A 72,089-nucleotide genomic window follows, 5' to 3' on the forward strand; every position below is an offset into this window, starting at 1 on the left:
CTCCCATTGACACCAATAATGGGGCACGATTCCTCCCACTGATACCATTGATGGGGCACTATTCCTCCCACTGACACAAACAATGGGGCACTATTCCTCCCACTGACACCAACAATGGGGCTCTATTCCTCCCACTGACACCAACAATGGGGCTCTATTCCTCCCACTGACACCAACGATGGGGAACTATTTCTCCCACTGACACCAATGATGGTGCAATATTCCTCCCACTGATTCCAATGATGGGGCACTACTCCTGCCATTGACACCAATGATGGGGCACTATTCCTCCCACTAAAACCAATGATGGGGCACTATTCCTCCCAATAAAACCAATGATGGGGCACTATTCCTCCCCACTGACGCCAGCAATGGGGCACTATTCCTCCCACTAAAACCAATGATGGGGCACTATTCCTCCCCACTGACGCCAGCAATGGGGCACTATTCCTTCCACTAACTCCAACGATGGGATACTATTCCTCCCCAATGACACCAATGATGGGACTCTATTCCTCCCACTAACACCAAACGATGGGGAACTATTTATCCCACTGATACCAATGATGGGGCACTATTCCTCCCACTGATACCAAGGATGGGGCACTATTTCTCCCACAGACACCAACGATGGGGCACTAGTCCTCCCATGGACACCAACGATAGGGCAGTATTCCTCCCCGCTGACACCAGTGATTGGGCACTATTCCTCCCACTGACACCAGCAATGGGGCACTATTCCTCCCTACTGACACCAACGATGGGACACTATTCCTCTCTACTGACACCAACGATGGGACACTATTCCTCCCCACTGACACCAACGATGGGACACTATTCCTCCCCACTGACACCAACGAGGAGACACTATTCCTCCCCACTGACACCAACGATGGGACACTATTCCTCCCCACTGACACCCACGATGGGACAATATTCCTCCCACTAACTCCAAAGATGGGGCACTATTTATCCCATTGTCACTATTGATGAGCAATGTGAATGGAAGAATTTTATTTTTTAAGGAATTTGTTTCTTTCTTCTGGCCCTTGGGGCAATATTCTTCCCACTGAAATTAATGGGACATAATTCCTCTCACTGAAACCAGTGATGGAGCACTATTCCTGCAACTGACATCGATGGTGGGGCACTATTCCTCCCACTAACACCAACGACGGGGAACTATTTCTCCCACTGACACCAACGATAGTGCATTATTCCTCCAACTAATACCAATGATGGAGCACTACTCCTTCCATTGACAACAATGATGGGGCACTATTCCTCCCCAAGATACCAATGATGGGGCATTATTCCTTCCACTGACAGCAGTGATGGGGCACTATTCCTTCCACTGACACCAGTGATGGGGCACTATTCCTCCCACTGATACCAGTGATGGGGCACTATTCCTCCCACTGATACCAGTGATGGGGCACTATTCCTCCCACTGATATCAGTAGGAGGAATAGTGCCCCATCATTGGTATCAGTGGGAGGAATAGTGCCCCATCATTAGTATCAGTGGCAGGAATAGTGCCCCATCACTGGTGTCAGTGGAAGGAATAGTGCCCCATCACTGGTGTCAGTGGAAGGAATAGTGCCCCATCACTGGTGTCAGTGGAAGGAATAATGCCCCATCATTGGTATCTTGGGGAGGAATAGTACCCCATCATTGTTGTCAATGGAAGGAGTAGTGCTCCATCATTGGTATTAGTTGGAGGAATAATGCACTATTGTTGGTGTCAGTGGGAGAAATAGTTCCCCGTCGTTATTGTTAATGGGAGGAATAGTGCCCCACCATCGATATCAGTTGCAGGAATAGTGCTCCATCACTGGTATCAGTAGGAGGAATAGTGCCCCATCATTGGTACCAGTGATGGGGCACCATTCCTCCAAATGATACCAATGATGGGGCACTATTCCTCCCACTGATACCAATGATGGGGCACTATTCCTCCCACTGATACCAATGATGGGGCACTATTCCTCCCACTGATACCAGTGATGGGGCACTATTCCTACCACTGATACCAGTGATGGGGCACTATTCCTCCCACTGATACCAGTGGTGGGGCACTATTCCTCCCACTGATACCAAGGATGGGCACTATTCCTTCCACTGATACCAGTGATGGGGCATTATTCCTCCCACTGATACCAATGATGGGGCACTATTCCCCCCACTGATACCAAGGATGGGCACTATTCCTCCCCGCTGACACCAATGATGGGGCACTATTCCTCCCCGCTGACACCAATGATGGGGCACTATTCCTCCCCACTGACACAAACGATGGGGCACGATTTATCCAATTGACACCAATGATGTGGCACTACTCCTCCCACTGAGACCAATGATGGGGCATTATTCCTCTCACTGATACCAATGATGGGCACTATTCCTTCCACTGACAACAATGGGGCACTATTCCTCCCACTGACACCAATGATGGGGCACTATTTCTCTAATACCAAAAATAAGGCATTGTTCACTCTCACTGATGCCAGAACATTTCCTCCTCTCACTGGCCACAGTTCGGCCCCTCTATAGTCTGAATAACAATAAATTGGCCCTTTATTTAGAGAGTTTAGCGATCCCTGCTATATACCTTCACCAACTCTCTCTTAGATGCTTTGCCATGTAAATATTTTAAAGATTTTTAACCTTCACCGTCCTCACTTAGACACTAAAGAGCCATTTACATACCGGTTAGTTCCCTCACGACCCACTCTAACCTAGAGACTTTACAAACACATCTATCACAGTCCTGTTATAAGTCGCTGATCGCTGGCATTACTAGAGAGAAAAATATTCCTGTATACATACTGCTATTAGTAGATGATATCATTTTCACGCACACCAATTAATATACACTTACTGGGATTTTGTTTACCAAAGACATGTAACAGAGTACATTTTGGCCTGAATTGATGAAGAAATTTTATTTTTGTTACTTTTTTTTTATGGGATATGTAAAGTAAAAAATATTGTTTTTTTTTCCATTTATAGTGCGGGAAATTAATAACCCAATAGTGATCAAATATCACCAAAAGAAATCTCTATTTGCATGTAAAGAATTACATAAATTGTATTTATGTACAGCGTTGCATGAAAGTGCAATTGTCACTTAAAGTAGTGCAGCGCCATATAGCAAGAAAATGTTCTGGTCATGAAGGGGGGTAAATCTTCCAGAGGGTAAGTGGTTAATGTGCTATACAACATTCTCCATTTACTGGGCTGTTTATTACACCTTTCAAAATCTCCCCTTTTTCAAGGAGCTACAGTCACTGTAATGGGCCTAGCTTGATTCTTTGTCCAGTAACTTCATATTAACGATACATGCGGTCATGTAACTTTACAGATATTTTAACATGCCCTAAGGAACATGTGTCAAACACAAGGCCCACGGGCCATATCCAAGTCCCAGCAGTTGGCAGCACAGAGGACAGGACTCCTCCTACAGATCCTGTGCCTCTCTGTGCAGCCGCAGCACCCCCTCATCGCTGCCTCCCCTGGTCTCAGGATTCAGCAGATTCTGGCAGCTGACTCCAGCCCTCCTCTGGTCCCCCTCCAGATCCTGAACTTTCTACTTCCCAGCACACTTGCCCTCCACTTTTTCCCAGCAGCAGCACAAAATAAGAAAATAAGGGGGGGTGCACTGTGATGTAAGGGAGGGTAGGGGGAACCTTGACCTCTGATGGTGGGGGGAGGCTCATGATATCTGATGTAAGGGGGGGGGGGTGCCCTGGATGTCTAGTCTTACAGAGACAGTCAGCCCTTTGAGGGCATCCATAATGCGGATGGGGCCCACTATGATAAAGAATTTGACACCCCTGCCCTGAGGTAACGTAACTTACTTTTTAAAAGGTTTTTTATATCTGATCTAGAGGTACATTGTCACTTACTTAGACATTTATCCAGAACTAGTGGTAACTATTATACACATTATCTAGTCAAATAATAATATATACAATAACATACAACTACATGAGGAAAACTATTATTTAACATCTAAGCTACACGTTATACATTGTGGAATATCCAGTTCCGGTTATTACACTTCAGTGTCATTATTAGAAAATATCCAATCACTGTCTGTTTGGGAAATTTCATTCATCTACCTATCTTAACTGCTTGCTGACCGCTTCACATAGGAATACGGTGGCAAAGCGGGCTCCCTGCACTGGACCACGTACTTAGAATGCGATCCGAGCACCGGGACAGGGGGTGCACACATGTGCCCGCCAGACCAGCACTGCTTTGATTCGGTACAGCACTCATCAGTCATCATGCTGATCTGCTGTAATGAATCACAGATCAGCTGGTTCCTGTGTTTACAAAACATTAATCAAAAAAGTAAAAAAAAAACTTAAAAAATTAAAAAGAAAACAAACGTTAAGAAAGTTAAAAACAAATTGTTGTTTTGTTGACTTCATGTTATATTGTTACTGTGTTTTATTGTTAATCGTTGTTTGCTTTGCAGGAAGACCAATCAGCTGCAGCACTGACATGTTTACTCTGACAGAATGTATACGCCCAAATATGGGGGCCGGGGGCGGTCAGTGGGTGGATCGCTCCTATACTTCGGCATATATTTTTTTTCCGTTTTCTTCTGGCACAGATTTCTTCATCCACATTGATCGATGTGAATGGAGGAATCCATATGTTTTATTTTTAGGTATGTGTTCTTCTTGAGGCAATATTCCTCCCACAGACATTAACCACTTGCCTACCGGGCACTTATATCCCGTTCCTTACCAGGCCAATTTTCAGCTTTCAGCGCTGTCGCAATTTGAAGGACAATTGCGTGATCATGCAACATTATTCCCATATGGAATTTTTATTATTTTTTTCTCACAAATCGAGCTTTCTTTTGGTGGTATTTACTTGCTGCTGGGTGTTTTACTTTTTGCGCCATAAACAAAAAAAGAGCAAAAAAAAAAGTTCCTTTGTTTCTGTTATAACATTTTGCAAACTGGTCATTTTTCTCCTTCACTGATCTGCGTTGATGAAGCTGCACTGATAGGCAGCACTAATGAGTTGGGTAATGATATTCGGCGATGATAGGCGATACTGACTGGCGCAACTGCTGGGAACTGACTGGCGGCACTGACTGGTGGCACAGGTGGGTGGCACTGCTGGGTACTTGTGGGCAGAACTGGTGGGTGGCACTGCTTGGCATAGGTGGGTGGCACTGCTTGGCACAGGTGGGTGGCACTGCTTGGCGGCACTGCTGGGCAGAAGTGGTGGGTGGCACTGCTGAGCACTGATGATCGGTGCCGATCCCTGCTTTGACAACTGCCGGTTCTCAACAGTACTTTCCTCACGCTCTGAAAGTAGTCAGAATAATAATATATACAATAACATACAACTACATGGGGGAAAACAATGTTTTACATCAAAGCTACACATTATACAGTGTGGAATATCCATTTCCGGTTATTACACTTCAGTGTCATTATTGGGAAATTTCATTCCTCTACCTATCTTAACTGTTTGCAGACCGCTTCACGTAGGAATACGTTGGCAAAGTGGGCTCCCTGCACTGGATCACGTACTTCATACACCATTCAAGCACCCGGACAGGGGGTGCACACGTGTGCCAGCCAGCCCGGCACTGCTTTGATTTGGTACAGCACCGATCAGTCATCATGCTGATCTGCTGTAACGAATCACAGATCAGCCGGTTCCTGTGTTTACAAAACATAAATCACAAGGTAGAAAGAAAAATTTACAAAATTAACTGGTTGCCGACCAGCCACTGTATAAAAACGGCGACAGGGTGGCACCGCTGCACAAAATCACGTTTCAAAACGTCATTCGCACTCCCGTTGTTTTTGCAGGCAGGGGGGCGCGCCCAAGCCCCCGCCGACCCGTGGGTGTCACGATTCGATCTCAAGTACAAAAAAAAATTTAGGAAATTAAAAAGTAAACAAAAAGGTTAAAAAAAAAATGTTTTGTTGACTTCATGTTATATTGTTACTGTGAGGAGGATGATGATGGAGGAGGAGATGATGGAGGAGGGGGAGGAGGAGGAGAAGGAGATGATGGAGGAGGAGGAGGAGAAGATGGAGGAAGAGGACATGGAGGAGGAAGAGCAGATGGAGATGATGGAGGAGGAGATGGGATGATGGAGAAGGAGATGGGATGATGGAGAAGGAGATGGGGATGGAAGAGGAGGAGATGATGGAGGAGGAGGAGATGGAGATGATGGAGGAGATGATAGAGGAGGAGGTGGAGAAGATGAAGGAGGGGGAGATGCAGGAGGAGGAGGAGATAGAGATGGAGGAGCAGATAGAGGTGATGGATGGGGATGATGGAGGAAGAGGAGATGATGGAGGAGATGGAAGAGGATGAGATGATGGAGGAGGAGATGGAGATGATGGAGGAGGAGGAGATGGAGGAAGAGATAGGAGGAGGAGGAAGAGATTGGAGAGGAGGAGGAGATGGAGGAGGAAGAGAAGATGGGGATGATGGAGGAGGAGATGGGGATGATAGAGAAGGAGGAGATGGAAGAGAAGGAAATGGAGATGGAAGAGGAGGAGATGATGGAGGAGGAGATGATGGAGGAGGAGATGGAAAAGGAGGAGATAGAGATGGAGGAGGAAGAGCAGATGGGGATGATGGAGGAGGAGATGGGGATAATGGAGGAGATAGAAATGGAGGAGATGAGATGATGGGAGGAGATGGAGATGATGGGAGGAGGAGGAGGAGGAGGAGGAAAAAAGAAAGAAGAAAGGGAAAAGAAAAAGAAAGAAGAAAGGAAGAAGAAAAAGAAAGAAGAAAGGGAGAAGAAAAAGAAAGAAGAAAGGGAGAAGAAAAAGAAAGAAGAAAGGGAGAAGAAAAAGAAAGAAAGAAAGAAAGAAAGAAAGAAGGGGAGAAGAAAAAGAAAGAAGGAAAGAAGAAGAAATGAAGAGAAGAAGAAAAGCAAAGAAAAGAAGAAAACAAAGAAAAGAAGAGGAAAAGAAAAAAGAAAAGAAGAGGAAAAGAAGAAAGAAAAGAAAAGGAAAAGAAGAAAAGAAAGAAGAAAAGAAAGAAGAAAAGAAGAAGAGGAAAAGAAGAAAGCAGAGGAAAAGAAGAAAGAAGAGGAAAAGAAGAAAGAAAAGAAGGAGGAAAAGAAGAAAGAAAAGAAGGAGGAAGAGGAAAAGAAGAAGGAGGAAGAGGAAAAGAAGAAGAAAGAAGAGGAAAAGAAGTAGAAAGAAGAGGAAAAGAAGTAGAAAGAAGAGGAAAAGAAGAAGAAAGAAGAGGAAAAGAAGAAAGAAAAGGAGAGGAAAAGAAGAAAGAGAAGGAATGGAAGAAAGAAAAGAAGAAAGCAGAGGAAAAGAAGAAAGAAAAGAAGAAAGAAAAGAAGAGGAAAAGAAGAAGAAAAAGGAGAGGAAAAGAGGAGAAGAGGAAAAGAAAAAGAGGCAAAGAAGAGAAAAAGAAGGAGAGGCAAAGAAAAAAGAGAAGGAATAGAAGAAAGAAAAGAAGAAAGAGAAGGAAAAGAAGAAAGGAAAGGAAAAAAAGGAAGAAAAGAAGAGGAAACGAAGAAAGAAAAGAAGAGGAAAAGAAGACAGAAAAGAAGAGGAAATGAAGAAAAAAAAAAGAAAAAAAAGAAGAAGAGGAAAAGAAAAAAAGAAGAGGAAAAGAAGAAGAGGCAAAGAAGAAAAGAGAAAAAGAAGAAGAGGCAAAGAAAAAAGAGAAGGAATAGAAGAAGGAAAAGAAGAAAGTAAAGGAAAAGAAGAAAGCAGAAGAAAAGAAGAAAGAAAAGAAGAGGAAAAGAAGAATAAAAAGAAGAGGAAAAGAAGAAGAGGAAAAGAAAAAAAGAAGAGGAAAAGAAGAAAGAGAAGGAATAGAAGAAAGAAAAGAATAAAGAGAAGGAAAAGAAGAAAGAAAAAAGAAAAGAAGAAAGAAGTAGAAAAAAGAAAGAAAAGGAAAAGAAGAAAGAAAAGAGGAAAAGAAGCAAGAAAAGAAGAGGAAAAGAAGAAAGAGAAGGAAAAGAAGAAAGAAGAAAGAAAAGAAGAAAGAAGAGGAAAAGAAGAAAGAAAAGAAGAAAGAAAAGAAGAGGAAAAGAAGAAAGAGAAGGAATAGAAGAAAGAAAAGAAGAAAGAGAAAGAAAAGAAGAAAGAGAAAGAAAAGAAGAAAGAGAAAGAAAAGAAGAAAGAAGAGGAAAAGAAGAAGAAAAGAAGAGGAAAAGAAGCAAGAAAAGAAGAGGAAAAGAAGAAAGAGAAGGAAAAGAAGAAGGAAGAAAGAAAAGAAGAAAGAAGAGGAAAAGAAGAAAGAAGAGGAAAAGAAGAAAGAACAGGAAAAGAAGAAAGAAAAGAAGAGGAAAAGAAGAAAGAAGAGGAAAAGAAGAAAGAAAAGAAGAGGAAAAGAAGAAAGAAACGAAGAGGAAAAGAAGAAGTGGAAAAGAAGAAAGAGAAGGAATAGAAGGAGGAAAAGAAGAAAGAAGAGAAGGAATAGAAGGAGGAAAAGAAGAAAGAAAAGAAGAAAGAAGAGGAAAAGAAGAAGAAAGAAGAAAGAAAAGGAGAAAAAGAAGAAAGAAGAGGTAAAGAAGAAGAAAGAAGAGGAAAAGAAGAAGAAAAGGAGAAAAAGAAGAAAGAGGCAAAGAAGAAGAAAGAAGAGGAAAAGAAGCAAGAAAAGAAGGAGAAAAAGAAGAAAGAAGAGGCAAAGAAGAAGAAAGAAGAGGAAAAGAAGCAAGAAAAGAAGAGGAAAAGAAGAAAGAAAAGATGAGGAAAAGAAGAAAAGAAAAGGAAAAGAAGAAAGAGAAGGAATAGAAAAAGAAGAAAGAAAAAAAGAGGAAAAGAAGAAAGAAAAGAAGAAGAAAAGAAATAAAATAGAAGAGGAAAAGAAGAAGGGAAAAGAAGAAAGAGAAGGAATAGAAGAAGGAAAAGAAGAAAGAAGAGGAAAAGAAGAAAGAAAAGAAGAAAGAAAAGAAGAAAGAAAAGAAGAGGAAAAGAAGAAAGAAAAGAAGAGGAAAAGAAGAAAGAAGAGGAAAAGAAGAAAGAAAAGGAATAGAAGAAAGAGAAGGAATAGAAGAAAGAAAAGAAAAGGAATAGAAGAAAGAGAAGGAATAGAAGAAAGAGAAGGAATAGAAGAAAGAGAAAGAAGAAAGAGAAAGAAAAGAAGAAAGAAGAAAGAAAAGAAGAAAGAAAAGAAGAAAGAAGAGGAAAAGAAGAAAGAAAAGAAGAGGAAAAGAAGAAAGAAAAGAAGAGGAAAAGAAGAAAGAAAAGAAGAGGAAAAGAAGAAAGAAAAGAAAAGGAAAAGAAGAAAGAGAAGGAATAGAAGAAAGAGAAGGAATAGAAGAAAGAGAAAGAAGAAAGAGAAAGAAAAGAAGAAAGAAGAAAGAAAAGAAGAAAGAAGAGGAAAAGAAGAAGAAAAGAAGAAGAAAAGAAGAGGAAAAGAAGAAAGAAGAGGAAAAGAAGAAAGAAGAGGAAAAGAAGAAAGAAGAGGAAAAGAAGAAGGAAGAAAGAAAAGAAGAAAGAAGAGGAAAAGAAGAAGGGGAAAAGAAGAAAGAGAAGGAATAGAAAGAGGAAAAGAAGAAAGAAAAGAAGAAAGAAGAGGAGAGGAAAAGAAGAAAGAGAAGGAATAGAAGAAGGAAGAAAGAAAGAAAAGAAGAAAGAAGAGGAAAAGAAGAAAGAAAAGAAGAGGAAAAGAAGAAAGAAACGAAGAGGAAAAGAAGAAGGGGAAAAGAAGAAAGAGAAGGAATAGAAGGAGGAAAAGAAGAAAGAAGAGGAAAAGAAGAAGAAAGAAGAGGAAAAGAAGAAAGAAAAGAAAGAGGAAAAGAAGAAGAAAGAAGAGGAAAAGAAGAAGAAAGAAGAGGAAAAGAAGAGGAAAAGAAGAAGAAAGAAGAGGAAAAGAAGAAAGAAGAGGAAAAGAAGAGGAAAAGAAGAAGAAAGAAGAGGAAAAGAAGAAAGAAGAGGAAAAGAAGAGGAAAAGAAGGAGAAAGAAGAGGAAAAGAAGAAGAAAAGAAGAGGAAAAGAAGCAAGAAAAGAAAAGGAAAAGAAGAAAAAAAGAAGAGGAAAAGAAGAAAAAAAAGAAGAGGAAAAGAAGAAAAAAAGAAGAGGAAAAGAAGAAAAAAAGAAGAGGAAAAGAAGAAAAAAAGAAGAGGAAAAGAAGAAAAAAAGAAGAGGAAAAGAAGAAAAAAAGAAGAGGAAAAGAAGAAAAAAAGAAGAGGAAAAGAAGAATAAAAAGCAGAGGAAAAGAAGAAAGAAGAAATAAAAGAAGAAAGAAGAGGAAAAGAAGAATAAAAGAAGAGGAAAAGAAGCAAGAAAAGAAGAGGAAAAGAAGCAAGAAAAGAAGAGGAAAAGAAGAAAGAGAAGGAAAAGAAGAAAGAAAAAGGAAAAGAAGAGGAAAAAAGAAGGAAAAGAAGAAAGAAAAGAAAAGGAAAAGAAGAGGAAAAGAAAAAGGGGAAAAGAAGAAAGAGAAGGAATAGAAGAAAGAAAAGAAGAAAAAGAAAGAAAAGAAGAAAGAGAAAGAAAAGAAGAAAGAAGAGGAAAAGAAGAAAAGAAGAGGAAAAGAAGCAAGAAAAGAAGAGGAAAAGAAGAAAGAGAAGGAAAAGAAGAAGGAAGAAAGAAAAGAAGAAAGAAGAGGAAAAGAAGAAAGAAACGAAGAGGAAAAGAAGAAAGAAACGAAGAGGAAAAGAAAAAGGGGAAAAGAAGAAAGAGAAGGAATAGAAGGAGATAAAGAAGAAAGAAAAGAAGAAAGAAGAGGAAAAGAAGAAAGAAAAGGAGGAAAAGAAGAAAGAAGTATAAAAAAAGAAGAAAGAAGAGGAAAAGAAGAAGAAAAGAAGCAAGAAAAGAAAAGGAAAAGAAGCAAGAAAAGAAGACAGAAAAGAAGAGGAAAAGAAGACAGAAAAGAAGAGGAAAAGAAGACAGATAAGAAGAGGAAAAGAAGACAGAAAAGAAGAGGAAAAGAAGACAGAAAAGAAGAGGAAAAGAAGACAGAAAAGAGGAAAAGAAGAAGAAGAAAAGAGGAAAAGAAGAAAGAGAAGGAATAGAAGAAAGAAAAGAAGAAAGAAGAGGAAAAGAAGAAGAAAGAAGAGGAAAAGAAGAAGAAAAGAAGAGGAAAAGCAGCAAGAAAAAAAGAGGAAAAGAAGAAAGAAAAGAAGAGGAAAAAAAGAAAGAAAAGAAGAAAGAAAAGAAGAGGAAGAAAAGAAAAGGAAAAGAAGAAAGAAAAGAAGAGGAAAAGAAGGTAGAAAAGAAGAGGAAAAGAAGGTAGAAAAGAAGAGGAAAAGAAGAAAGAAAAGAAGAGGAAAAGAAGAAAGAAAAGAAGAGGAAAAGTAGAAAAGAAAAGGAAAAGAAGAAAGAGAAGGAATAGAAAAAGAAGAAAGAAAAAAAGAGGAAAAGAAGAAAGAAAAGAAGAGGAAAAGAAGAAGGGAAAAGAAGAAAGAGAAGGAATAGAAGAAGGAAAAGAAGAAAGAAGAGGAAAAGAAGAAAGAAAAGAAGAGGAAAAGAAGAAAGAAAAGAAGAGGAAAAGAAGAAAGAAAAGAAGAGGAAAAGAAGAAAGAAAAGAAAAGGAAAAGAAGAAAGAGAAGGAATAGAAGAGGAAAAGAAGGAGAAAGAAGAGGAAAAGAAGAGGAAAAGAAGAAAGAAAAGAAAAGGAAAAGAAGAAAGAGAAGGAATAGAAGAAAGAGAAAGAAGAAAGAGAAGGAATAGAAGAAAGAAATAGAAGAAAGAGAAAGAAAAGAAGAAAGAAGAAAGAAAAGAAGAAAAGAAGAGGAAAAGAAGCAAGAAAAGAAGAGGAAAAGAAGAAAGAAGAGGAAAAGAAGAAGGAAGAAAGAAAAGAAGAAAGAGGAAAAGAAGGAAGAAAAGAAGAGGAAAAGAAGAAAGAAACGAAGAGGAAAAGAAGAAGGGGAAAAGAAGAAAGAGAAGGAATAGAAAGAGGAAAAGAAGAAAGAAAAGAAGAAAGAAGAGGAGAGGAAAAGAAGAAAGAGAAGGAATAGAAGAAAGAAAATAAGAGGAAGAAAGAAAAGAAGAAAGAGGAAAAGAAGAGGAAAAGAAGAAAGAGAAGGAAAAGAAGAAGGAAGAAAGAAAGAAAAGAAGAAAGAAGAGGAAAAGAAGAAAGAAAAGAAGAGGAAAAGAAGAAAGAAACGAAGAGGAAAAGAAGAAGGGGAAAAGAAGAAAGAGAAGGAATAGAAGGAGGAAAAGAAGAAAGAAGAGGAAAAGAAGAAGAAAGAAGAGGAAAAGAAGAAAGAAAAGAAAGAGGAAAAGAAGAAGAAAGAAGAGGAAAAGAAGAAGAAAGAAGAGGAAAAGAAGAAAGAAAAGAAAGAGGAAAAGAAGAAGAAAGAAGAGGAAAAGAAGAAAGAAGAGGAAAAGAAGAAAGAAGAGGAAAAGAAGAAAGAAGAGGAAAAGAAGGAGAAAGAAGAGGAAAAGAAGAGGAAAAGAAGAAGAAAAGAAGAGGAAAAGAAGAAAGAAAAGAAAGAGGAAAAGAAGAAGAAAAGAAGAGGAAAAGAAGAAAGAAAAGAAAGAGGAAAAGAAGAAGAAAGAAGAGGAAAAAAAGAAAGAAAAGAAGAAAGAAGAGGAAAAGAAGGAGAAAAGAAGAGGAAAAGAAGAAAGAAGAGGAAAAGAAGAAGAAGAAAAGAGGAAAAGAAGAAAGAGAAGGAATAGAAGAAAGAAAAAAGAAAGAAGAAAGAAAAGGAAAATAAAGAAAACAATAGGAAAAGAAGAGGAAAAGAAGAAAGAGAAGGAATAGAGAAGGAAAAGAAGAAAGAGAAGGAAAAGAAGAAAGAGAAGAAAAAGAAGAAAGAAGAGAAAAATAATTGGAAAAGAAGAGGAAAAGAAGAAAGAAAAGAGGAAAAGAAGAAAGAAAAGAAGAGGAAAAGAAGAAAAGAAAAGGAAAAGAAGAAAGAATAGAAGAGAAAAAGAAGAAAGAATAGAAGAGAAAAAGAAGAAAGAAAAGAAGAGGAAAAGAAGAAAGAAAAGAAGAAGAAAAGAAGATGAAAAGAAGAGGAAAAGAAGAAGGGGAAAAGAAGAAAGAGAAGGAATAGAAGAAGGAAAAGAAGAAAGAAAAGAAGAGGAAAAGAAGAAAGAAAAGAAGAGGAAAAGAAGAAAGAAAAGAAGAGGAAAAGAAGAAAGAAAAGAAGAAAGAAAAGAAGAGGAAAAGAAGAAAGAAAAGAAGAGGAAAAGAAGAAAGAAAAGAAGAGGAAAAGAAGAAAAGAAGAGGAAAAGAAGAAAAGAAAAGGAAAAGAAGAAAGAAAAGAAGAGAAAAAGAAGAAAGAAAAGAAATAAAAAAGAAGAGGAAAAGAAGAAAGAAAAGAAATAAAAAAGAAGAGGAAAAGGAGAAAGAAAAGAAATAAAAAAGAAGAGGAAAAGAAGAAAGAGAAGGAATAGAAGAAGGAAAAGAAGAAAGAAGAGGAAAAGAAGAAAGAAGAGGAAAAGAAGAAAGAAGAGGAAAAGAAGAAACAAGAGGAAAAGAAGAAAGAAGAGGAAAAGAAGAAAGAAGAGGAAAAGAAGACAGAAAAGAAGAGGAAAGAAGAAAAAAAAGAAGAGGAAAAGAAGAAAAAAAAGAAGAGGAAAAGAAGAAAAAAAAGAAGAGGAAAAGAAGAAAAAAAAGAAGAGGAAAAGAAGAAGAGGAAAAGAATCAAGAAAAGTAGAAGATGAAAAGAAGAAAGAAAAGAAGAAAGCAGAGGAAAAGAAGAAAGAAGCAAAGAGGAAAAGAAGAAAGAAGAGGAAAAGAAGATGAAAAGAAGAGGAAAAGAAAAAAGAAAAGAAGAGGAAAAGAAAAAAGAAAAGAAGAGGAAAAGAAAAAAGAAAAGAAGAGGAAAAGAAAAAAGAAGAGGAAAAGAAGAAAGAAGAGGAAAAGAAGAAAGAAGAGGAAAAGAAGAAAGAAAAAAAAAAAGAAAAAGAAGAAGAAAGAGGAAAAAAAGGAGGAAAAGAAAAAGAAGAAGAAAGAGGAAGAAAAGAAGAAGAAAAGAAAAAGAAGAAGAGGAAGAAAGAGGAAGAAAAGAAAAAGAAGAAAAAGCAGGAAGAAGAAAAGGAGAAGGAAGAAGAGGAGACATGTTTAAAAGCAAAACGTTAAAAATATTGGTTTTTTTTCAAAAAATAAAAAACGCACAAGCGATCAAATACCACAGAAAGAAAGCTCTATTTGTGGGAAAAGGACAAATTTCATTTGGGTGCAGCGTTGCATGACTGCACAATTGTCAGTTAAATTAACACAGCGCCATATCGCAAAACAGGGCCTGGTCAGGAGTGGGGGGATCCTCTGGAGGGCAAGTGGTTAAAGTGGTTGTAAAGGCTCAACGTTTTTTATCTTGAATACATGAAGTTAAAAACAGACTTGTGTACAGCAGCCCCCACTTCCCTGAGCCCCCCCTCATTCCAGGAATGGAGCCAAGCCATGCTGTGTGTAAATGGTCACACACAGCAGCAGCTCAGGAGTGAGCCTGCTCGAGTGCCCTCATATTCCGTCATTTCCGGGTGGAGCTCGGTGACGTGTTTCCGGTGACGCACTTCCGGTTTTTGCCAAACGTGATTTCCTATTACTCCCATAGGATATGGGGGAACCGCTTGTTAACTACTAGGAGCATGTGAGTTATTCGTCTGGTCTTTATATTTAATAATCGTTACATATTGCGCAATGGAGATCTCTCTTTTTGCTTAATCTTCCATGGTCCATGGATATATGGCTGAGTCATCTTATATAATAAGATTTTGAGTCGTGGGGACAAGATATATCCTGGTGTCGGTCTGGAACATCATTTAAATAAATGATCTGTGACCTCTAGGGGTCGAATGTTGGAGGTGAGGAGGCACTCTGGATATTTAGGATTGATGCACTGGAGTGACACCTTGGTCTGAGCACAATTTTGATGAAGAAGCACCTATTTATATCTTAATTTTCACAGAAGAATGATAGCATGATTTTGCACATGATGATATTAGATGTATATTGATTGCATTTTAACACTTGGCACTTTTTGAGATTATTCACTGTGATTTTTTATTATATTTATTAAGACATTATATATGTAAGTAAGCACTTGGTCACCCTTATTTAAGTCGTGTGTGCACATGTTTAACCAGTTTTTAGCCACTTGGGGGCAGACTGGTTTTATATGAATTATATATTTTTATTGTGTTTACACATATAATATTTATTAAGCACTAGTCACTTTCTTTTTTTGTTTTATATATATTTGTACAATATTTTGGTTTTGTGTATAGTACTATTATAGCAGAGCGCTTCATCCAATATTTAATATTTATGTTGTGTGCAAAACCAATGCACAGAGCAGGTAAGTATGACACATTTATTTTTCTTAATCTGCCTTTAATATCACTTTAAGGAACCCAAAGATATGGGTGGGGGTCCAGTCAGCAAAGCCCAACAGCAACACACGGCACAGTGGTAGAAACTGTGAGGCACTTTTAGTGCATTATCATAGCCAAGAATTTTATGGAGAAGACTGTGAATTCCTAAGATATGAGGGGTCTCCATTTACTAATCACCACCCATAATTAAAATATCCATTTTAGGTGGACTGACCCATAAAGCAGATTTATACAGTAATCTCCTCTTCTTGCCCAAATCTGAGTATAGCACATCCAGTATATTGGCACTTCTTATACAGAGCATACAATAAAGAGGCAATATGCCAATCAGGTCCAGACATATTGGCAGGAAAGGTTTCATGCAACTTAAAGGTTTGTTACAAGTTCCACACACTTTAGGGTCACAAATTCCCCCCCCCCCCCCACCTGTGACAGCGGGCCAGGGATCTTCTCTCAGCGCTAGCTGTCACAATTTGAAAAGAATGCAGCCGTGTGGTCAGAATGTAAATTAATGAACTACAAGTATCAACAGTCTTTGCGTCTGACGGCTTGCAGTTCTTGAACTACCAGGGTGCTAGTGAGTGCTCTAGGCAGTTCATTGAGTCTTCCTGTCATCATGTAACTGCCTGTCCATATGAGGAACGAGCAGACAGATACAATGACAACCTGCAGGAGCCTGTCATTGCACCAGCGATCTGCTGATCACGGGGTGCAATGTTTTACATGCACCAAAACAAATAAATAAATGAATGAATGCACATTTGTTTTACCTGCAAAATAATTGCATGGGAAAGCTTGGGTTTCATCCTACCCCCCCCCCCCCTCTTTACTGGTCAGCCACATAAAAATGCCAAAAGTAAGGCTGAGAATACAACAGCTCCAGTAAGGATGGCGAGTTGCACATCACATCAGCTGCCTCCATCTCTGGCATGCAGGTTTAACTCAAAGTTAAAGGATAAGTTAATCTTTGGGAACATGCAACATGTTCCCGGGGCCCGCTCTGCTGCATCTAGTCACAGCGAGCAGATCTTTCCCCTGATAGCGGTTACTATTTTTTTTTTTTTTTAAATGCAACCATGTGGGGCTCCTCCTGCTCGGTCGCATCATTCATTTACAGATTTCAGTGAATGGAAAACTACAAGTCAGGATAGCCTTTGCGGCTGTTGGCTTGTAGTTCTCAATGAACTACCACGGAGCTGTTGAGCACTGTGGTAGTTCTTTGTCTCTTCCTGTCTGTCAGTGTGTATCATCTTGCCTGTATGAGGTAGGAGCACACAGATACACTGACAGGTCTACAGGAGTCCTGCATGGCACCTGTATCTGCTAATTGTGGGTGCAATGCTTTCTAGGCTCCAAGTAAAAAAATAAATAATAAATGCACATTTTTTTATCTGCAAAACAGAGTTAAAGAATAATTTCACCTTTTTTTTTAAAATGTATTTATGTGTTTTTTCCTGATAACCGATCTGCTCATTTCAACTTGCCCAGTGTAGCCACCCTGCCATAAACAGAGGTGACTAGTAAATTTAGTTCTGCCAGGTTGATCAATAGTCTTTTACTTGGCTCTCCCCTAAACTCAGTGTTGGTGTTCCTGGCTGCTGCTACTAGGAATCACTGACGCTTAGGGCAATAAACAAGGGAGCTGCAGCAATACTAGATTATAGATATTTATGTCAGTCTTGGTAAACCACAAGGAAAATCCTCAAGCTGCCTTGCCAGGTCAAGGAGCATACAGTACCCAAGCTGGAGAGCCAGGAAAAGAAGTCCTGTTGGAGGAAGATTGGAGTCTGCCCTCAGAGAGTGTGATGACGTTTTGAACCCATGTTGCTGGAGGTATCTCAATCCCTAATCCTCTCTCTCTTATGAGCCAGAGCAGAATACTATAAAATACTAAAGTGCTAGGTGCCCTTCATCACTGTAACTCTCCACTGCGGCCATGGATCCACCCTGGGGTAATATCAGCCCACCTCTGTGCTGGAGGTTTTTCCTTTTCTAGCCAGGAGGAGTCACTACACCAATTTAGGATGATCAATAACAGTTTTTTAGATCAGGGGTATTGAATTAAAATTCAAGAAGTCCGGTCACTAAAATTTTCTTCTGGCCGAGGTCCAAATAGAGTGTGCCCATCAGTGCACCCCCTTACACTAAGTGTCGCCATCAGAGTGCAACTTTACATCATGTATTCCCATCACATCAGGTGTGCCCATCAGAGTGCCCCCTTTACAACAGGTGTCCCCATCACAGTGCCACCTTACATCAGGTATTCCCATCAGAGTGCCCCCTTTCACTCAGAGTACCCCTTTAAATCATATTCCCCATCAGAGTGCCCCTTTCCACAGTATGTGCCCGTCAGAGTGCCCCCTTAACATAACATGGGCCCGTCAAAGTGCCCCCTTAACATAACATGGGGCCGTCAGAGTGCCCCCTTAACATAACATGGGGCCATCAGAGTGCCCCCTTAACATAACATGGGGCCGTCAGAGTGCACCCTTAACATAAAATAAGGGGCACTCTGATGGGCACATTTATAGTAAGGGGCACTCTGATGGGCACATTTATAGTAAGGGGCACTCTGATGGGCACATTTATAGTAAGGGGCACTCTGATGGGCACATTTATAGTAAGGGGCACTCTGATGGGTACATTTATATTAAGGGACACTCTGATGGGCACATTTATAGTAAGGGGCACTCTGATGGGCACATTCTATGTTGTGTCCATCACAGTGCACCTTAACATTAAATGTGCCCATCAGCATGACTCTAACATTAAATGTGCCCATCAGAGTGCCCCTGTAAGACTACACCCTACCTTAAGGGCAGACAGGAGCTGTGTCAGGATCCTTGCTGAAGAATGCTTGTGTACAGGCAGGGAGAGGGAGCCGGAGAGACAGTGAGCTGCAAGGGGCGGGGCGCACACACGTGATGTCATGTTGCTGTGAGGACCGCCCTGCTCAGCGGCAGATCTGTCATTGCAGGCTGGCGGTCCAGAAGGGAGCATTTTGGGGCCGTTCTCGGACTGTGGTCCGCCATTTAGTGACCGCTGGTTTAGATACTGAGCAAGTCTATTGTAGCTAACACGAATAGCATTTTGTTTGTTCACCACAAACTAGAAGAAAAACTACAGCAGCCAGTGGGAAAGGTCTAAATTTAATAAAATTAAACACTGCACACAGAAATCATGACTACGTACATGAAGGTGCACAGAGCAGCAATGCAGGATGGATGGATGGATGGATGGAATGAGTCTGTTGGCGACTTTTACTGCAGTGATCAGGAGGGAAGGAGGATGGGGATTCTGAGGTCATGGAGCTTCATCCCACTGGGCACAGCATTCATGGTTCCCAGGTAGTGACATGGAGTCTTGCGCTCCATCTGTTGGAAAAGAGAAGAAGAATGAACAAATTGAATTGACTGCAGGAGGACATGACACAAAAAAGAAGAGGATTGGAGCGGTTTGCCTTAAAAAAAAGTACAACCTTACATCACTTTAAATTTATCCTGTATGTTGATTAAAAAAAGAGAAAATCAATGTTTCCTGTAATCCCTCACCCTTTCCCAACAATTCCCCCCCTTCAACAAGCACCAGCATGACTTCACAAACACCACTCCTTCGGGGCTTTACTTTCATTTCCAACTGAACAGATTGGCTGAGGAGCAAAAACCAGGAAAGTATTTGCATTTGTGGAGGTTGGCATTATGGTGAACCTGTCGCTTTATCCTGAATGTGCAGATTAATTTAACCTTCATGCGTTTACTTTGCAAGGAAGAATGAAGGTTGAATTTTATCAAAGAGAACCTGTCACCCAAACACCATGGAGAGACCCATCCTGTGCACAGACCCAATACACAGCTTATTAGTATAAAATTATGGATGTACTACAAGCCACAATGTTAATGCTGCTCCCTGGGCAATTCACAGGCTGTATTTTATTAAATATTAGACCATCCTAAAAGCGTGGTCTTCCACGGGGCTAGGAAATGCACAGTTGAATAGGGACCCATCCATCTTTCAAAACAGCTCTTAAATTTACCCATATATTAGAAACAATGTGAAACCCCCCGGAAAAGCAATTGGCTGGAAAAAGACATTTGATATACCGTATTTTTTGCTCCATAAGATGCATTACCCCCCCCAAAAAAAAAAATGGAGAAAAATGTCTGTGCATCTTATGGAGCGAATATGGAGCAGCCGGTCTGGTATTCCTGCTGCCGCCGTGTCAGAATACCTGGCCGGCCACTCGGCTCTTCTCTGCAGCAGAGCCCTTACCTGTTCCTCGGTCCAGAGCTCTACAGTCTTCTCTCCCAGCACCGGCATCTTTAGTGTGGGCACCAGGCTGTGACAGCCGGGTGCCCACTGCGCATGCATGAGAAGTGTTGCTCTCTGTGAGTGGTCCAGCAGTCTTCTGGGACCTGTCAGTGTCCCAGAAGACGGGGAGGGAGGACAACTCAGTGCAAGTGGGAGTGGGTACCTGCTACCCCTCCCTCCCCAAAGGTCTGCAGTCTCTGCTCATCCCCTGTACTGTGTCCGCAGTCTCTGCTCATCCCCTGTACTGTGTCACCAGTCTCTGCTCATCCCCTGTACTGTGTCAGCAGTCTCTGCTCATCCCCTGTACTGTGTCAGCAGTCTTTGCTCATCCCCTGTACTGTGACCGCAGTCTCTGCTCATCCCCTGTACTGTGACCGCAGTCTCTGCTCATCCCCTGTACTGTGACCGCAGTCTCTGCTCATCCCCTGTACTGTGACCGCAGTCTCTGCTCATCCCCTGTACTGTGACCGCAGTCTCTGCTCATCCCCTGTACTGTGACCGCAGTCTCTGCTCATCCCCTCTACTGTGTTCGCAGTCTCTGGTCATCTCCTGTACTGTGTCTGCAGTCTCTGGTCATCTCCTGTACTGTGTCTGCAGTCTCCGGTCATCTCCTGTAGTTTGTCCGCAGTCTCTGGTCATCTCCTGTACTGTGTCTGCAGTCTCTGGTCATCTCCTGTAGTTTGTCCGCAGTCTCTGGTCATCTCCTGTACTGTGTCTGCAGTCTCTGGTCATCTCCTGTACTGTGTCTGCAGTCTCTGGTCATCTCCTGTACTGTGTCTGCAGTCTCCGGTCATCTCCTGTAGTTTGTCCGCAGTCTCTGGTCATCTCCTGTACTATGTCCGCAGTCTCTGGTCATCTCCTGTAGTATGTCCGCAGTCTCCGGTCATCTCCTGTATTATGTCTGCAGTCCATTGGGTCAAAATATTTTTTTTCTTGTTTTCCTCCTCTAAAACCTAGGTGCATCTTATGGAGCAAAAAATACGGTATATCCACCTGTGTCTGTCTGGGTCTCTTCCCTGCCGAGTAACCACCAGCTTATCACTGACCATTCCTGCAAACTTCCAGGAATCTAAAAAAAAAAAACAAAAAAAAAAAAACACTTAGCTTAACACTTAACACAAAAAACATAGCTGGTGTCAGTGAAAGGAATAGTCCATCACTGATGGGAGGAATAATACCTCATTGTTGGTCAGAGGGAGGAATACACCCTGTTCCAAATTATTATGCAAATTCTATTTAAGTGTCACAAAGATTAAATATTTTGTTTTTCAGTTTAACTCATGGATGGCATTGTGTGTCAGGGCTCTTTTGATCACTGAACACAATCTCGGACACCTGTGATAATTAGATTAGCAGGTGAGCCCAATTTAAGGAAACACTACTGAAGGAGGGCGTTCCACATTATTAAGCAGAGCACCGTTTTCAAGCAATATGGGGAAGAAAAAGGATCTCTCTGCTGCCAAAAAGAGTGAAATAGTTCAATGCCTTGGACAAGGTATCAAAACATTCGATATTTCACGAAAACTTAAGCGTGATCATCGCACTATTAAGAGATTTGTGGCTGATTCAGAGCACAGACGGGTTCGTGCAGATAAAGGCACATTGAGGAAGATTTCTGCCAGATCCATGCATCGGATCAAGAGAGCAGCTGCTAAAATACCATTACATAGCAGCAAACAGATATTTGAAGCTGCTTGTGCCTCTGGAGTCCCACGGACAACAAGGTGTAGAGTCCTCCAGAGTCTTGCAACTGTGCATAAACCTTCTATTCGGCCACCACTAACCAATGCTCACAAGCAGAAACAGCTGCATTGGGCAGAAAAATGCATGAAGACTAATTTTCAAACAGTCCTGTTCACTGATGAGTGTCGTGCAACCCTGGATGGTCCAAATGGATGGAGTAGTGGATGGTTGGTGGACGGCCACCCTGTTCCAACAAGGCTGCGACGTCAGCAAGGCGGTGGTGGAGTCATGTTTTGGGCCGGAATCATGGGAACAGAGCTAGTCGGCGCCTTTAGGGTCCCCGAAGGTGTAAAAATGACCTCTGCAAAGTATGTGGAGTTTATGACTGACCACTTTCTTCCCTGGTACAGAAGGAAGAACTATGCTTTCCGTAATAAAATCATCTTCATGCATGACAATGCACCATCTCATGCTGCAAAGAATACCTCTGCATCAATGGCTGCTATGGGGATAAAAGGAGAGAAAGTCATGGTGTGGCCTCCATCCTCCCCTGACCTCAATCCTATTGAGAACCTTTGGAGTTGGATCTGTGTTTAACAGATGAGGCTGAGCGCTCCTTACGTTGGACTCGCCAGAAGTGGTATTGCAAAGCTAACAAACCAGACTCTATGTTGGCCCGTAGATTGCGTTCTTTTGCGCAACACCCTAAACCGATATCTTTACGTACTCGTCACAATACCCTTACGAGCAACCCAGTAACGGTTTTAGAGGAGTTCCGGCACAGACTAGCTAAACTTTACTCTGATCCCACCCGGGCTGACCCTCAGTCTATTTCTGACTTCTTATCTAGTTTGTCATTACCTACTTTAACACCGGCCCATAAGGATCTGATGGATCGCAATATCCAAGTATCTGAAGTTTTGCAATGTATAGCGGAACTGAAAACAGGCAAACGCCCAGGTCCTGATGGATACACGGCACTATATTATAAGAAATTGGCTGATGTGCTCGCTCCCCACCTTGCCGCTATGTTTAATGCGGTGAAGGGAGGTTCAAATTTTTCCCCGGACTCTTTAACTGCTAATGTAGTTATGATCCCTAAACCGGACCGAGATCATTCTTCCTGGGCTAATTATAGGCCTATCTCTCTTACCAATATCGATATGAAGATTCTTACTAAGATTTTGGCTACTCGATTGAATTCCTTCCTTTCTCGTCTGATTAAAAAGGATCAGGTGGGATTTGTTCCCCATAGGCAGGCCGGAGATGCCATTAGACGTATTTTACAATTGCAACATTTGGCCCATACTCGTAAAATCGATATGATGCTCTTATCCTTGGACATCAACAAGGCTTTTGACACTTTATCCTGGCCGTATCTCCTGTCGGTCCTCCATCGTTTTGGCTTCGGTCCTTCCTTCTTGCGATGGATCTCTTCACTATATACATCCCCTCAAGCGAAGCTTAGATACTACGGATTTGAGTCTTCTACGTTCTCGGTTGCTAGAGGTACTAGGCAGGGCTGCCCGCTTTCCCCTTTACTTTTTATCTTAGCCCTGGAACCGTTGGCAGAAGCAATCCGTGTACATCCTGATATTAAGGGAATCGATGTGGCGGGCTCCCAACATAAATTATCGTTGTTTGCGGATGACATATTATTGTCAATCTCGAATCCGGGGATTACTTTGCCTAATTTACTAGCAGTTCTTGATTCTTTTGCCACCCTCTCAGGTTTACACGTCAATCCAGCTAAATCAAGAGCTATGTCAGTTACCCTCCCACCATCACTTCTGACTACTTTGAAGCAAACGTTCCCCTTCCAATGGCTTTCGGCCTTACCATATCTAGGAATTAAGCTTACCCCGACATATGATGGACTGTATCAGGCTAACTTTCCCACTGTTTTTCATGAGTTGACTGAGCTTTTGTCCTCTTGGTCCCATTTCCCGTTATCATGGTTTGGCAGAATTAATGCAATCCGTATGACCTACCTTCCTAAACTATTATACCTATTTCGTGTTCTGCCAGTTTCAGTACCTTCGCATATATTGCGTATACATCAGCGAAAACTTTTGTCCTTTATTTGGGGCTCCTCTCGACCTAGAATTAGCAAGCACATTTTATTTGCGCGGCGGAATGCGGGCGGGTTATCTGTTCCAAATCTCCAGTCCTATTATTTGGCGGCTAACATTGCCCCTTTAGCTCATATTCATGCTTCTCACCATTTCCCCCTGTGGGCTGTAGTAGATATGATGGACTCTCACCCGATACCGCTCCCCTCCTTGCCCTGGCTCCCTAATGCTCAGCGTCCATCTAATCTTAGCCCAACGCTGACACTTTCGCTTCGTCTTTGGGATTCTATAAAATACTCCGCTGGCCTTATCTCTCCTCATCTGCCTCTGCTACGTCTATTGCATAACCCATTATTCCCTCCGGGTAAGGATAACCCTAGACAGTTTGTCTGGTGGCAGACACATGGTTTTTATGATATTCATTCACTCCTATCCCCCACCAGAATAATTACCTTTGACACTTTGCGTTCTTCTTATAACATTCCCCTCCGAGAACATTTTGGTTATCTTCAACTTCGTCACTTTATTCATACTCTAATACGTACGCATCCAGGACCTTACCGTTTATCCCCTTTTGAAAGCCAGTGTAGACATAGACCTCATGCTCCAGGTCTGATCTCCCTGATTTATTCTTCCATTATGTCATATAGAACCCCTCCGGTTCGTTCCTACCATCAGCGTTGGCAGTCGGAATTAGGGGGAACCCTGGATCAACAAGACTGGCAGCTCATGACCCAAACATTATCTAAGTGTTCCAGGAATGTTATTATTCTTGAGAATGCCTACAAAATTCTATACCGATGGTTTTATACGCCTGCCCGTCTAGCTAGTTTTATTCCTACCTATTCCCCGGTTTGTTTTCGGGGATGTCAGCAATTAGGTACCATGGCACATATCTGGTGGACTTGTCCTAAGGTAAGCAGGTTGTGGATTAGGGTGTATGCCCTCCTCCGCACTATTCTTCATACAGACATTAAGCGTAATCCATATGAAGCGCTTCTATTTAAACCACCAGAGGGCCTTCTCCGCTCTGAACGGCAACTGGCATCACATTTATTTATGGCAACTAAGTTGACGATTGCGAGGGCTTGAAAGACTCCTGTTCTTAGCTTTGAGGCTGTCAAAAACCGGATGAACTTCATAATGGTCAATGAAAAACTGACGGCCATATTATTGGATACCCATACAAAATTTCTGCAGATATGGCGTCCCTGGCTGGACGTAGCCCAGCCCTCGAGATTCGACCAGTCCCTTCTATCGATATGAGGATGGATTCTGCTGTGATCCCCCCGGGGCCCCTCCCTCTCCCCCCTTTTTTTTTTTTTTTTTTTTTTTGTTGTGTGTCTGTGTGTGTTGTCCATGTCTCTCTACTATTTGTCTTTTTCTACTCTTCTGTTTACTCTGCTCTTAAACATAATTTACGGATTGTACCTCCTGTTCTCTACGCTGCATTCGTAAGGCTATTTATGCAATCTAGATTTCTTTTTAAATTCTAGGTCATGAATATGTGCTGTTTTTTGATGCGGCCTTTTCTCGGGCCTTTCCTGTTTATTATAATGTTGATATAGCAATACTTCCCTTTGGAGTTTACATTATCATTGCCCACAAAGGTCTGTTGCCCGTTCTCTCCCAACCTCCCTCCCCATCCCCTCCCTCCGGGCACCTATGTAAACTTTTCCGATTTTGCCTTTATTGATGCATGCCTTGCACCAGCTTCCCTTCATTTATTGTACTATGTAAATGTTGGTCATTGAATTTTTGTTACGATTGTCTGTTCATCTTTGCTTATTTTTCAATAAAGCTTTTTGTAAAAGAGAACCTTTGGAGCATCCTCAAGCAAAAGATCTATGAGGGTGGGAGGCAGTTTACATCCAAACAGTAGCTCTGGGAGGCTATTCTGACATCTTGCAAACAAATTCAAGCAGAAACTGTCCAAAAACTCACAAGTTCAATGGATGCAAGACTTGTAAAGCTGCTATCAAATAAAGGGTCCCATGTTAAAATGTAACGTGACCTGTTAAAATGTTGTTAAAAGTTTGATTGAAATAGCTTTTGATTTCAGTAAATATGCTGCAAACACAAGAAACTACAATTTTCAGTTCTTTACAACCTATAAAGTGTTTTGAAACTTACTGTGCGGAATAATTTGGAACAGCGCATTGTAAGTGTTTTAGGTTTCAAAAAAATCCTGTTATCATTAGGAGGTTTGTTCAATCAAATTTGAATTGTACTCTTAATAGTTGATAACATGAGAATTATGCCGACTGTTATTTACATCAATTATTTAGGTAAATGAGAAAAATATCATTTGCATAATAATTTGGAAGTCCAAAGGGCTAGATAAAGGCAAGTAAAGGACTGGATATGGCCCTCGAGCAGCAGTTTGGAGACCACTGGTCTAGGGAGTAGTGATGGACGAATTGGAAAGCACTTAAATGTGTTCAACAATTCACAGGATAAAGTAATATTTGAGCAGGTAAAGACTTAACAACTGGGACTTCTAACCTGCCCAACTGACTGTAGGTTGGGAGATCAGGGCACACTCACTCAACATCATAAAGCAACTGGAAATGACAGGATTCTCCCAATTAAGTCTTCTTAAATGTAACCCATTGGAATTCTGCACCACAATCCTTTTGCAGGGTTTTAACACTGAAACACTGACAATCCCTGTTATTTCCCCACCCTCCCCAATAACTGGCCCTACAGCCACTGCTTATTTTTAGTCAGGAGCAAAATAGAAGTATCATCGCCCATGCCATGTATGAATGCGAATTCACCCTGCACTGCAATATGGTAAATGTCTGCAAGCAATATCCATCTGTACTATCGCCCATGCCATGTATGAATGCGAATTCACCCTGCCCCAATAACTGGCCCTACAGCCACTGCTTATTTTTAGTCAGGAGCAAAATAGAAGTATCATCGCCCATGCCATGTATGAATGCGAATTCACCCTGCACTGCAATATGGTAAATGTCTGCAAGCAATATCCATCTGTACTATCGCCCATGCCATGTATGAATGCGAATTCACCCTGCACTGCTATATGGTAAATGTCTGCAAGCAATATCCATCTGTACTATCGCCCATGCCATGTATGAATGCGAATTCACCCTGCACTGCTATATGGTAATCTATACTGCTTTTAAAATCCACCTCTAACTGAAGCCGATTCATGGCTATCAATGTTCTTGGTAATTCTTACTGCTTCCCAAATCTTTACGGCTACGTTCACACTAGCTTTGTCAGCAGGCGTCAGACAGGCGTTTGGGAAGTGTTTTTAACGTTTCTCAAACACCTATGAATATTCTGCACATGGCAGCACACAGTGCTGTTCACACTGAAGCGTTGCGTCGCCGCAAAACTGACGCCTCATGTTGAGTCAGGAGGAGTTGAAACCTCCCATTCAAGTCTATGGTGACGCTCCTCAAACGCCTGGGCGTTTGTGGAGCATTAATACCATTAAACTTCATTATAGGTGTTTGTGGTGCGGTTTTAATGCTTGGTAAATGCCTCAAAAACGCTTCCCAAATGCCTGTCAAACACTATAGGAGCGTTTGGCAAGAGTTAGAGATAAGTCAAGTGTGAACGAGCTCTAACTCTGTCCATATTACTGTGGTGTTTATTTTGCTCTTATTGTCTTACCCAAATTTATGAGTTGATCCTAATCTTTACAACTCTGCCCTCCTGCAGTCTTTTTGTCCTCCTTTGGTGTGAGAAATTTGCCCTGCTAGCCATGTGTCTCTCCTATGCATTCCTCATTGATTAATTGGCAATACCCCCACCCAACTCAGTAAAAATTTAGACCTTCCTTAGGGGAGGCACAGCCAGAGGCAGCACAGCCATGGGTAGCATTGGCAACTATCATCTTGGATTAAGTATTGAGCATTGCACTTTGGCTCTGCACTTCAGCAAAACCACAGCAGACGACTTCAAATACTAAACAGACTACAGGTGACCTGTTTCCTCTTCCACTCTTTCATCTCTTACCCAGTCTGCTTCTTCATCTCACCACTCTGTAACATGCACTCCCTACTCCTCCTTCTCACAGTTGTATCCTCTCTCTTCAAACTCTCTCTCCTACACCCCTCTTCTCCACCCCACAACTCATATATATCACCCTCACTCCTACCTTCACCTTATTACTGTACTCATCAACTCCTGCTAATTCTGAACTCACATCCTAATAAAACCTCCAGGACACTGGGACCTGTCCCTCCATATAAGTCACACTCCCATATTACCTCTCTCACCCTTCTGCATCTCCTAACATCTGGGAGACATTTCCCAAATCCTGGGCCACCATCTTTCTCATTTGACCAACACACCTTATCCTCGAACTGCGGCCGCAATCCACACAATCTGGTTACTATTCCTCTTCTTTCTAGAACCAGCCTCCCCTTTTCCTGTGCCCTTTGGAATGTCTGCTCTGTCTGTAACAAACTCACTTCTGTCCATGACCTTTGAATCACTAACTCCTTTAACCTACTTGCAACTATGTAAGGGTGTGACGCATGGATGAATACTGACATCTAATGTTAAACTATATTGTGCCTGTAATATGCTCTTTGGTCAGTAGATGGCAGCAAAGTACAAGAATCGATTTTGTAGTGACTTTTGCTAAGACAAGATAAATGCTTATTTACCCTATAAAGTTTCATGAATACTAATTTAGGGGCCGAGTAGGACCCTCAGAAGGGTCATAGTGAACTGTAAATGCAGGTTTGAGGGTGCAATTAAGAAATGACTTACTGCATCACAAACTCTGAGGAGGAAGTGGAGTCTGGGTCTGGCTTTTGGATGCTGAGGACGTCTGGAGAATCTGTGTGGGGCCTGGAAGAGGATTTACGGCTCACAGTGGAATCTGGCAAGGGCACCTAAGGAAGATCCACAACGAGGCCAGGAAACAAGTGACTGTGTGGTCTGGTTCCGGAGTGGGTCAGGAGAAAACACCAAGAGCCTGGCAGGGAACCGTAAGTGCGGCTTTGCCGCAGCACATCGCACCACACGTGGTCAGTGACATTTTATATATACCAGAAAGTTACAAGAGACATACTCCACTTTCCTTTGGATTACAAATAGTATTGCGCAATACTTAGGGTGCACCCCAACGTTATATCTTGCTCAGGAACATTCAGGCGCAGCCAGGCTGCTTTCTGGACATTGGGGAAAAGTCCGCAAGTACGGGGTTAGTGTTAGACAGTATTATTCTTACTGTATGGTTATGCGCTGTTATCATTCTGTTTACGTATGCTCAACTACATGATCACTATAACTCTTCAGTAAACGTAATTGTGGCATCGTGTACCCTCTGAATTTGTGGGCCCAGCCCTCGGTTTTCCTTCAACTACAGAAACCTGGCTTCATGAATCTGACTTTCCCTCTCCTGCTGCCCTTTCCCATGGTGGTCTCCTCTGGACTCACTCTTACAGGTCTAGTGGATGGAAAGGAGGTGGAGTTGGAATCCTCCTATCCCCTCAAAGCACTTTTCAGGACCTCCCTCTCCTCATTTGAAGTTCACTGTATACGTCTATTCTCTCCAATTTCTTTAAGAATTGCTGTGATCTATCAGCCTCCTGAACCGGTATCACGCTTCCTTGTTGACTTCTCTGCCTGGCTGCCTTACTTTTTCTCTTCTCAAATTCCCACAATCATTCTTGGTGACTTAAACATCCCTGCTTATCTTAAAACTCCTGCTACCTCTAAACTTCTGAGCCTAACCACTTCTATTGACTAAAACAATGGACACATGCTTCTACTCACTCTAATGGGAACTGCCTCAACCTTGTATTCTCCTACCTATGCACTTGTCAGGGATGCGGGTGTGACCAGAAGTGTGTGGACTGACACAGGGAAACGCAGGCTTCAGATATGGTATAAATAAGACAATTTATTAAGACTAACAATACAAATATAAACGCAGTGCACCAAACACCAAGCTAACACAAATTCATACAACAAGGTAAAACAAACCCAAACCTAAACTGATATAGATACACAGGTACATACACATATAGAGCACAACGTAGCCAGGCAGGCCGTGTCGATAACTATCGGGCAGGTAGGTACAGGAGGAGCAGGCGGAGAGTAGTCAGGTCACGAGCCGGGTACAGCAACTAACGGACAGGTAGGTACAGGGGGTCAGGCAGAGAATGGTCAGGGTCACAAGCCAGGGATCAAACAGGAGAAGTCAGCAGAAGTCAGGATTAGGCAGGGTCGGCAACAAGTCAGGCAGAAACAGGAACAGGAATGCAGGTTACAAGATACAGGGGCCCATGGAAAAACACACACCAAGGCACAGACTGCAGGTCTGGCCATCCCTTAAATACACCACCTGCAATCAGCCCCAGGTGATGGCTAATTGCCGAAGTGAACCTCTGGTTGTTGAGAGCACCCGCTGGCCAGCCCTGGTACTGCAGCCCACAAGGCAGGTGAGTCCCACCACTATTGGCAAGTCCATTCCTGACAGCACTCTTTGCAACCTCACCAACTTTTTTCCGATCTCTGATCACTCCGTTATTAGCCTCACTCTCTCCTTGGCTTCCAACTACCAGTTACCGGTAGAAACCTTCGTTATCTTAACCCTTCTCTTCTTTTTTTCGGCAACAGATTGTCTCTATGACAAAATCTCAGCCCTGTCCTGTCCCAACCTGGCCACTTCTGTCTACAACAGTTCACTGTCATCCACTGTGGACACATTGGCCCCCCTCACTACACACAGACCTAGGCCCTAACCGCTACAGCCCTGGCAAAAAGACAATACCAGATGCCTCAAAAAATGTAGCCATGCTCTTGAGCGTTTATGGCATACGACTAAGCCCCAGCAAGACTTCAATCAATATAAATCTGCCTTTCAAAAATACAATTCCTGTCTCCACACTGCCAAACAGACCTATTTTATCACTCTCATTAACACCCTCTCACGCAATCCCCATCAACTCTTTTCTCCATTTAACTCTACTTCATCCTTTACCTCCAGCCGCTAACTCACTCACTGCCCAGGAGATCGCTAATCACTTCAAAAATAAGATTGATACAATTAGTGACGAGATCTCTACTGTACAGATATCTCCCTCACCCTACACTCCTTGTCTACCTGCACAATCTATACTTCCCTTGGTTAACCCAGCTACTATAGAGGAGGTTGGTAAACGTTTCTAAAGCCTACCTAACCACCTGCCCCCTGGACCCTGTTCCCTTGCAAATACTTCGGTCATCCTCTGGCTCTATTCTTCACTCTTTAACTCGTATCGTCAGTCTCTCCCTTTCTACTGGCATCTTCCCCAACTCTCTAAAACATGTGCTAGTCGCCCCCATACTTAAAAAGGCCTCACTGAACCCCAGCAATCTTAGCAACCTAAGACCCATCTGCTTACTCCCTTTTGCCTCCAAACTCCTTGAATGTCTAGTCTACAACCAGCTGAGCTGCCACCTTATTGAGAATAACCTTCTCGTTCCCCTTCAGTCTGGATTTCACCCACAACACTCCACAGAAACTGCTCTCCTAAAACTCACAAACGACTTACTAACCGCGAAAACCAATGGTCACTATTCCGTACTCTTGCTCTAGGACCTCTGTGCTGCCTTTGACACAGTTGGCCACCCCCTCCTCCTCAAAAAAACTCTATTTACTTGGTCTTGGTGACTGTACTCTCCGTTGGTTCAAATCTTACCTATCTCACCGCACCTTCAGTGTCACTTACAACTATACTTTCTCCTCTCCTACTCCTCTCACTGTCGGGGTCCCCCAAGGTTCTGTCCTTGGACCTCTCCTAATCTCGATCTACACTTCTTCCTTGGGTCAGCTGATAGCTTCCCATGGTTTCCAATACCATGTCTATGCTGATGACACACAAATCTACCTCTCTACTCCTCAGCTCACCACCTCAATTCCCTCACGTATTAACGATTTACTAACAGACATATCAGAGACAAATCAGACTGGATGTCACACCACTTCCTAAAACTCAACCTATCCAAAACCATTTCTCAGTCAGGATCAATAGCACCACTATCAACCCATCCCTGAATGCCAAAGTGCTAGGGGTAACCCTGGATTCTGAAATATCCTGTCAGGCCCACATCCAATCCCTGTCCAAATCATGCCGCCTCAACCTCCGCAACATCTCCAGAATACGCCCCTTATTAACAAAATGATGCCACAATGCTCCTAATTCACTCTCTGATTATCAGTACAATTTGCACTGTTGTCATTACAGTTACAAATTGTATTGTAACTGTAATGTCAACCTTCATTTTGTATAGCGCTGCGCAAACTGTTGGCACTATATAAATCCTGTATAATAATAATAATAATCAGAGAATCTGTCATTCAATAACATTTTGTTGGGGTGGTTACTGCACTAGCTATTGAGTCACAGAATAAATCCACAACACTTGCAGTCAGGACACCGGTACACCACGATCCAAACATATCAACAAACTTACCTTGAACACATCCTAGTTGTGGTCCAGCGTGAAAAGCACCAGCAAGTCAGACGTTCCCTTGGACAGATTCTTGGGGACGACAATTGCTCCAGAGAACTTTCTCTTTACAGTCATTCCGTTTTCACTTTGACAACAAAAATAAACATATTAGTTATCTGGAAGAGCATCAACCCCAGCACTGCCCTCATATTCTACCATGGACAGGAATACAATCAGTTTGATTTAAAATTCCAAACACTTGACTTCTTATGAACAGTTTTCATATTTCCATTGTCTTTAGGATGTATTTGGGTGCATTTATTTTACATTACAATTTAAAGAAGGATCGAAGTCTACACTCAGAAACCTGCAAGTTTAAAGGATAAGTTCACCTATTGTAAAAAAAAAAAAATAATAAATGCACGTGTTTTTTGCAAGCACCAAAAATGTGCATTTATTATTATTTTACATTGCATTCTGTAAAGTATTGCACCTGTGATCATCAGATTGTGGGTGCAATGCCAGGTTCCAGCAGGCTCACAATAAGCTGTCTGCCCGTACCTGGGCAGAAACGGGTGTGGAAATTTTTGAAAAAACTACTTGTTCAGGGACTAAATCGGTCTCCAGGTCTACTTGTCCTGACTAAAAAATAAATATATTTTAACCAAAACACTATTTAAATCTGAGGTGCTTTATGGACTGTCTGGGGCTTTTAAAAAAAAAAAAAAAAAAAAGGGACTTTATGGCGAATTAAACGTTTAATATTTTTAACATTGCACTCTATATCTCCTCCTCCCCTCCCTGCCTGTCTCCGGCACCGTACCCGGGGACTAGCAGGGAGGGAAGAGACCTTGCAGTGTAATGAGCACTGATTGGCTGCTCCTCAGAAAATGGGAGTGTTGGACTTATCCTTTATCACTTTCACTGCCAGAGCCATTTTTGCGTTTTTTGTGCACATTTAAAAAATCATTTAAGGCCTGATTACACAAAACTCTTAAACATTATATATTTTGTGAAAGCAGAGACCCTAGAAAATAAAATGGCAGCAGTTCCAATTTTATATGTCACATGATATTATCACAAAGATCTATGAAACTTAAAATTTCAGTAAAAAATCCACTTAATTTAATTTCAGGGCACAAAACGCAATAAATTATCAGATTTTCTTGTAAAATATAAAAGATGAGATTGCATCGAGTAAACAGATATCCAACATGTCAAACCTTAAATTTGAATGCACGCGTGAAAAAGGTCCCAAACTTCAGTTCCCTATATTTTCTATAGGTGACGCTTTTAAAGCTCCTTATAGGTCATCAGTTTAGCGTTACATAGGAGGACTGGTACTAGAATTATCGCTCTCATTCTGGTGTGCACGGCGATATAGAACATGTGTATCGCACTTGACGTTTTGATGTGTAGGTGCCCCAGCGCATGCTTTTACATTTGTGTGTGCGTACATATGTGGGGGTGAGGGGCATTATATGCTAGGGTGTAACTTACATTTTTAAGAAATACATTTTTTTTTTTTTTGTTAAATCACATAGGGGACAAAAAGTCCCCTATGTGATGATTTTGGGTGACAGATTCTCTATTTTGAGACATCCAGGATCTAAAAGACCCTGCATGCCTCCCCTGTGCTCCACCAAGATCAATAACACAAGCATCATTCCCTCCCCTCATGCCAGGGTACTAGGTGTAATCCTAGACTCCCATCTGTCCTTTCAGCCCCAAGTCCAGTCACTGTCCAAATCTTGTAGACTTCACCTCCACAACATCCCCAAGATACGCCCGTTCCTAACCTCAGAAACCACTAAGCAACTTATCCACTCCCTTGTTATATCTGGCCTTGACTATTGTAACTCCCTCCTCATTGGCCTACCTCATCACAGGCTATCCCCTCTTCAGTCTATCATGAATGCTGCTGCCAGACTCATCCACCTTACTAACGTTCTGTATCTGTCACCCCTCTCTGCCAATCCCTCCACTGGCTTAACGTTGCCCAACGGATAAAATTCAAAACATTAACAATAATGTATAAAGCCATTTATAACTCTGCCTCAAATGACATCACCAATCTTGTCTCTAAATATCACCCAAACCGTACTCCCTGCTCCTCACAAGACCTCCTACTCTCTAGCTCCCTTGTCTCCTCCTCCCATGCTCGTCTCCAGGACTTCTCCAGAGCTTCCCCATCCTCTGGAACTCTCTACCCCAATTTATCAGACTATCGCCTACTCTGCAAACCTATCTCTTCAGGGAAGCCTATCCTTCCCTCAAATAATACTGGAATCTTCTACTCTTCCAACCAGTTCATCCCCCAAAGTTACTACCTTTTGTACCACTAGCCCCTCCCTCCTAGATTGTAAGCTCCAAGGATAAGGCCCTCCTATCCCTCTTGTATTGAACTGTATTGTTGCTGTATTGTCTCCCGTTATATTGTAAAGTGCTGAGCAAACTGTTGGCACTATATAAATCCTGTATAATAATAATAATAATAATCACATTCTTTCCTGGCAGGGCCGGATTTAGTTTGTCTGGTCTGGGGGTGCAGTAAAAAAAAAAAAAAAAAAAGTCGGGGGCATAATGTTTACACACATTTTATCCAATCCTCTCTTAGCTCCCTACAACTCCATGTGGCTGTATTATGCCAGCGTTTTTCAATCTTCAGATCCAGCTGAGGAAAGCTGGGATTGAACAGAAAATAAGTCCAGCAGTGCATGTAGCACACCATTGCAATTGGTTGTCACGGTCAGGTTGTGCCTAGCAGTGGAAATGGCTTAAAGCAGGATGAAAAGAACCTGAGCCTAGTCCCAGTATACAGTACACTGTACACATATGGCACAGTCCTTGTACCCACAAAATGCTTCTAATTTATATGCCACAAGTGACAGTCTCACAGTAAGAACATAAACCTCAGGGCAAAGGAGTTAAAAAGAACCCTTCCTTTACATTTGCTTTTCTGCACCCAAAAAGGTATTGTTTTGCCTCACTGAGCATATCTTAAAGAACTTCATAACAGGTTGCCGACCAGCCACAGTACATATACTTTTTTTCTTTTGTTTAGAAAAAATTAGTCTTAGCCTTGCATTAATTTTACTAAAGCTCTTATTATTAGCGTTTGTATTAAAACCACAAAAATGACCACGGAGTGTGTAATTGTGGGAGAGTCTGCGCCTACACTGGGTACAATACTATCACTGAATTCTCTGAACACAGCGCACTAAGCTTTGCAGCAGCTGTAAAACAGTCCTGCTGCCACCCTGTTCTCCACAGAGGGGGAAGTTAAGGATATATACAGTATCTCACAGAAGTGAGTACACCCCTCACATTTCTGTAAATATTTGATTCTATCTTTTCATGTGACAACACTGAAGAAATGACACTTTTCTACAATGTGACGTAGTGAGTGTACAGCTTGTATAACATGTAAATCTGCTGTCCCTTCAGAATAACTCAACACACTGCCATTAATGTCTAAACCGCTGGCAACAAAAGTGAGTCCACCCCTAAATGACAAGGTCCAAATTGGGCCCAAAGTGTCAATACTTTGTGTGGACACCATTATTATCAAGCACTGCCTTAACCCTCTTGGGTATGGAGTTCACCAGAGCTTCACAGGTTGCCACTGGAGTCCTCTTCCACTCCTCCATGACGACATCACAAAGCTGGTGGATGTTAGAGATCTTGCGTTCCTCCACCTTCCGTTTGAGGATGCCCCACAGATGCTCAATAGGGTTTAGGTCTGGAGACATGCTTGGCCAGTCCATCACCTTTACCCTCAGCTTCTTTAGCAAGGCAGTGGTCGTCTTGGAGCGGTGTTTGGGGTCGGTATGTTGGAATACTGCCCTGCGGCCCAGACTCCAAAGGGAAGGGATCATGCTCTGCTTCAGTATATCACAGTACATGTTGGCATTCATGGTTCCCTCAATGAACTGTAGCTCCCCAGTACCGGCAGCACTCATGCAGCCCCAGACCATGACATTCCCACCACCATGCTTGACTGTAGGCAAGACACACTTGTCTTTGTACTCCTCACCTGGTTGCCTCCACACACGCTTGACACCACCTGAACCAAATCAGTTGATCTTGTTGTCATCAGACCACAGGACGTGGTTCCAATAATCCATGTCCTTAGTCTGCTTGTCTTCAGCAAACTGTTTGCAGACTTTCTTGTGCATCATCTTTAGAAGAGGCTTTCTTCTGGGACGACAGCCATGCAGACCAATTTGATGCAGTGTGTGGCGTATGGTCTGAGCACTGACTGGCTGACCCCCTTCCCATTCAACCTCTGCAGCAATGCTGGCAGCACTCATACATCTATTTCTCAAAGACAACATCTTGATATGACGCTGAGCACGTGCACTCAACCTCTTTGGTTGACCATGGCGAGGCCTGTTCGGAGTGGAATCTGTCCTGTTAAACCGCTGTATGGTCTTGGCCACCGTGCTGCAGCTCAGGTTCAGGGTCTTGGCAATCTTCTTATAGCCTAGACAATTGTTTGATAAAAAATTCCTCCTGCGCTGTAATGGACCCCAAACCCTACCTATCAGCTGCTTACACTCAAACTGATACCCAACCAGTGCAGAATAAATATTAAACAATAGTGCAGCGCTAATAAACTGAATCACTATAAATATTGCTACATGGGCTAAAAATGCCAAACACACCTACATGTGAAATAATGATATTGAAAACATGGAAAAAAAATTAAAAAATGAAAACATATGAAATGTGAAAAATATGACACATCTTAAAGTGACCAAATCATCTTAGTGCCCCACACAAGTGCCAGCAAATAATATTGGAATAAAGATAACAAACATAAATCACGTGATAGTGCCACTTCAAATCTCATAAATGTACAAACGCAGAAATATATAAGTCCAATATGAATAATTCAGTGATGCAACATACACATACACACGCAGCTGGAGTGGAAAAGTGTGTTGGCACTTACACGATTGAGCACCAATTGCACATTGCATGTGTATGTTGCATCACTGAATTATTCATATTGGACTTATATATTTATGCGTTTGTACATTTATGAGATTTGAAGTGGCACTATCACGTGATTTATGTTTGTAATCTTCTTATAGCCTAGGCCATCTTTATGTGGAGCAACAATTCTTTTTTTCAGATCCTCAGAGTTCTTTGCCATGAGGTGCCATGTTGAACTTCCAGTGACCAGTATGAGAGAGTGGGAGCGATAACACCAAATGTAACACACCTGCTCCCCTTTCACACCTGAGACCTTGTAACACTAATGAGTCACATGACACTGGGGAGTGAAAATGGCTAATTGGACCTTGTCACTTAGGGGTGGACTCACTTTTGTTGCCAGCGATTTAGACATTAATGGCTGTGTGTTGAGTTATTTTGAGTGGACAGTACATTTACATGTTATACAAGCTGTACACTGACTACGTCACATTGTAGCAAAGTGTCATTTCTGCAGTGTTGTCACATGAAAAGATAGAATAAAATATTTACAAAAATGTGAGGGGTGTACTCACTTCTGGGAGATACTGTATTTGCCAACTAATTCAAGACCAAGAAAAATACAAGTGCCGCAGGACCAAAACAGCAGGGACGTTTACCGACATGAATAGAAGGACCTTCCACCAATGCGTTTTTTCTAATATACCTGCTCTATGTGCAGCACATTGGGGTGTATGGATTATGAATGGCACACCCTTACATTGTACAGCAGACCGCAATGCACTGCACTACAACCAACATATACCATTTTATTGTGGGTATTGAGCCTAAAACACTTTTTCCCCGCTCACACTCCCACTCAGAACAGTACGGCACCTATAGGACTGATGAGGTCACAGCTCCTCATGTTCCTCTGGTTGGGGAATCCCAGCGGGCTGCTGACAGGAGGCCGGAGTGTAGAATTCCATGAGGTATTCACAACGACTTGGCTCCGACGTGGACATGATGACTGTTTCTTTACCACAGAACAATTTCACCTGCAGAAGGGAGAAAAATGACGGCATTTGCATGTCTTAGTCTGATCAAACACCTCATCACGATTGCTACGGTGCAACATACAGGGGGAAACACGCCTCCTCACACGTTCCCAAAGATTCCGAGTACAATCCTTCCACGTGGCTGTATGTGTACAGATGCACTTTTATGGAGACTACAAAACTGCTATGTAGCTGTATTTATAAAGTGACTGCAATGCTGTTACATAGCTGTGCAGAGTAGGCATAAGATATATGGTGTATGTGACCTTCTAGGTGTCTCGTTATCCTGTAATGAAGCCATACCCTGCACTTTGGTCACAGCAGGCAATGCCCCGCAATCCAACATGTTATTCCCATCGGTCATCCCTAGTGACACTCACCAATGTGGACCGGTTGGGACCCTGCCAACAGCCTGTGCCCTGGTCGTACTTCATGGCACTACATCTGTCATTTTCTGGTCCGGCCCAGGTGTTCCAGATGCTGTGAATATGAAGTCATAACAAAAAAAGAAAAATCACATTTACTAGAAGGTGCTCAGGAGCCTATTTGCCCATTTCCTGTGAGTCCGGTTCACACCAATGCACTGAATGAAATGTTATTTTGTGAAATTTTATTAAAGGACAAGTTCACCTTTTGTAACGTTACGTGTTATACCCGTATTCAAGGTGTAACATGTAACAAGTTACTTTTGCAGCAGCAACAAGGCCCCCCCCAATCCTCATTGTGTCAGCATGCTGCTGATCTTCTCCCCACACCCACCATTTTAAATAAACACGGCCTTGCGGCGCTCCGTCCACCCAGCCGTGTCATCCATTCACAGAATTTTGTGAACGGGAAAACTACAAGTACCAACAGCTTTTGCAGCTGACGGCTTATAGTCCTCAACCACGGCTCTAGGTAGTTCACTGCTCCTCCCAGTACGTGGTGATAGCAACACTGACATTCTGCAGGAGCCTAATATTGCACCCAGGTTGCACAAAAAAAATAAATAAAAAAAAAACATTTTTACCTTCAAAAACTTTCCTTTCTTTTCTTTTTTTTTTACAAAGAGCAGCTTATCCTTTGAAGTAAAACAAGTAAACGGTGTGATGCAAAATGTCGATGGTGTGAATGGATCCTACAAAGAGTGGGCTTGTGGATAGGAATTGTGTTCCAACACAATTGTGTTTTTTTTTTTACTTTAGGTACTTTCACATTTGTTTCTTACTCAAAACATGCATACAAATATCAATGCCATTGGACTCCATTGTTTTCACTTTTGTATAGAAGGCTTACTGCTGGCAGGTTTGGGGCATCCTCACAGTAGTAAAAATCATCATTTCTGAGCTTACAGAACCAGAAATAAACAAGTACTAACACGCATAAAATGACAACAAATGAAGAACATTTCCTTAAAGCACAGGAGAAAAGCTGCAGATTTGTGGCAACTACTGCACCGAAACACATTAAAACTCCAGCAGGTAAAAAAAAATAAACACCCCTAATAAGGCACCTTTCAAACCGTTTGGCTCCGATCAGCAGGGTATCTGCTCACAGATCGCAGTGGACTTTCCTCTGTGTGAAAGGAGCCTTAGCATTACTATTTTTGTGACCTGCAGGAGTAATAATGTTTCAGTGTGTGACCGGTCACATCCGTGCCCTTACAGTTTCTGTGGACACAGGCAGACCCGTCAGCTCTATGGGTGGCCAGGTGTAAATGGGCTCTCCTGTACCTCCCATCCAGTCAACAAAAATGAAAAATTATGCATTTCTTTTCTGTTTTTTTGCTTTCTGGACCTGGATGGCGGTAGGTGGATGTAAAGAGACACAAGCCCAATTACATCTGCCTGTCCATAGGGCTCCATGGACCTTCCAACCAGGTCTGCCTGAAAAACTGACAAGTGGACCTGATTGGAATGCTGGTGTGAAAGTAGCCTAACAATTACATCAGCACTTGCCCTATAATAGATCATACTCATCTGCAGCTTAGACCAAATTAGGGCTCATTCACAAAGAGAAAAAAACACAGTTATTTACCTGTTAACTATTTCCAGGAATCTTCTAGGACAGCTTCACATGAGAGATAGGCTCCTCCTACCAGGAAACACCTGATCCACTTTTTCCTAATAAATAGCCTCTCCACCCCTGAGATCCTCAGTGTAATAATATAACCGAAGGTCTAGGATAAAACACAAATATAACAGTAGGAATATCATATATCTAGTCCATTGTATGACAGAACACCAGCTTATAACTAGAAAAGCTACAATTTCTGGGGAAATTGTGTGAAGTGTTCTTGCCTCCACCAGTAGTCTATAACTGGAGTGGGCGGTGTAACTGGGTGGAGTGGGTTCCTATGGCAACTCACTCTACAGCAAGGCCAGAGAAGAGCGGTTAAAAAACTGCTCCAACTTGCTCACTTCACTGGCGCTTGGCCTCTTCAAAAGATTGTAGTTTAAAAATGATAAATCTGAAGAGCTTTATATTGTGAGAATCACAAGACCCAGCCCTACATTTTGTTGCATAGTATGTCTCTGAAATATTAAAAATGAAGGCACAGTCGCAGTTTAGAAATTGCCCTTCAAATTTGAGGTGGCTAGAGTGCAGTTTCAATGAATGTCAATGGGCGGCGTGAGTTGCAAACAAATGGTCATATTGTGAAGACTATCAGGACTATGGCCTAGCCGTGGACATTTTTAGTGGCAGCAGGGATAGCTGAACGTTTTGATATAAGATTTGTGTAGGTGGGCTTGAAAATGAGGGAGTGATGGCAGTTTACAAATCATGTCCTGATTTTTCAGCTCACACTCTAGCTTTTGTCAGCTCCCACTCTAGTTTTCAACATTCCGCCATTCATTCCTATGGGACCAATTTCACCACAAAAACGCTGATATTTCGTGAACCATTCGGCGAAACGTTCCACAAAGTAATAGCACACCAATCGGGAACAATCCGCACGTTTCGGTATATTACTGTCTATGTAGTGTAAAAACTGCGGGAGGAGTTAGGGTGGTAAATTTGGCAATAATAATAGGAATATATATGTGAGATAACAGTAAGTGGTTGCCATGCAAGAACACTTAATGACAGGATTCTCCCAATTAAGCCTTCCTAAATGTAACCCATTGGAATTATGCACCACAATCCTTTTGCAGCGGTTTAACACTGACACTGGTATTTCCCCACCCCCCACCGATAACTGGCCCTACAGCCACTGATTATTTTCAGCCAAGAGTAAAATGGAAGTTGATTCTAATCCAAGAATCTGTCATTCAATAACATTTTGTTGGGGTGGTTACTGCACTTGCTACTGAGTCACAGAACAAACCCAAAACACTTGCAGTCAGGACACCGGTACGCCACGATCCAAACACATCAACAAACTTACCTTGAACACATCCTAGTTGTGGTCCAGCGTGAACAGCACCAGCAAGTCAGACGTTCCCTTGGACAGATTCTTGGGGACGACAATTGCTCCAGAGAACTTTCTCTTTACAGTCATTCAGTTTGCACTTTGACAACAAAAATAAACATATCAGTTATTTGGAAGAGCATCAACCCCAGCACTGCCCACATATTCTACCATGGACAGGAATACAATCAGTTTGATTTGTAATTCTGAACACTTGACTTCTTATGAGCAGCTCTCATATTTCCGTTGTCTTTAGGGTGCATTTATTTTACATTACAATTTAAAGGAGGATTGAAGTCTACACTCAGAAACCTGCAAGTTTAACCACCTATCTACCGGGCACTTATACCCCCTTTGTGCCCCGGCCAATTTTCAGCGCTGTCTCACATTGAATGACAATTGCACAGTCATGCAACATTGTACACATATGACATTTTTATAATATTTTTCACACACAGAGATTTTTTTTTGTGGTATTTAATCGCAGTTGGGTGTTTTATTTTTGGCACTATAAACAAAAGAAGAGCAACATATGCAGCAATGATGGGCACTGATAGGCGGCGCTGATGGGCGACACGGACAACCAGCCCTGACTGCCGAAGCTGAATGGGTGGCATTGATGGACGGTACTGATGGGGGCCCTGCTGGGTGGTACTGAAGGGCACTGATCATCAGTGCCCTGATGATCATTGCCGATCTCCTCTGTGACAGCTGCCAGTTATCGGCAGTACTTTCTGCACGCTGTGACAGTGTGAGGAAAATGCTGCCGATAACAGACAACTGTATTTACACAGTGAACTGTTGTGTCATTGGACGCAGCTGATCATGTGGGAAAAGGCTGCTGTGATTGGCCTTTTACCTCATCATGTGATCAGCTGTCTCCGTAGGACACAGCGATCACGGAGATCGCCGGGTGCGTGCCCCTGATGGTGCGCGGGGGGCACATTCTGGGAGGACGTCATAAGACACCCTCCCAGAATTAGGTAACCGCGCTGTAGCCGTCATTTGGCTATATCACGGTTACCAAGTGGTTAAAGGATAAGCTCACCTTTTGTAAAAAAAAAATAAAAAATTAAAAATGCACGTTTTTTTTTTTTGCAGCCAACAAAAATGTGCATTTACTATTTTTGTACATTACATTCTGTAAAGTATTGCACCTGTGATCAGCAGATTGTGGGTGCAATGCCCGGATCCTGCAGACCCACAATAAGCTGTCTGCCCGTACTCCCATATGTCAGAAAGTTCCTACACTGCAGGAAGAATCAATGAACTACAAGAGTGCTCATCAGTGTCCTCGCAGCTCATTGAGAACTACAACCTGTCAGCCACAATGGCTGACAATACTTGTAGTCCGTTCATTCAAGGAAACTGAATGAATGACGTGGACATGTGGGTGGAGCCCTGAAGGGCCACACTGTTTTTAAATTGTGACAGCGGGTGAGGGAAGAAGCCCACTGTCATGGAGAGGAGCGCTGGTGGCGGGAGGTTGGGGAATAGGAGCATGGTAAGTGTTACACCCCAAATATGGGTGACATGCTCCGAAAGGTGCTTAGATCCTTTCATTTCTACATTGTTTTTGTTCAACCAGAGTGGCTCCAGGCAGAAAAGTACAACCTGAAGATGAACTGCTGAAAAACAATCTGGAATACATAGAACAGAGACATTTTACCTGCCAAAAGATTATTTATTTCTGTCTGTCCAGTTCTGAGAATTTCAAAGCTCTGTCACACTGCACAGCTCTGTCTAGCAGGGCAGTAGACCTGATTTTAATCTGCTGCAGTAACTTACAGTTCTTGCTCCTCCCTCAGTCTGAATGGATAGTGAAAGAAGCAGTAGACTGATGAGCTCACACCCGTCACTCTGCTCTCTCCTCCTAACCGCATGCCCCTTACACGAGTATTGCAGCAGAACTGATTCACTTCTTGTTCTGCGGCTTCTCTCTGGTCAAATCTGAACTCTGCTGTACAGGGATTTTAAGAGTCAAATATCAAGTCAAAGTGTAGGCACTTGCATCATTCAATGTAATAATTATATATAAGCAGTAGACGAGCACATAAATGCTGCATTCTAGTCCATGGGGCGTCATTTTAAATGACTCATTCAGGGCAGAGAAATATTTTTTAAAAATGTGAGAGCCCATAAAGCTGCCCGTACATTTCACCTCCCACAAACCTATATGGATCAGGCCATATGAGCAGAGATGCAGTATGGATCCTTTTTATGCAGGATCTTTCAGCTAGCAAGATCCTGTAAAAATGTCGGCAGCCGTCAAAGGACAAGTTCACCTTTCGTAACGTTAAACCCAAACTCAGGGTGTAAAATGTAATATGTTGTTATGATCAGACTGGGCCCTGTGGGGGATCTTCTCCCCTCTCGCTGTCAAATTTTTAAAACCGTGGCCGTGTAGGGCTCCGCCCACACAGTCACCTGTGGATGAGAGACTACAAGTCCCAAGAGCCTTAGCGGCTGTCAGCTTTAGTCCTCAATAAACTACTACTGTGCTGTGAAGTGCCGTGGTAGTTCATTCATTTTTCCTGTCAGTATATCTGTTGGCTCGTACATCCCTTTACGTGTAAGAAGATATACTAACAGATCTGCAGGAGACCCGCATGGCGCTGGCACAATGGTCTACGGGCTCCTGCAGACAGAAATAAGAAATGCACATTTATTTTACCTGCAAAAAAAAAAAAGTGCAATAATTATTGTTTTTTAAAAGGTGAACTCATCCTTTAAAGGATACAGTCACCTTTTGTAACGTTACACCCATATTCAGGGTTACAATCACACCAGCCCCTGCACCCCCCCCCCCCCCATCACCGTTGTATCTGCTAATGGGGGATCTTCTCCCCCCTGCTAGCTGTCAAAATGTAAAATAAAAACTGCTATGCGGGGCTCCGGCAGCGTCACTCATTCACAGTATTCTGTGAATGGGAAAACTACAAGTCCCAGCAGCCTTTCCAGTTGTCAGTTTGTGGTTTTCAACCAACTATCACGCCAGTCCACAGCACCATGGTAGTTCATTGAGCCTTCCTGTCAGTAAGTATCTGCTTGCCCATACGGGATGTACAAGCAAGCAGATTCTGGCTGTGGTGGGAGCACAGCCTGCCTGTCCTCCAATGGGCAAGATTTATTTTTAATAGTAATGGCGGCGATCAGCAACTTATAGCATGACTGCGGCGGGCATTCTGACACTGGGGGGAACTGACTTGATGTCACTGACATCCCCAGTGACACCAATACACTGATCAGTGCTAATAAAAAGCGCTGACACTGTACTAATGGCACTGGTCAGGAAGGGGTTAGCATGTGGGGCGATCAAAGGGTTAACTGTGTGCTGTGTAAGCCATGCAAAGCATTGTGCAGTAGCTGACAGGGGAGAGCACTGTATTGTTTACATACAGTTCTCTCCCTCCGTCAGTAATGCTCCTCAATCACCGGGACCCGGTGACTGACAGCTAAGGCTGCGAATAGCTGCACGGGTAGGGGCGTGCACGGCTCAGAAATGCAAAATGACGTATATATACAGGTGATTTTGCGCACCCCTGCCGCCCTGTAGCAGTATATCTTCTATAGGGCGGCAGGAAAGCGGTTCACTGAAAGTACAAATACGAGGTAACCTGATAAGACTTCTTTTCTGATCTTCTGGAGTTTAATGGACACTAGCTAGATCAAAGCTGAGCACATAAATCTTGAAGATCTGAACTTCAGCTTCCCTTCAGTCTTACACAGTTGTACAGACTTCTCTGCTCTACTGACATGGCATGATTTCACTGCACACTGAGCTTCTCACAGTGTGCATCACAAGTCAGAGCCCACCTTATTTCCTTGCTGGAGGACGTCAAGCATCTATTCTTTCCTCCCCGGCCTTCCTGTCCCTGGTCCACCCTTTTCATTCATTGGATTTCACTTTCAATCATGAAGATTCGGCATCACATGTGTGCATTACCTGGAGTGATTTGTGTGCCAACCAAGCCTGCCGAGAGTGCCACTGCTGAGAGACGGACATCCAACCATCAAAGCATTTTGATTTTTGCACAAATCGTCCTAAGAGTCAGCCCACTGCTTGTATCAGAACTGAGGACCTATGAGAGGAGTACTGAGGCAGGGTGCTGTGATCATTTCAGAAGGCCAGCATCCCACTAGCACCTCTCACCAGCCATTGCATAGGGAAGCACAGAGACCCAGTGATGTCTAAACAAGCTATATAGTGAAAACAGAAAGTTTCCTTTTAAAACTCATCAGCATGTTGATGGGGATGGAAAGACTTCAGCTTCAAAGGAAACCCTGAGGAACATATCGAGGTGACCCTTTCTTCTGAGAATTGTAGTACCCGCCATGATACTTTGGATCATCCTTCACAAGTACAGAGATGAGGAATTCTAACAGTTTTCTGACATTCACAGCATGCTTGTTCCAGGCATTGAAGCCAAACTACCAGGCACATAGCATTTTCAGAAGACCAACAATGGCCACAAAAGCAGACCCATACTTCTCATGACAGGTAGACTTTGAAGGAAACGAATGCATGAAACAATATGGAGATCATTATGGAACACTCTGAAAATGCTATTTGCCTGGCTGTCTCTAGAATCCATACTTTGAAACACCAACTTGAAGCCAGCATGCAGGTTAGAAAGCAGGGATGCACCGATACCATTTTCTGATCGGCCAGTACCGATACTTTCGGTCAAGTACTCGCCGATACCGATTGCCGATACTTTGTGGTGCGATGTGCGTCAATACAAAATGTATGAACACAAATTGCACCACAAAGACCAGCATGCAATGTGAACAGGAATGCAATTTCTGTCCAAAACAAATGCGGTTTCCCCACTGGACAGGAGCGGTGAAGGGAGTTTTCCCGCAGCGGAGAGTGGGCATGTGGGGATGTATACCATGGTGGCAGATACTCCATATTCTCAGCGGTAGGAGAGGAGACAAAGACGCCGACATCTGAAATCCCTGCCGATTTCTCTCCTCACCTTGCAGCAATGACAGTTCAGGCTAGAGGACTATTGATGTCACATGGACGGTGCTGACCAATCAGATGCCACAGGGATGTTGGATTCCTATCTCCTGACGCCCGGGACATGTAGTTCCGGGCGCTGGGCAGGTAGTTTCATTCTACCTTTAGGTCTGCTGCGGGCAAGCAGCAGGGCTCACCTGTCAGGTGAGGCAATAGGTGGCAGCGCTGCTGTTGACTGCGTTGCACAGTGCCAGCCTCTCCGCACCCCCGTCGTGTGCTCTCCCCGTTGGGTAGAGGGGAGGGAGAAGAGCGGACGAGTCCCCTCCCCTTCTTGTGCTGACTCGGAAGTGACGTTATGATGTCACTTCCGGGTCCCCGTTGAGAGATTGTAGAGCAATCCCCATAGGAACAGAGGGGAGACATCCAGAGTCTTTTAGACCTTGGATGTCTCGAAGAGAACCTGTCACCAAAAATCATCACATAGGGGAAGTTGTCCCCGTGATTAAAAAAAAACTTTTTTTTTACAATTATAAACAATGAAAGTTACACCCAAGCACATGCCATCCCCCCAAAAAGGCCGGCACCCCCACACATACAAAAACGTACAAAACGTAAAAGCACACGCTGGGACGCCTACGCATCAAACCGTCGATTGCGATACGTTACATATCGCCGCGCACGCCAGAATGAGAGCGATAATTCTAGCACCAGACCTCCTCCGTAATACTAAACTGGTGACCTATAAAGGAGCTTTAAAAGTGTCACCTATAGAAAATACAGGGTACTGAAGCTCCTCGCCATTTCACAAGTGCGCACAAATTTAAGGATGACAAGTTGGATATCTATTTATTCGCTGCAACCTCGGCTTTTAGATTTTACAGAAAATAGGGTCATTTATTGCTTTTTTTGTGCCCTAAAATTAACATACTTGTATTTTTTACTGAAATTTTGCGATAATATGGGACATAAAAAATTGGAACTACCACTATTTTATTCTCTAGGGTCTCTGCTTTCAGGAAATATATATTTGGGTGTTATGCCATCTTCAGGCTTAAAATGATTTTTTAAATGTGTGCAAAAATGGCAAAAACGTCTCTGGCAGCCAAAGGGATAAAGTATAAGCCCTGACCCACCCATTCCTGACGAGCAGCCAATCGGTGCTCAGTACACTGCAAGGTCTCTCTCCTCCTTGCTAGTCCCCGGGTGCAGTGCTGGAGAGAGGGGGGGGGAGGGGGAGGAGATAAACAGCGCAATGTTAAAAATATGACACGTTTAAGTCGCCATAAAGTCTCTTTTGCTTTTAAAACAAGTAGATTGTCATGAGGGACAAGTAGATTGGGGCCCCGATTTAGTCCCTGGACACGTCGTTTATCAAACATTTCCACCCCCCTGTGCCATCTCGCCCGTACTGTCATCGCTGCAAGGAGAGGAGAGAAAGCCGCTTCACAGGTCTGCAGATTTGAAATCCCCACAACTATCTATTCTCTCCTTGCAGCGATGACAGTCCGGGCAAGGCGGCTGCTTCTGATTGGTCAGCACCGTCCATGTGTCCATAACAGGAAGTGAGAGGAAATCCATGCAAACTGGACCCCCCAGATCACCAGAACTAGTGTCCCCATCGGAAGATTTCCCCTCTATCACTTTTCTGGGGACAACCCAAAATGTGGGATCGTCTTTCCCATTCACTTTGGATGATGATGGTAAACAGGACAAACAGAGAGGGGGGATCTCCCCAACAATGGGGGCACAGACAGCAATAAACACTGACAGGGGCTCCAATCATCTCCACTCCATCCAAATCTAAACATGACTTTCCTTTACTTATTTCATTTCTTTTAATATTTAGATTTGTTTTCAGTATTCCTCAGTGATTGTATGACACGGATCTCTTTATGAAGAGTGGGGGAGGGGCGGGGAAGTGATATTTGGGGGATTATAGCTCTGTATTCATTTCCTTTATGAATGGCTGATATGGGGGGGGGGGTCTGGCACAGCTGCTGGGGGGATTATTGGGGGGGTTTCTGCACAATGCTGGGGTACTATAGAATGAATACATGGAGAGAAATGAGATGTATTCTGTGCAGGCATGGGGGGGGGGGGGGGGCAGAAACACTGGAGGGGGGGATGGGGGAAGTTGTAGTAACACTGGGGGGGCAGAAATACTGGGGTGGAGGACAGATACACTGGGGGGATGGGGGCAGTTGTGGTAACACTGGGGGGGGGGATGGGGGAAGTTGTGGTAACATGGGGGGGCAGAAACACTGGGGTGGAGGACAGATACACTGGGGGGATGGGGGCAGTTGTGGTATCACTGGGGGGGGATGGGGGAAGTTGTGGTAACATGGGGGGGCAGATACACTGGGGGGATGGGGGCAGTTGTAGGAACACTGGGGGGGGGGATGGGGGAAGTTGTGGTAACATGGGGGGGCAGATACACTGGGGGGATGGGGGCAGTTGTGGTAACACTGAAGGGGGAGGGAAGTTGTGGTAACATGGGGGGGGCAGATACACTGGGGGGATGGGGGCAGTTGTAGGAACACTGGGGGGGGATGGGGGAAGTTGTGGTAACATGGGGGGCAGATACACTGGGGAGAATGGGGGAAGTTGTTGTAACATGGGGGGGGGCAGAAAAACTGGGGGGGGAATGGGGGAAGTTGTTGTAACACAGGGGGGGGGGGGGGCAGAAACACTGGCGGGATGGGGGAAATTGTTGAAACACGGAGGGAGCAGAAAGACTGGGGGGGGGGGATGGGGGAAGTTGTTGTAACACGGGGGGGGCAGAAACACTGGGGGGGGGATGGAAGAAGTTGTTGTAACACGGGGGGGGGGGGAAGAAACACTGGCAGGATGGGGGAAATTGTTGAAACACGGAGGGAGCAGAAAGACTAGGGGGGGATGGGGGAAGTTGTTGTAACACGGGGGGGGGGGCAGAGACACTGGGGGGGGAATGGGGGAAGTTGTTGTAACACGGGGGGGGGCAGAAACACTGGGGTGGAGGGAAGAAACACTGGGAGGAAGGGGGATGTGGGTAGTTGTTGTAACGGGGGGGGGGGGGGGGGGAACACTGTCGGGGATGTGGACAGTTGTGGTAACACGGGGGGGGGGGGGAGGATGGGGGCAGTTGTAACACTAGGGGGGGGCAGAAACACAGGGGGTATGGGGGCAGTTGTAACACTGGGGAGGAGGGCAAAAACACTGGGGGGGGGCATTGGGGAAGTTGTGGTAAAACGGGGGGGGGCAGAAAGACTCGGGGAGAAGGTGGGGGCGCTTGTAGAAACACTGGGGGGGCAGAAACAGTGTGGGGGGAAATTGTAATACGGGGGGGCACAGAAAAACTGGGTGGGGGGCCATTGGGGAAGTTGTGGTAAAACAGAGGGGCAGAAAGACTGGGGGAAGGTGGGGGCAGTTGTGGTAACACTGAGGGGGGGCAGAAACACTGGGGGGGGCAGGTTTGGTAAAACTGGGGGGGGGGCAGTTGAGGTTACACTGGGGGGGGTCGAAGCTCCAGGTATGTCCCCCCCCCATCATTTATTTGTCTCTCAATAGATAAAATCCCCCCCACATCATCCAGCACTCCCTCGGCCTCTTCCTCCTCCCCACCCCCGGCCTTCTCCTCACCTGGGCTCCCCCGGTCTCCATCTTGCCCACCCCGGACCCCGTTTCTCTCAGCTCCCGTCTGTCTCCTCCATCCCTCCTCGGGCTCCTATTACTCTCTGTGACATCAAAAGATGGCTGCCGAAGGAAAGCCATGTCTATAACGTTTAATGGAGCTGATTGGGAAGGGAGACACCTATGGCGGGGAGCGGTATTACCGCCATGGAACACATACAGGCACAGTGACATCTGGAGGCAGAATTTAGGAAAACCCACTAAAGTCACCACAACACTGATTCATTCTATGGGAAAATCAATAAAATAGCAGATTTAGTTTGGTTTTCAGTAAAAATATGTAGGCCCGAAAAGTGACGCTGTGATTGGCAGAGTGATTAGCTCCACCTCCAGGCTCTGATTGGCAGAGTGATTAGCTCCGCCTCCAGGCTGCCTCTGACCTCACTTCCTTTCTGGTTGTTGAGCGATACAGATCGTCAGAGCGGTTCTCCTGCAACTGACTGCGATCATTAGCATTTCTATTGCTGATATCATTATATTATTCTTTAGTAGTGGGAAATATTTATATTTTTAGCCACTTTGAGGTCATCCAGCACCATCACGATGCCACGACCTTCACGACGCCCATCCCGTGGAAGGTCTTCACATCAGGTGAACGGAGGGTCTCCGATCGCCCATCGGACGAGGTCCAGGGTCCAACGTCATCGGAGACGGGAGGAGGCCTCCACCCACCGCAGCCGTTCACCAAGAGAGCGAGCCCGGGCCCCTGAGCACCCTCCACCACCGGCCATGGAACAGCGCGCCGGGGCCCCTGAGCACCCCCCAGCCATGGAGCAGCGCGCCGAGGAGGAGGTAATTCTCTGTCCCATCTGTTTGGCAGGTTATGAAGATGGAGAGGACACGACCATCCTGGCCTGCGCTCACGAGTTCCACACCAGCTGTATCCACCGATGGCTTGAAGAGAGCGCCACCTGTCCAATCTGCAGGACTGCTATTCCCAACCAGCAGGACGACCAGCCACTCCTCCCTGAGGACATACAGGAAGTCATGATTGAAGACATCCAGTTTGGATATGAAATAGATGAAAATGGTGATGTAGACTTGCATGTCATTGTATTCCTCAGGGTGCAGGTAATGTAAATGGGAACTGTTACTGTGTACAGTGTATATATTTTTAAATTCTTTATATATTATTTTTAATATTTATATTATATATGTTACATGTTTATCTGTTTTAGCCTTTAAGTAGTTATTGTATTAATGCTTTGAGAAAAAAAAAAAAAAAAAAAAAAAAAAAATTTAAAAACCAAAAAAAAAAAAAATTTTATTATTATATATTTTTAGATGTTTTATGATTATAGTAATGTTAACTAATGCTTTGCAACGATGGGGCGCAATTCCCCCCCCGCTGACACCAACGATGGGGCGCAATTCCCCCCCCGCTGACACCAACGATGGGGCGCAATTCCCCCCCCGCTGACACCAACGATGGGGCGCAATTCCCCCCCCGCTGACACCAACGATGGGGCGCAATTCCCCCCCCGCTGACACCAACGATGGGGCGCAATTCCCCCCCCCGCTGACACCAACGATGGGGCGCAATTCCCCCCCCCGCTGACACCAACGATGGGGCGCAATTCCCCCCCCGCTGACACCAACGATGGGGCGCAATTCCCCCCCCGCTGACACCAACGATGGGGCGCAATTCCCCCCCCGCTGACACCAACGATGGGGCGCAATTCCCCCCCCGCTGACACCAACGATGGGGCGCAATTCCCCCCCCGCTGACACCAACGATGGGGCGCAATTCCCCCCCCGCTGACACCAACGATGGGGCGCAATTCCCCCCCCGCTGACACCAACGATGGGGCGCAATTCCCCCCCCGCTGACACCAACGATGGGGCGCAATTCCCCCCCCGCTGACACCAACGATGGGGCGCAATTCCCCCCCCGCTGACACCAACGATGGGGCGCAATTCCCCCCCCGCTGACACCAACGATGGGGCGCAATTCCCCCCCCGCTGACACCAACGATGGGGCGCAATTCCCCCCCCGCTGACACCAACGATGGGGCGCAATTCCCCCCCCGCTGACACCAACGATGGGGCGCAATTCCCCCCCCGCTGACACCAACGATGGGGCGCAATTCCCCCCCCGCTGACACCAACGATGGGGCGCAATTCCCCCCCCGCTGACACCAACGATGGGGCGCAATTCCCCCCCCGCTGACACCAACGATGGGGCGCAATTCCCCCCCCGCTGACACCAACGATGGGGCGCAATTCCCCCCCCGCTGACACCAACGATGGGGCGCAATTCCCCCCCCGCTGACACCAACGATGGGGCGCAATTCCCCCCCCGCTGACACCAACGATGGGGCGCAATTCCCCCCCCGCTGACACCAACGATGGGGCGCAATTCCCCCCCCGCTGACACCAACGATGGGGCGCAATTCCCCCCCCGCTGACACCAACGATGGGGCGCAATTCCCCCCCCGCTGACACCAACGATGGGGCGCAATTCCCCCCCCGCTGACACCAACGATGGGGCGCAATTCCCCCCCCGCTGACACCAACGATGGGGCGCAATTCCCCCCCCGCTGACACCAACGATGGGGCGCAATTCCCCCCCCGCTGACACCAACGATGGGGCGCAATTCCCCCCCCGCTGACACCAACGATGGGGCGCAATTCCCCCCCCGCTGACACCAACGATGGGGCGCAATTCCCCCCCCGCTGACACCAACGATGGGGCGCAATTCCCCCCCCGCTGACACCAACGATGGGGCGCAATTCCCCCCCCGCTGACACCAACGATGGGGCGCAATTCCCCCCCCGCTGACACCAACGATGGGGCGCAATTCCCCCCCCGCTGACACCAACGATGGGGCGCAATTCCCCCCCCGCTGACACCAACGATGGGGCGCAATTCCCCCCCCCGCTGACACCAACGATGGGGCGCAATTCCCCCCCCGCTGACACCAACGATGGGGCGCAATTCCCCCCCCGCTGACACCAACGATGGGGCGCAATTCCCCCCCCGCTGACACCAACGATGGGGCGCAATTCCCCCCCCCCGCTGACACCAACGATGGGGCGCAATTCCCCCCCCGCTGACACCAACGATGGGGCGCAATTCCCCCCCCCGCTGACACCAACGATGGGGCGCAATTCCCCCCCCCCGCTGACACCAACGATGGGGCACTATTCCTCCCCACTGACACCAACGATGGGGCACTATTCCTCCCCACTGACACCAACGATGGGGAAACGATGGGGCACTATTCCTCCCCACTGGCACCAACGATGGGGCACTAATCCCCCCCACTGGCACCAACGATGGGGCACTAATCCCCCCCACTGGCACCAACGATGGGGCACTAATCCCCCCCACTGGCACCAACGATGGGGCACTAATCCCCCCCACTGGCACCAACGATGGGGCACTAATCCCCCCCACTGGCACCAACGATGGGGCGCAATTCCCCCCCACTGGCACCAACGATGGGGCGCAATTCCCCCCCACTGGCACCAACGATGGGGCGCAATTCCCCCCCCACTGGCACCAACGATGGGGCGCAATTCCCCCCCCACTGGCACCAACGATGGGGCGCAATCCCCCCCCCACTGGCACCAACGATGGGGCGCAATTCCCCCCCCACTGGCACCAACGATGGGGCGCAATTCCCCCCCCACTGGCACCAACGATGGGGCGCTATTCCCCCCCCACTGGCACCAACGATGGGGCGCTATTCCCCCCCCACTGGCACCAACGAAGGGGCACTATTCCTTCGACTGACACCAACGATGGGGCAATATTCCTCCCCACTGACACCAACGATGGGGCAATATTCCTCCCCACTGACACCAAAGATGAGAAACTATTCCTCCCCACTGACACCAACGATGGGGAAACGATGGGGCACTATTCCTCCCCACTGGCACCAACGATGGGGCACTAATCCTCCCCACTGGCACCAACGATGGGGCACTAATCCACCCCACTGGCACCAACGAAGGGGCACTAATCCTTCGACTGACACCAACGATGGGGCAATATTCCTCCCCACTGACACCAACGATGGGGCAATTTTCCTCCCCGCTGACACCAACGATGGGGCACCGTTCCTCCCCGCTGACACCAACGATGGGGCACTGTTCCTCCCCACTGACACCAACGATGGGGAAACGATGGGGCACTATTCCTCCCCACTGGCACCAACGATGGGGCACTAATCCCCCCCACTGGCACCAACGATGGGGCACTAATCCCCCCCACTGGCACCAACGATGGGGCACTAATCCCCCCCACTGGCACCAACGATGGGGCACTAATCCCCCCCACTGGCACCAACGATGGGGCACTAATCCCCCCCACTGGCACCAACGATGGGGCGCAATTCCCCCCCCACTGGCACCAACGATGGGGCGCTATTCCCCCCCCACTGGCACCAACGAAGGGGCACTATTCCTTCGACTGACACCAACGATGGGGCAATATTCCTCCCCACTGACACCAACGATGGGGCAATATTCCTCCCCACTGACACCAAAGATGAGAAACTATTCCTCCCCACTGGCACCAACGATGGGGCACTAATCCTCCCCACTGGCACCAACGATGGGGCACTAATCCACCCCACTGGCACCAACGAAGGGGCACTAATCCTTCGACTGACACCAACGATGGGGCAATATTCCTCCCCACTGACACCAACGATGGGGCAATATTCCTCCCCACTGACACCAAAGATGAGAAACTATTCCTCCCCACTGGCACCAACGATGGGGCACTAATCCTCCCCACTGGCACCAACGATGGGGCACTAATCCACCCCACTGGCACCAACGAAGGGGCACTAATCCTTCGACTGACACCAACGATGGGGCAATATTCCTCCCCACTGACACCAACGATGGGGCAATATTCCTCCCCACTGACACCAAAGATGAGAAACTATTCCTCCCCACTGGCACCAACGATGGGGCACTAATCCTCCCCACTGGCACCAACGATGGGGCACTAATCCACCCCACTGGCACCAACGAAGGGGCACTAATCCTTCGACTGACACCAACGATGGGGCAATATTCCTCCCCACTGACACCAACGATGGGGCACCGTTCCTCCCCGCTGACACCAACGATGGGGCACCGTTCCTCCCCGCTGACACCAACGATGGGGCACCGTTCCTCCCCGCTGACACCAACGATGGGGCACCGTTCCTCCCCGCTGACACCAACGATGGGGCACCGTTCCTCCCCGCTGACACCAACGATGGGGCACCGTTCCTCCCCGCTGACACCAACGATGGGGCACCGTTCCTCCCCGCTGACACCAACGATGGGGCACCGTTCCTCCCCGCTGACACCAACGATGGGGCACCGTTCCTCCCCGCTGACACCAACGATGGGGCACCGTTCCTCCCCGCTGACACCAACGATGGGGCACCGTTCCTCCCCGCTGACACCAACGATGGGGCACCGTTCCTCCCCGCTGACACCAACGATGGGGCACCGTTCCTCCCCGCTGACACCAACGATGGGGCACCGTTCCTCCCCGCTGACACCAACGATGGGGCACCGTTCCTCCCCGCTGACACCAACGATGGGGCACCGTTCCTCCCCGCTGACACCAACGATGGGGCACCGTTCCTCCCCGCTGACACCAACGATGGGGCACCGTTCCTCCCCGCTGACACCAACGATGGGGCACCGTTCCTCCCCGCTGACACCAACGATGGGGCACCGTTCCTCCCCGCTGACACCAACGATGGGGCACCGTTCCTCCCCGCTGACACCAACGATGGGGCACCGTTCCTCCCCGCTGACACCAACGATGGGGCACCGTTCCTCCCCGCTGACACCAACGATGGGGCACCGTTCCTCCCCGCTGACACCAACGATGGGGCACCGTTCCTCCCCGCTGACACCAACGATGGGGCACCGTTCCTCCCCGCTGACACCAACGATGGGGCACCGTTCCTCCCCGCTGACACCAACGATGGGGCACCGTTCCTCCCCGCTGACACCAACGATGGGGCACCGTTCCTCCCCGCTGACACCAACGATGGGGCACCGTTCCTCCCCGCTGACACCAACGATGGGGCACCGTTCCTCCCCGCTGACACCAACGATGGGGCACCGTTCCTCCCCGCTGACACCAACGATGGGGCACCGTTCCTCCCCGCTGACACCAACGATGGGGCACCGTTCCTCCCCGCTGACACCAACGATGGGGCACCGTTCCTCCCCGCTGACACCAACGATGGGGCACCGTTCCTCCCCGCTGACACCAACGATGGGGCACCGTTCCTCCCCGCTGACACCAACGATGGGGCACCGTTCCTCCCCGCTGACACCAACGATGGGGCACCGTTCCTCCCCGCTGACACCAACGATGGGGCACCGTTCCTCCCCGCTGACACCAACGATGGGGCACCATTTCTGCAGCACTGACATGTTTACTCTGACAGCAACAGGGTGTTGCCCTCACAATATACAGGTCAGTCCTTGCAGTGCTGCAGGAGGAAATTTCTCATCCGCAGTTAAAAAAAGAACATATATGCCCAAGCATGGGGTCCGGGGGCGGTCAGTGGGTGGATCGCTCCTATGCTTTGGCATATATTTTTTTCACTTTTCTTCTGGTACAGAGTTCATCATCCACATTGATCCATGTGAATAGAGGAAACTGACACCAATGATGGGGCACTATTCCTCCCCACTGACACCAACGATGGGGCACTATTCCTCCCCACTGACACCAACGATGGGGCACTATTCCTCCCCACTGACACCAACGATGGGGCACTATTCCTCCCCACTGACACCAACGATGGGGCACTATTCCTCCCACTGATACCAACGATGAGGCACTATTCCTCCCACTGACACCAACGATGGGGCATTATTCCTCCCATAGACACCAACGATGGGGCATTATTCCTCCCATAGACACCAACGATGGGGCATTATTCCTCCCATAGACACCAACGATGGGGCATTATTCCTCCCATAGACACCAACGATGGGGCACTATTTCTCCCCACTAACACCAACGATGGGGCACTATTCCTCCCCACTGACACCAACGATGGGGCACTATTCCTCCCCACTGACACCAACGATGGGGCACTATTCCTCCCCACTGACATCAACGATGGGGCACTATTCCTCCCCACTGACACCAACGATGGGGCACTATTCCTCCCCACTGACACCAACGATGGGGCACTATTCCTCCCCACTGACACCAACGATGGGGCACTATTCCTCCCCACTGACACCAACGATGGGGCACTATTCCTCCCCACTGACACCAACGATGGGGCACTATTCCTCCCCACTGACACCAACGATGGGGCACTATTCCTCCCCACTGACACCAACGATGGGGCACTATTCCTCCCCACTGACACCAACGATGGGGCACTATTCCTCCCCACTGACACCAACGATGGGGCACTATTCCTCCCACTGACACCAACGATGGGGCACTATTCCACTGACACCAACGATAGGGCACTATTCCTCCCCACTGACACCAACAATGGGGCAACAATGGGGAACTATTCCTCCCCACTGGCACCAACGATAGGGCACTATTCCTCCTCACTGACACCAAAGATGGGGCACTATTCCTTCCCCCTGATACCAACGATGGGGCAATATTCCTCCCACTAACTCCAAAGATGGGGCACTAATCCTCCCCACTGACACCAGCGATGAGGAACTATTCCTCCCCACTGACACCAGCGATGGGGCACTATTCCTCCCCACTGACACCAGCGATGGGGCACTATTCCTCCCCACTGACACCAACGATGGGGCTCTATTCCTCCCACTGACACCAACGATGGGGCTCTATTCCTCCCACTGACACCAACGATGGGGCTCTATTCCTCCCACTGACACCAACGATGGGGCTCTATTCCTCCCACTGACACCAACGATGGGGCACTATTCCTTCCCCCTGATACCAACGATGGGGCACTATTCCTCCCACAGACACCAACGATGGGGCACTATTCCTCCCCCCTGATACCAACAATGGGGCAATATTCCTCCCACTAACTCCAAAGATGGGGCACCATTTATCCCACTGTCACTATTGATGAGCGATTTGAATGGAGGCTTTTTTTTTTTTTTTCTTAAGGAATTTGTTTCTTTTTTCTGTCCCTTGGGGCAATATTCTTCTCACTGAAACCAGTGATGGAGCACTATTCCTGCAACTGACACCAACAATGGGACTCTATTCCTTCCCACTGACACCTACGATGGGACACTATTTCTCCAACTGACACCAATGATGGGGCACTATTCCTCCCCACTGACACCAACAATGGGGCTCTATTCCTCCCACTGACACCAAAGATGGGGCACTATTCCTTGCCACTGACACCAACGATGGGACACTATTCCTCCCCACTGACACCAACGATGGGGCACTATTCCCCCCACTGACACCAACAATGGGGCAACGATGGGGCACTATTCCTCCCCACTGACACCAACGATGGGGCACTATTCCTCCCACAGATACCAACGATTGGGGCACTATTCCTCCCCACTGACACCAACGATGGGGCACTATTCCTCCCCACTGACACCAACGATGGGGCACTATTCCTCCCACAGACACCAACGATTGGGGCACTATTCCTCCCACAGACACCAACGATTGGGGCACTATTCCTCCCCACTGACACCAACGATGGGGCATTATTCCTCCGCACTGATACCAACGATAAGGCACTATTCCTCCCCACTGACACCAACGATGGGGCACAATTCCTCCCCACTGACACCAACGATCGGGCACTATTCCTCCCCACTGACACCAACGATGGGGCACTTTTCCTCCCACAGACACCAACGATGGGGCACTATTCCTCCCCACAGACACCAACGATGGGGCACTATTCCTCCCCACTGACACCAACGATGGGGCACTATTCCTCCCCACTGACACCAACGATGGGGCATTATTCCTCCCCACTGACACCAACGATGGGGCACTATTCCTCCCCACTGACACCAACGATGGGGCACTATTCCCCCCACTGACACCAACAATGGGGCAACGATGGGGCACTATTCCTCCCCACTGACACCAACGATGGGGCACTATTCCTCCCCACTGACACCAACGATGGGGCACTATTCCTCCCCACTGACACCAACGATGGGGCACTATCCTCCCCACTGACACCAACGATGGGGCACTATTCCTCCCCACTGACACCAACGATGGGGCACTATTCCCCCCACTGACACCAACAATGAGGCAACGATGGGGCACTATTCCTCCCCACTGACACCAACGATGGGGCACTATTCCTCCCACAGATACCAACGATTGGGGCACTATTCCTCCCACAGACACCAACGATGGGGCACTATTCCTCCCCACTGACACCAACGATGGGGCACTATTCCTCCCACAGATACCAACGATGGGGCACTATTCCTCCCACAGACACCAACGATGGGGCACTATTCCTCCCACAGACACCAACGATGGGGCACTATTCCTCCCACAGACACCAACGATGGGGCACTATTCCTCCCACAGACACCAACGATGGGGCACTATTCCTCCCACAGACACCAACGATGGGGCACTATTCCTCCCACAGACACCAACGATGGGGCACTATTCCTCCCACAGACACCAACGATGGGGCACTATTCCTCCCACAGACACCAACGATGGGGCACTATTCCTCCCACAGACACCAACGATGGGGCACTATTCCTCCCACAGACACCAACGATGGGGCACTATTCCTCCCCACAAACACCAACGATAAGGCACTATTCCTCCCCACTGACATCAACGATGGGGCACTCTTCCTCCCCACTGACACCAACGATGGGGCACTCTTCCTCCCCACTGACACCAACGATGGGGCACTCTTCCTCCCCACTGACACCAACGATGGGGCACTCTTCCTCCCCACTGACACCAACGATGGGGCACTCTTCCTCCCCACTGACACCAACGATGGGGCACTCTTCCTCCCCACTGACACCAACGATGGGGCACTCTTCCTCCCCACTGACACCAACGATGGGGCACTCTTCCTCCCCACTGACACCAACGATGGGGCACTCTTCCTCCCCACTGACACCAACGATGGGGCACTCTTCCTCCCCACTGACACCAACGATGGGGCACTCTTCCTCCCCACTGACACCAACGATGGGGCACTCTTCCTCCCCACTGACACCAACGATGGGGCACTCTTCCTCCCCACTGACACCAACGATGGGGCACTCTTCCTCCCCACTGACACCAACGATGGGGCACTCTTCCTCCCCACTGACACCAACGATGGGGCACTCTTCCTCCCCACTGACACCAACGATGGGGCACTCTTCCTCCCCACTGACACCAACGATGGGGCACTATTCCTCCCCACTGACACCGATGGGGCACTATTCCTCCCCACTGACACCGATGGGGCACTATTCCTCCCCACTGACACCGATGGGGCACTATTCCTCCCCACTGACACCGATGGGGCACTATTCCTCCCCACTGACACCAACGATGGGGCACTATTCCTCCCCACTGACACCAACGATGGGGCACTAGTCCTCCCACAGACACCAACGATGGGGCACTAGTCCTCCCACAGACACCAACGTTGGGTTAATATTCCTCCCACTGATACCAACGATGGGGCACTATTCCTACCACTGACACCAACGATGGGGCACTATTTCTCCCACTGATACCAATGATGGGGCACTATTCCTCCCGCTGATACTAATGATGGGGCACTATTCCTCCCACTGACACCAATGATGGGGCACTATTTCTGCAGCACTGACATATTTACTCTGACAGCAACAGGGTGTTGCCCTCACAATATACAGGTCAGTCCTTGCAGTGCTGCAGGAGGAGATTTCTCATCTGCAGTTAAAAAAAGAACGTATATGCCCAAGCATGGGGTCCGGGGGCAGTCAGTGGGTGCATCGCTGCTATGCTTTGGCATATATTTTTTTCACTTTTCTTCTAGTACAGATTTCTTCATCCACATTGATCCATGTGAATAGAGGAAACTGACACCAACGACGGGGCACTATTCCTCCCCACTGACACCAACGACGGGGCACTATTCCTCCCCACTGACACCAACGACGGGGCACTATTCCTCCCCACTGACACCAACGACGGGGCACTATTCCTCCCCACTGACACCAACGACGGGGCACTATTCCTCCCCACTGACACCAACGACGGGGCACTATTCCTCCCCACTGACACCAACGACGGGGCACTATTCCTCCCCACTGACACCAACGACGGGGCACTATTCCTCCCCACTGACACCAACGACGGGGCACTATTCCTCCCCACTGACACCAACGACGGGGCACTATTCCTCCCCACTGACACCAACGACGGGGCACTATTCCTCCCCACTGACACCAACGACGGGGCACTATTCCTCCCCACTGACACCAACGACGGGGCACTATTCCTCCCCACTGACACCAACGACGGGGCACTATTCCTCCCCACTGACACCAACGACGGGGCACTATTCCTCCCCACTGACACCAACAATGGGGCAACAATGGGGAACTATTCCTCCCCACTGGCACCAACAATGGGGCAACAATGGGGAACTATTCCTCCCCCTGATACCAACGATGGGGCAATATTCCTCCCACTAACTCCAAAGATTGGACACTATTCCTCCCCACTGACACCAACGATGGGGAACTATTCCTCCCCACTGACACCAGCGCGGGGGCACTATTCCTCCCCACTGACACCAAGGATGGGGCATTATTCCTCTCCACTGACACCAACGATGGGGCACTATTCCTCCCACTGACACCAACGATGGGGCACTATTCCTCCCACTGACACCAACGATGGGGCACTATTCCTCCCACTGACACCAACGATGGGGCACTATTCCTCCCACTGACACCAACGATGGGGCACTATTCCTCCCACTGACACCAACGATGGGGCACTATTCCTCCCACTGACACCAACGATGGGGCACTATTCCTCCCACTGACACCAACGATGGGGCACTATTCCTCCCACTGACACCAACGATGGGGCACTATTCCTCCCACTGACACCAACGATGGGGCACTATTTATCCAACTGACACCAACGATGGGGCACTATTCCTTCCCCCTGATACCAACGATGGGGCTCTATTCCTCCCACTGACACCAACAATGGGGCACTATTTATCCAACTGACACCAATGATGGGGCACTATTCCTTCCCCCTGATACCAACGATGGGGCAATATTCCTCCCACTAACTCCAAAGATGGGGAACTATTCCTCCCCACTGACACCAGCGATGAGGAACTATTCCTCCCCACTGACACCAGCGATGGGGCACTATTCCTCCCCACTGACACCAACTATGGGGCACTATTCCTCCCCACTGACACCAACTATGGGGCACTATTCCTCCCCACTGACACCAACTATGGGACACTATTCCTCCCCACTGACACCAACGATGGGGCACTATTCCTCCCCCCTGATACCAACAATGGGGCAATATTCCTCCCACTAACTCCAAAGATGGGGCACTATTTATCCCACTGTCACTATTGATGAGCGATGTGAATGGAGGCTTTTTTTTTTTTTTTCTTAAGGAATTTGTTTCTTTTTTCTGTCCCTTGGGGCAATATTCTTCTCACTGAAACCAGTGATGGGGCACTATTCCTGCAACTGACACCAACAATGGGGCAACGATGGGGCACTATTCCTCCCACAGATACCAACGATTGGGGCACTATTCCTCCCACAGACACCAACGATGGGGCACTATTCCTCCCCACTGACACCAACGATGGGGCACTATTCCTCCCACAGACACCAACGATGGGGCACTATTCCTCCCACAGACACCAACGGTGGGGCAATATTCCCCCCCATTGACACCAACAATGGGGCACTATTCCTCCCCACTGGCACCGATGGGGCACTATTTCTCCCCACTGGCACCAACGATGGGGCACTATTCCTCCTCACTGACACCAACGATGGGGCGCTATTCCCCCCCCACTGACACCAACGATGGGGCGCTATTCCCCCCCCACTGACACCAACGATGGGGCGCTATTCCCCCCCCACTGACACCAACGATGGGGCGCTATTCCCCCCCCACTGACACCAACGATGGGGCGCTATTCCCCCCCCACTGACACCAACGATGGGGCGCTATTCCCCCCCCCTGACACCAACGATGGGGCGCTATTCCCCCCCCACTGACACCAACGATGGGGCGCTATTCCCCCCCCACTGACACCAACGATGGGGCGCTATTCCCCCCCCACTGACACCAACGATGGGGCGCTATTCCCCCCCCACTGACACCAACGATGGGGCGCTATTCCCCCCCCACTGACACCAACGATGGGGCGCTATTCCCCCCCCACTGACACCAACGATGGGGCGCTATTCCCCCCCCACTGACACCAACGATGGGGCGCTATTCCCCCCCCACTGACACCAACGATGGGGCGCTATTCCCCCCCCACTGACACCAACGATGGGGCGCTATTCCCCCCCCACTGACACCAACGATGGGGCGCTATTCCCCCCCCACTGACACCAACGATGGGGCGCTATTCCCCCCCCACTGACACCAACGATGGGGCGCTATTCCCCCCCCACTGACACCAACGATGGGGCGCTATTCCCCCCCCACTGACACCAACGATGGGGCGCTATTCCCCCCCCACTGACACCAACGATGGGGCGCTATTCCCCCCCCACTGACACCAACGATGGGGCGCTATTCCCCCCCCACTGAAACCAACGATGGGGCGCTATTCCCCCCCCCACTGACACCAACGATGGGGCGCTATTCCCCCCCCACTGACACCAACGATGGGGCGCTATTCCCCCCCCACTGACACCAACGATGGGGCGCTATTCCCCCCCCACTGACACCAACGATGGGGCGCTATTCCCCCCCCACTGACACCAACGATGGGGCGCTATTCCCCCCCCACTGACACCAACGATGGGGCGCTATTCCCCCCCCACTGACACCAACGATGGGGCGCTATTCCCCCCCCACTGACACCAACGATGGGGCGCTATTCCCCCCCCACTGACACCAACGATGGGGCGCTATTCCCCCCCCACTGACACCAACGATGGGGCGCTATTCCCCCCCCACTGACACCAACGATGGGGCGCTATTCCCCCCCCACTGACACCAACGATGGGGCGCTATTCCCCCCCCACTGACACCAACGATGGGGCGCTATTCCCCCCCCACTGTCACCAACGATGGGGCGCTATTCCCCCCCCACTGTCACCAACGATGGGGCGCTATTCCCCCCCACTGTCACCAACGATGGGGCGCTATTTCCCCCACTGACACCAACAATGGGGCGATTTTTCTCCGACTGACATCAATGATGGGCACTGTTCCTCCCGCTGGCAACAATGGAGCACTGTTCCTCCCGCTGGCAACAATGGAGCACTGTTCCTCCCGCTGACACCAACGATGGGGCGCTATTCCCCCCCGCTGACACCAACGATGGGGCGCTATTCCCCCCCGCTGACACCAACGATGGGGCGCTATTCCCCCCCGCTGACACCAACGATGGGGCGCTATTCCCCCCCGCTGACACCAACGATGGGGCGCTATTCCCCCCCGCTGACACCAACGATGGGGCGCTATTCCCCCCCGCTGACACCAACGATGGGGCGCTATTCCCCCCCCGCTGACACCAACGATGGGGCGCTATTCCCCCCCCGCTGACACCAACGATGGGGCGCTATTCCCCCCCCGCTGACACCAACGATGGGGCGCTATTCCCCCCCCGCTGACACCAACGATGGGGCGCTATTCCCCCCCCGCTGACACCAACGATGGGGCGCTATTCCCCCCCCGCTGACACCAACGATGGGGCGCTATTCCCCCCCCGCTGACACCAACGATGGGGCGCTATTCCCCCCCCGCTGACACCAACGATGGGGCGCTATTCCCCCCCCGCTGACACCAACGATGGGGCGCTATTCCCCCCCCGCTGACACCAACGATGGGGCGCTATTCCCCCCCCGCTGACACCAACGATGGGGCGCTATTCCCCCCCCGCTGACACCAACGATGGGGCGCTATTCCCCCCCCGCTGACACCAACGATGGGGCGCTATTCCCCCCCCGCTGACACCAACGATGGGGCGCTATTCCCCCCCGCTGACACCAACGATGGGGCGCTATTCCCCCCCCGCTGACACCAACGATGGGGCGCTATTCCCCCCCCGCTGACACCAACGATGGGGCGCTATTCCCCCCCCGCTGACACCAACGATGGGGCGCTATTCCCCCCCCGCTGACACCAACGATGGGGCGCTATTCCCCCCCCGCTGACACCAACGATGGGGCGCTATTCCCCCCCCGCTGACACCAACGATGGGGCGCTATTCCCCCCCCGCTGACACCAACGATGGGGCGCTATTCCCCCCCCGCTGACACCAACGATGGGGCGCTATTCCCCCCCCGCTGACACCAACGATGGGGCGCTATTCCCCCCCCGCTGACACCAACGATGGGGCGCTATTCCCCCCCCGCTGACACCAACGATGGGGCGCTATTCCCCCCCCCGCTGACACCAACGATGGGGCGCTATTCCCCCCCCCGCTGACACCAACGATGGGGCGCTATTCCCCCCCCGCTGACACCAACGATGGGGCGCTATTCCCCCCCCGCTGACACCAACGATGGGGCGCTATTCCCCCCCCGCTGACACCAACGATGGGGCGCTATTCCCCCCCCGCTGACACCAACGATGGGGCGCTATTCCCCCCCCGCTGACACCAACGATGGGGCGCTATTCCCCCCCCGCTGACACCAACGATGGGGCGCTATTCCCCCCCCGCTGACACCAACGATGGGGCGCTATTCCCCCCCCGCTGACACCAACGATGGGGCGCTATTCCCCCCCCGCTGACACCAACGATGGGGCGCTATTCCCCCCCCGCTGACACCAACGATGGGGCGCTATTCCCCCCCCGCTGACACCAACGATGGGGCGCTATTCCCCCCCCGCTGACACCAACGATGGGGCGCTATTCCCCCCCCGCTGACACCAACGATGGGGCGCTATTCCCCCCCCGCTGACACCAACGATGGGGCGCTATTCCCCCCCCGCTGACACCAACGATGGGGCGCTATTCCCCCCCCGCTGACACCAACGATGGGGCGCTATTCCCCCCCCGCTGACACCAACGATGGGGCGCTATTCCCCCCCCGCTGACACCAACGATGGGGCGCTATTCCCCCCCCGCTGACACCAACGATGGGGCGCTATTCCCCCCCCGCTGACACCAACGATGGGGCGCTATTCCCCCCCCGCTGACACCAACGATGGGGCGCTATTCCCCCCCGCTGACACCAACGATGGGGCGCTATTCCCCCCCCGCTGACACCAACGATGGGGCGCTATTCCCCCCCCGCTGACACCAACGATGGGGCGCTATTCCCCCCCCGCTGACACCAACGATGGGGCGCTATTCCCCCCCCGCTGACACCAACGATGGGGCGCTATTCCCCCCCCGCTGACACCAACGATGGGGCGCTATTCCCCCCCCGCTGACACCAACGATGGGGCGCTATTCCCCCCCCGCTGACACCAACGATGGGGCGCTATTCCCCCCCCGCTGACACCAACGATGGGGCGCTATTCCCCCCCCGCTGACACCAACGATGGGGCGCTATTCCCCCCCCGCTGACACCAACGATGGGGCGCTATTCCCCCCCCGCTGACACCAACGATGGGGCGCTATTCCCCCCCCGCTGACACCAACGATGGGGCGCTATTCCCCCCCCGCTGACACCAACGATGGGGCGCTATTCCCCCCCCGCTGACACCAACGATGGGGCGCTATTCCCCCCCCGCTGACACCAACGATGGGGCGCTATTCCCCCCCCGCTGACACCAACGATGGGGCGCTATTCCCCCCCCGCTGACACCAACGATGGGGCGCTATTCCCCCCCCGCTGACACCAACGATGGGGCGCTATTCCCCCCCCGCTGACACCAACGATGGGGCGCTATTCCCCCCCCGCTGACACCAACGATGGGGCGCTATTCCCCCCCCGCTGACACCAACGATGGGGCGCTATTCCCCCCCCGCTGACACCAACGATGGGGCGCTATTCCCCCCCCGCTGACACCAACGATGGGGCGCTATTCCCCCCCCGCTGACACCAACGATGGGGCGCTATTCCCCCCCCGCTGACACCAACGATGGGGCGCTATTCCCCCCCCGCTGACACCAACGATGGGGCGCTATTCCCCCCCCGCTGACACCAACGATGGGGCGCTATTCCCCCCCCGCTGACACCAACGATGGGGCGCTATTCCCCCCCCGCTGACACCAACGATGGGGCGCTATTCCCCCCCCGCTGACACCAACGATGGGGCGCTATTCCCCCCCCGCTGACACCAACGATGGGGCGCTATTCCCCCCCCGCTGACACCAACGATGGGGCGCTATTCCCCCCCCGCTGACACCAACGATGGGGCGCTATTCCCCCCCCGCTGACACCAACGATGGGGCGCTATTCCCCCCCCGCTGACACCAACGATGGGGCGCTATTCCCCCCCCGCTGACACCAACGATGGGGCGCTATTCCCCCCCCGCTGACACCAACGATGGGGCGCTATTCCCCCCCCGCTGACACCAACGATGGGGCGCTATTCCCCCCCCGCTGACACCAACGATGGGGCGCTATTCCCCCCCCGCTGACACCAACGATGGGGCGCTATTCCCCCCCCGCTGACACCAACGATGGGGCGCTATTCCCCCCCCGCTGACACCAACGATGGGGCGCTATTCCCCCCCCGCTGACACCAACGATGGGGCGCTATTCCCCCCCCGCTGACACCAACGATGGGGCGCTATTCCCCCCCCGCTGACACCAACGATGGGGCGCTATTCCCCCCCCGCTGACACCAACGATGGGGCGCTATTCCCCCCCCGCTGACACCAACGATGGGGCGCTATTCCCCCCCCGCTGACACCAACGATGGGGCGCTATTCCCCCCCCGCTGACACCAACGATGGGGCGCTATTCCCCCCCCGCTGACACCAACGATGGGGCGCTATTCCCCCCCCGCTGACACCAACGATGGGGCGCTATTCCCCCCCCGCTGACACCAACGATGGGGCGCTATTCCCCCCCCGCTGACACCAACGATGGGGCGCTATTCCCCCCCCGCTGACACCAACGATGGGGCGCTATTCCCCCCCCGCTGACACCAACGATGGGGCGCTATTCCCCCCCCGCTGACACCAACGATGGGGCGCTATTCCCCCCCCGCTGACACCAACGATGGGGCGCTATTCCCCCCCCGCTGACACCAACGATGGGGCGCTATTCCCCCCCCGCTGACACCAACGATGGGGCGCTATTCCCCCCCCGCTGACACCAACGATGGGGCGCTATTCCCCCCCCGCTGACACCAACGATGGGGCGCTATTCCCCCCCCGCTGACACCAACGATGGGGCGCTATTCCCCCCCCGCTGACACCAACGATGGGGCGCTATTCCCCCCCCGCTGACACCAACGATGGGGCGCTATTCCCCCCCCGCTGACACCAACGATGGGGCGCTATTCCCCCCCCGCTGACACCAACGATGGGGCGCTATTCCCCCCCCGCTGACACCAACGATGGGGCGCTATTCCCCCCCCGCTGACACCAACGATGGGGCGCTATTCCCCCCCCGCTGACACCAACGATGGGGCGCTATTCCCCCCCCGCTGACACCAACGATGGGGCGCTATTCCCCCCCCGCTGACACCAACGATGGGGCGCTATTCCCCCCCCGCTGACACCAACGATGGGGCGCTATTCCCCCCCCGCTGACACCAACGATGGGGCGCTATTCCCCCCCCGCTGACACCAACGATGGGGCGCTATTCCCCCCCCGCTGACACCAACGATGGGGCGCTATTCCCCCCCCGCTGACACCAACGATGGGGCGCTATTCCCCCCCCGCTGACACCAACGATGGGGCGCTATTCCCCCCCCGCTGACACCAACGATGGGGCGCTATTCCCCCCCCGCTGACACCAACGATGGGGCGCTATTCCCCCCCCGCTGACACCAACGATGGGGCGCTATTCCCCCCCCGCTGACACCAACGATGGGGCGCTATTCCCCCCCCGCTGACACCAACGATGGGGCGCTATTCCCCCCCCGCTGACACCAACGATGGGGCGCTATTCCCCCCCCGCTGACACCAACGATGGGGCGCTATTCCCCCCCCGCTGACACCAACGATGGGGCGCTATTCCCCCCCCGCTGACACCAACGATGGGGCGCTATTCCCCCCCCGCTGACACCAACGATGGGGCGCTATTCCCCCCCCGCTGACACCAACGATGGGGCGCTATTCCCCCCCCGCTGACACCAACGATGGGGCGCTATTCCCCCCCCGCTGACACCAACGATGGGGCGCTATTCCCCCCCCGCTGACACCAACGATGGGGCGCTATTCCCCCCCCGCTGACACCAACGATGGGGCGCTATTCCCCCCCCGCTGACACCAACGATGGGGCGCTATTCCCCCCCCGCTGACACCAACGATGGGGCGCTATTCCCCCCCCGCTGACACCAACGATGGGGCGCTATTCCCCCCCCGCTGACACCAACGATGGGGCGCTATTCCCCCCCCGCTGACACCAACGATGGGGCGCTATTCCCCCCCCGCTGACACCAACGATGGGGCGCTATTCCCCCCCCGCTGACACCAACGATGGGGCGCTATTCCCCCCCCGCTGACACCAACGATGGGGCGCTATTCCCCCCCCGCTGACACCAACGATGGGGCGCTATTCCCCCCCCGCTGACACCAACGATGGGGCGCTATTCCCCCCCCGCTGACACCAACGATGGGGCGCTATTCCCCCCCCGCTGACACCAACGATGGGGCGCTATTCCCCCCCCGCTGACACCAACGATGGGGCGCTATTCCCCCCCCGCTGACACCAACGATGGGGCGCTATTCCCCCCCCGCTGACACCAACGATGGGGCGCTATTCCCCCCCCGCTGACACCAACGATGGGGCGCTATTCCCCCCCCGCTGACACCAACGATGGGGCGCTATTCCCCCCCCGCTGACACCAACGATGGGGCGCTATTCCCCCCCCGCTGACACCAACGATGGGGCGCTATTCCCCCCCCGCTGACACCAACGATGGGGCGCTATTCCCCCCCCGCTGACACCAACGATGGGGCGCTATTCCCCCCCCGCTGACACCAACGATGGGGCGCTATTCCCCCCCCGCTGACACCAACGATGGGGCGCTATTCCCCCCCCGCTGACACCAACGATGGGGCGCTATTCCCCCCCCGCTGACACCAACGATGGGGCGCTATTCCCCCCCCGCTGACACCAACGATGGGGCGCTATTCCCCCCCCGCTGACACCAACGATGGGGCGCTATTCCCCCCCCGCTGACACCAACGATGGGGCGCTATTCCCCCCCCGCTGACACCAACGATGGGGCGCTATTCCCCCCCCGCTGACACCAACGATGGGGCGCTATTCCCCCCCCGCTGACACCAACGATGGGGCGCTATTCCCCCCCCGCTGACACCAACGATGGGGCGCTATTCCCCCCCCGCTGACACCAACGATGGGGCGCTATTCCCCCCCCGCTGACACCAACGATGGGGCGCTATTCCCCCCCCGCTGACACCAACGATGGGGCGCTATTCCCCCCCCGCTGACACCAACGATGGGGCGCTATTCCCCCCCCGCTGACACCAACGATGGGGCGCTATTCCCCCCCCGCTGACACCAACGATGGGGCGCTATTCCCCCCCCGCTGACACCAACGATGGGGCGCTATTCCCCCCCCGCTGACACCAACGATGGGGCGCTATTCCCCCCCCGCTGACACCAACGATGGGGCGCTATTCCCCCCCCGCTGACACCAACGATGGGGCGCTATTCCCCCCCCGCTGACACCAACGATGGGGCGCTATTCCCCCCCCGCTGACACCAACGATGGGGCGCTATTCCCCCCCCGCTGACACCAACGATGGGGCGCTATTCCCCCCCCGCTGACACCAACGATGGGGCGCTATTCCCCCCCCGCTGACACCAACGATGGGGCGCTATTCCCCCCCCGCTGACACCAACGATGGGGCGCTATTCCCCCCCCGCTGACACCAACGATGGGGCGCTATTCCCCCCCCGCTGACACCAACGATGGGGCGCTATTCCCCCCCCGCTGACACCAACGATGGGGCGCTATTCCCCCCCCGCTGACACCAACGATGGGGCGCTATTCCCCCCCCGCTGACACCAACGATGGGGCGCTATTCCCCCCCCGCTGACACCAACGATGGGGCGCTATTCCCCCCCCGCTGACACCAACGATGGGGCGCTATTCCCCCCCCGCTGACACCAACGATGGGGCGCTATTCCCCCCCCGCTGACACCAACGATGGGGCGCTATTCCCCCCCCGCTGACACCAACGATGGGGCGCTATTCCCCCCCCGCTGACACCAACGATGGGGCGCTATTCCCCCCCCGCTGACACCAACGATGGGGCGCTATTCCCCCCCCGCTGACACCAACGATGGGGCGCTATTCCCCCCCCGCTGACACCAACGATGGGGCGCTATTCCCCCCCCGCTGACACCAACGATGGGGCGCTATTCCCCCCCCGCTGACACCAACGATGGGGCGCTATTCCCCCCCCGCTGACACCAACGATGGGGCGCTATTCCCCCCCCGCTGACACCAACGATGGGGCGCTATTCCCCCCCCGCTGACACCAACGATGGGGCGCTATTCCCCCCCCGCTGACACCAACGATGGGGCGCTATTCCCCCCCCGCTGACACCAACGATGGGGCGCTATTCCCCCCCCGCTGACACCAACGATGGGGCGCTATTCCCCCCCCGCTGACACCAACGATGGGGCGCTATTCCCCCCCCGCTGACACCAACGATGGGGCGCTATTCCCCCCCGCTGACACCAACGATGGGGCGCTATTCCCCCCCCGCTGACACCAACGATGGGGCGCTATTCCCCCCCCGCTGACACCAACGATGGGGCGCTATTCCCCCCCCGCTGACACCAACGATGGGGCGCTATTCCCCCCCCGCTGACACCAACGATGGGGCGCTATTCCCCCCCCGCTGACACCAACGATGGGGCGCTATTCCCCCCCCGCTGACACCAACGATGGGGCGCTATTCCCCCCCCGCTGACACCAACGATGGGGCGCTATTCCCCCCCCGCTGACACCAACGATGGGGCGCTATTCCCCCCCCGCTGACACCAACGATGGGGCGCTATTCCCCCCCCGCTGACACCAACGATGGGCACTGTTCCCCCCGCTGACACCAACGAT

The 72,089-nt window shown here is 48.8% G+C and overlaps 1 long non-coding RNA gene across 2 annotated transcripts; it reads right to left on the bottom strand.

Moving 5' to 3' along the window:
• Positions 1-18,387: 18,387 nt before the first annotated feature.
• Positions 18,388-50,789, bottom strand: LOC149441204 (uncharacterized). Of its 2 annotated transcripts, none has more exons than XR_016307425.1 (7): positions 49,704-50,789; positions 41,096-41,219; positions 39,745-39,886; positions 38,109-38,208; positions 37,568-37,728; positions 31,772-31,895; positions 18,388-18,631 (listed from the first exon to the last, which is right to left on the bottom strand). It is a non-coding gene; the product is annotated as an uncharacterized LOC149441204 (long non-coding RNA). The 2 variants fall into 2 exon arrangements; XR_016307426.1 differs by lacking the exon at positions 49,704-50,789 and adding an exon at positions 45,066-47,590.
• Between the last annotated feature and the right edge of the window lie 21,300 nt (positions 50,790-72,089).

This window comes from Staurois parvus, unplaced genomic scaffold, assembly GCF_062004578.1.
Source record: "Staurois parvus isolate SC_StPar_1 unplaced genomic scaffold, SC_StPar_1.0 ptg001014l, whole genome shotgun sequence".
Classification (NCBI taxonomy): Eukaryota; Metazoa; Chordata; class Amphibia; order Anura; family Ranidae; genus Staurois; species Staurois parvus.